This window comes from Bos indicus x Bos taurus, chromosome 15 (genome assembly GCF_003369695.1).
Source record: "Bos indicus x Bos taurus breed Angus x Brahman F1 hybrid chromosome 15, Bos_hybrid_MaternalHap_v2.0, whole genome shotgun sequence".
NCBI classification, from domain to species: Eukaryota; Metazoa; Chordata; class Mammalia; order Artiodactyla; family Bovidae; genus Bos; species Bos indicus x Bos taurus.
In genome coordinates, this window is record NC_040090.1 from 4,192,879 (window position 1) to 4,264,967 (window position 72,089).

At 37.3% G+C, this 72,089-nt stretch overlaps 4 protein-coding genes and 2 pseudogenes across 4 annotated transcripts; all 6 read right to left on the reverse strand.

The window, feature by feature from the left end:
• Positions 1-6,660: 6,660 nt before the first annotated feature.
• Positions 6,661-7,620, reverse strand: LOC113904654 (olfactory receptor 1044). The gene has a single exon (XM_027561775.1). The coding sequence runs from the start codon at positions 7,618-7,620 to the stop codon at positions 6,661-6,663; it is 960 nt and encodes a 319-aa protein (XP_027417576.1).
• A 9,567-nt stretch (positions 7,621-17,187) lies between these two features.
• On the reverse strand, positions 17,188-22,228 carry LOC113906022 (olfactory receptor 8U1-like). Its single transcript, XM_027564045.1, has 2 exons — positions 21,286-22,228; positions 17,188-17,240 (listed from the first exon to the last, which is right to left on the reverse strand). The coding sequence occupies exons 1-2, from the start codon at positions 22,226-22,228 to the stop codon at positions 17,188-17,190; spliced, it is 996 nt and encodes a 331-aa protein (XP_027419846.1).
• A 13,500-nt stretch (positions 22,229-35,728) lies between these two features.
• On the reverse strand, positions 35,729-36,682 carry LOC113906023 (olfactory receptor 8J3-like). Its single transcript, XM_027564047.1, has one exon. The coding sequence runs from the start codon at positions 36,680-36,682 to the stop codon at positions 35,729-35,731; it is 954 nt and encodes a 317-aa protein (XP_027419848.1).
• A 15,181-nt stretch (positions 36,683-51,863) lies between these two features.
• On the reverse strand, positions 51,864-52,798 carry LOC113906024 (annotated as a pseudogene).
• A 10,981-nt stretch (positions 52,799-63,779) lies between these two features.
• LOC113904655 lies at positions 63,780-64,714 on the reverse strand (annotated as a pseudogene).
• A 6,295-nt stretch (positions 64,715-71,009) lies between these two features.
• On the reverse strand, positions 71,010-71,942 carry LOC113906025 (olfactory receptor 8J1-like). Its single transcript, XM_027564048.1, has one exon. It carries the CDS (start codon positions 71,940-71,942, stop codon positions 71,010-71,012), a length of 933 nt encoding a protein of 310 aa, XP_027419849.1.
• Between the last annotated feature and the right edge of the window lie 147 nt (positions 71,943-72,089).

A 72,089-nucleotide genomic window follows, 5' to 3' on the forward strand; every position in this document is an offset into this window, starting at 1 on the left:
GACTCTTACACGTTACAAAACAGTCACCGTGGCTTGTCTAGTCACTGTCTGTTACCATACGCATGTGTTGCAGTGCAATTGATTATATTCCCCACGCTGGCTGCATTTCACACAGAGACTCATTCATTTTGTGACTGGAAGTTTGTTCTTCTTAAGGTCTCTCACCTCGTTCACACATCTCCCCACTCCACTTTCTTCAAGAAACTACTTATTCTCTGTTTTATTAAGTCTTTCTTTAGATTTCACATACCGGTTGAATTGTACGGTATTTGTCTTTTTCCATCTGACATTTCACTTAGCATAATACCCTGTAGATTAACCCACGTTATCACAAATGACAGGATTTCATTCTTTTTTTTTTTTAATGGCTGAGTAAAATTCCATTTTCTTTGATGGATATTTATGATACTTTAATAAATCGGTTACTGTAAATAATTCTGCAGTGAACATAAAGGTGTATATATCTTTTCAAATTACTGTTTTGTTTCCTTTAGAACAATACCCAGAAATGGAGTTCTGATCACATGATATCTACTACTAATTTTCTGAGGAGTCTCCTACTCTTTTCAGTAGTTGCTGTATCAACAGTGCACAAGGGTGTCCTCTCTATTGTATTGGCAGCATTTGTTATTTGTTACATTTTTGGTAATAGTCATTCTGACAGATGTGAGGTAATATCTCATTGTGGTTTTAATTTGCATTTCCCTGCAACCTCATTTTATAAGGCAGGTATGGCCTTGATACCAAAACCAGATAAAGACACTACCAAAAGAGATAATTACAGGTTAATATCCATGGTGGACATAGATACAAAAACCTTCAATGAAATATCTTCTTTATAGAACAGTCTTATGGACTCTGTGGGAGAGGGAGAGGGTGGGAAGATTTGGGAGAATGGCGTTGAAACATGTAAAGTATCATGTATGAAACAAGATGCCAGTCCAGGTTCGATGCATGATACTGGATGCTTGGGGCTAGTGCACTGGGACGACCCAGAGGGATGGTATGGGGAGGGAGGAGGGAGGAGGGTTCAGGATGGGGAACACATGTATACCTGTGGTGGATTCATTTTGATATTTGGCAAAATTAATACAATTATGTAAAGTTTAAAAATAAAATTAAATTAAAAAAAAGAAAGGAACAGTGGCAGATGATATGATTTTCTGTATAAAACATTCCAAGAGGTCACCAAAAAACTGATAGAACTCACCAATGAATAAAATTGATGGACACAAATTTAATAAATAAAAATCTGTTATATTTCTATATAGTGATAATGAATCATCATAAGAATTAAGAAAACAATCTCATTAACAATTGAATAAAAAGAATAAAATATCTGGGAACAAATCTAGCCAAAGAATTTTCTCAGAAATCAATGACATTTATGAATAAAATTAAAGACAAAATAAATGAAAATATATATTCTGCTCGTTAGTTTTGTTAAAATAATTATATTCTCCAAGGCAGTTTATATATTCAGTGTAATTGTTTTCATATGGTCATAGTTGTATGTTACTCAGAGCAAGGACATGCTTCAAAGACCAAATAACTTCAGTAAAAATCAGCAAATTAACTGCATTATTGGATCTATAGACCTTACTCTTTGCAGAAGGACATGCTTCCCTTGTTAAAATTCAAGTTACTGTTTCAGTCTTTTTAAGTCAGAGTTTCTGTCAGTGTTGATATCAGTGGCCATGTTAGAGTTTTAGAATCAACAGTTCTTTTCAGATTCTTCTTACTCTGTGTGTGTGTGTGTATGTGTGTGTGCATGAGTGTATTTTATACCATACTAATAATTGAAAGCTGCTTTAGTAATCTAAAGACGAGATGATTTTTATCATGTGAAATTTATGAATTGAAGCATTCAAGTCAAAATTCCACTATGAAAAAAAAGAGAGATTTTAAGTGATCTACAAAAGAAAATTTAACCCACTATTTGCAACTGAACTTATTTCAGCCTCATATCTTTCAATATTGCTGTTGTAGTTCAATCACTAACCATGTCCAACCCTTTGGAACCCCATAGACTAGAGCACTCCAGGCTTCCCTCTCCTTCATTATCTCCAGGAGTTTGCTCAGACTCACATCCATTGAGTTGAGAATGCCATCCAACCATCTCACCCTCTGTCATTCTCTTGTCTTACTGCCTTCAATCTTTACAAGCATCAGGGTCTTTTCCAGTGAATCAGCTCTTCACATCAATTGGCCAAAATATTGGCGCTTCAGCTTCAGCATCAGTCTTTCCAATGCATATTCAGCATTATCAGAAGTTATAATTTACAAAATAATAAAAATAAAATTAGAAACTAAATGTATCTTCTGTATTAACTTTCACTTGGTGGCTCAAATGGTAAAGAATCTGCCAGCAATGCGGGAGACTGGCTCCATCTCAGTGTCAGGAAGACCCACAGGAGAAGGGAATGGAACTCACTCCAGTCTTCTTGCCTGGAGGGCTCCTTGGGCAGAGGAGCCTGGCGGGTTACAGTCCATGGGGTCGCAAAGAGTCGGACAGGATGAGACAACACTACCACTTACACTTTTTAAACATTGCAGTGTTAGAAAGCATGTCACTAAAGGCATGACCATGCAGAAAAACTATTTGTTTTTTGCTTATTTGCTTTTTTTTGGCCTCCTAAATGTGAAGGCTTTCAGTTAAAGCATGGATCACTTATATTATAGTAGAATACATTTTTTCCATAGTTCTCTTCAAAGTATTTTTTACTTCCTTGTTCCTCAGGCTGTATATGAGAGGATTTAGCATGGGAATTACCACTATATAGAATACAGAAGATATTTTATCAGTATGCAAGGAATGGCTTGTTTCTGGTTGCATATACATGAAGATGATCGGACCATAAAATATAATGATGGAAGTCAAGTGGGAAGTGCAAGTAGAAAATGCCTTTTTTCTGCCTTCAGCTGATTTAATCCTTAGAATGGCAAATAGAATGAATACATAGGAGACAAGGAGGATAAAAAGAGAGAAGAAGATATTGAACCCAGCAAGTGTGAACAATAACAACTTTTTGATATATTTATGATGGGTTTCATGACAGGCCAGGGCAACCAAGGGGACATCATCACTTGATTTATTATGTTTGAATGACAGAAAGATAAGTGGAATGTAAGAGTTGCTTATAGGAGTCCCACAGAAAAGCTATATAGATATGTGCTAAGCACCATCTGAATACAAACCCTTTTGTTCACGACAATGGTATAGAGTAAAGGATTACAAATGGCCACATACCTGTCATAAGCCATGACTGAGAGCATATAAAATTCACAAACCACAAACATGATAAAGCAAAACAACTGAATGGCACAAGCAGGTAAGGATATTCTTTTAGTTTCTTGGAGGAAGTTCACCAGAGTGTTAGGAGTGACCGAGGAGGTATAGCAAAAATCAACAAAAGCTAGGTGGCTAAGGAAATAATACATAGCTGTATGAAGCTGAGGACTGACATGAATTAGCATGATTAATCCAAGATTACCCATGACACTAATTAAGTAGATCACTAAAAAGATCCCAAAAAGAAGGGCTTGAAGCTCAGGACTGTCTGTGAGTCCCAAGAGGATGAATTCAGTTACTTCTGAATTATTGTGTTTGGCCATGAATTGTATATAGAAGCATATCATACTGTTATGTGCAGAATATCTGTTGCAGGTACTCTTTCACGTTGTGGATTAAGGACGTCGCTCATGCTTATTTTATGGTGACCATATTGGAAAGAAAAATCCTCAGTGGTCAACAGGCCATTCTCAGATTTCAGTGCTGCCTGCTTTGGATTTGAAGGGACTTTCTGCAGGCAGGAATTCCAACACAATCAGTAGTAAGGATATTTGTTAAGGAAGACAGAATATCTTGAATTGAAATATAGGATATCATGTATACAAAATTCCAGCATCATAGGTAGTATGGCAGGATAAATATTTCAAGAGTTAAAGAGATGGCCATGAATATATTAAGATGAAACACAAGGCATTTCAACCAGAATTAAGACAATCATGACTCTTACTAAATATTATTCTTAATGTGCTAGCCAATGCAATGAAAGAAAAGGTGAAATATAGTTATGTAATATAGTTATGTATAAAGTATGAAAGTGTATCTAAACAATATGTTTAGTGAAAAGATGATATTGGATTTTTTTATGATTGTGACAATGTCTTCTATTACAATAGATAGAAGAATGCTATGTAATGAAAATTATAACTTAATTTTCACAAAAATGTGAAACTTCAAAGAAAAGTGAAAACATAGTTTTCAGAATTCCACTTCATATGATAAACAAAACATTTAAACATAAAGCTTAATTTAATATTGAGCTTAGCAATATTAAATTGCTATATTCATCTTATATATTCATGTTATTTATGTTTAAGTCAAATAAATTCATAGTTTCACATTATTTTTGGTAGAATGACATTTAGAAAAGAAATTCATCTATAGTCTTGGTCTCAGGACAATAGATTTAGAGTTTGCTATTCGTTTCACCTTCACAGTGTTGAAGAGATGGAGGTGAACGTAAGTGTCTGAGATGTTTTGACTCCTCAAAGGTCAGACCTAGCATTCAGATTCGGGCTTTCAGACACCAGGAATCTATGCTCTTTAATTGAAGAGCTGTATCATGGTAAAAGCTCCATCTTGCCAAGATAGGACAGTGTGAATTCAAAGACATTAATGACAGGCTTTGAGTATACAGAATAGAGACTCAAAATTTGCTGCAGGAACTACTGAAATGTTCAAATAGTGGATAAATGTGTTTAAAGAAAGACAAAAAAAAAAACTTTTGAGAACTGTAGATTAAGTCAACCCTGTATCTCTATGATTCACCAAAATATATACCTATTTCCTTTCTCTGGTTATGTTTCATTAAACATTCAAATGGCATACACACACACACACACACACAGACACACACACTCTCTCTCTCACACATATGGTCTTCACAGGTGTGCTAGTGATAAAGAATCTGCCTGCCAACTCAGGAGATGCAGCAGATACAGATTCAATTTTTTGGTCAGGAAGATCCACTGGAGTAGGAAATGACAACACACTCCTGTACTCTTGCTGGGACAATTCCATGGACAGAGCAGCTTGGTGGGCTACTGTCCATTGGGTTGCAAAGAGTCAGACATAACTGAGCAACTGAACACACACACACACACACTATATACATTCATTAATATATATTAAAATGATATGCAAATTACAAACTCAAAACCATTTTCTGTGTAATTGCAAACTGTTCAATTATCATTACGCTTATCTGAAATTATATATGCATACCTGTATATCTATATCTATCTGTCTATATCACAGTTATCTGTTGTGTATGTTAATCTTCATTTATAAATTGGCCTCTCATGTATAGTATAGTTGGGACTAGAATTCAGGTTCTTTAGCAAGAGAGATGATGTGCAAATGCTTCTGATTTATTATTACTCTTTTGTGTATTCAGTATTTTAGAAGACTCCAAATTTTGTAATGCTGTCTTCATTTAATTGACAAATAAGCTACAGGAAGCCCACAGACAGTTCAAGTCCATCCTTTGACTACAAGACATGTGTTCTTTTCCAAGCTAGACTGCATGGCCTAGTGTGCTCATCACATTATAAACTACACCTTATCCAGTGAGGGGCAACTTACCTGAGATCTGCCCAGTATAATTGCATAGGATCCTTGCTACTGGAAAATGATCTATGGCGTTTCAATTATTCAATTATTCAATTGAATATATTCAATTCAATATATTCAATTATTGTGTATATTAATTATAATATATGATACCCCTGGGATTCCATTCTTGAGTTACACCTTTTTTAGATACCTTGAAAAAATATAACAAGATCTCATAGGCTTTAAAAAAAGAAGTTCACTTAAAAATTAGTCTTCAGGGAGGAGGGAGGAGGGTTCAGGATGGGGAACACATGTATACCTGTGGCGGATTCATTTTGATGTGTGGCAAAACCAATACAATATTGTAAAGTTAAAAAATAAAATAAAATTTAAAAAAAATTAGTCTTCAGAGATCAGACCAGATGCCAGGCCATATTAAATCAGTGACTAAGGTAAACTTTGGATGTATTACTCTTCTGAACAAAGACAATTTGAAAAAAAAATAAAGGCAGTTTGTTAAAGGTATAAATATGGAGGAGTTTTATTAATTCATTCATTAATTTAAAATTATGAAACAGTTTTATAATGTTATATTTTTCAAAGAAACTAGCAAATCAGGGAAAGAAGTACATGTGCATCTTTGCTCTTCATATGGGATATGATTAATGGAACTGGAGAATCCTGAACCAGGGATTTTAAAGTGGTGGAACGATGAAACTTTTGTCCTATAACTAGTTATATACCCAGATAATGGTTTGTTATGCAATTATTCATTTGAGAAATAAAAAAACATTGGTATAAATTCTTATGGAACAAAGAATTATTTTTTAATATGATTTCATTTGAAAATGAGAGAATTGGCAAAAAATTCTAATGGGCACTTTTATATCTGAAATCTCATTCTAAGTGAAAATATTCAGAAAATTTTACTGCACCATGAACATACATGTAGAAATCCAGTATTAAGAATAGGCATTTTGGTAGCTTAAGAGAAAAAAATCAGACTGTGAAGAAAATTCTGTTTTTATTCATTCCAGTCACTTTCTTAATTTCATGAACATAAAAGCCTGGTTTCTATTCATGATGACTTTTATCAGGGCATCTTTCACTTCCTTATTCCTAAGGCTGTAGATTAAAGGGTTCAACATGGGAATGATCACTGTATAGAAGACAGAGGCCATCTTATCTGTGTCAAGGGAATGATGAGAACTTGGCTGTAAGTACATAAAGATGAGGGTCCCATAGAATATTGTGACTGCCAGCATGTGGGAGCCACAGGTGGAAAAAGCCTTGCGTCTGCCTTCAGCGGAGCGCATCTTCAGGATGGCAGAAATAATGTACATGTAGGAGATAAAGACAACAAGAAGGGAAGAAATGAGCATGAGGCCAGCACAGGCAAAAATCCATAGCTGCTTGGAGTGAGTGTCTGATCTAGTGAGCCTGAGAAGAGGCATGTCATCGCAGTAGAAATGATTGATGAGGTTGGAATGGCAGTAGGAGAGGCGGAAGGTGAGGATGGTATGAAATAGGGCAACCAGGAAGCTGTAGCCATAGGGGGCAGCCACAAGCTGAACGCAGATTCCTGGGGACATTATGACCATATAGAGCAGAGGGTTACAGATGGCCACATACCGGTCATAGGCCATGGAAGCCAGCAGCAAACACTCGGCAGTCATGAAGGCCAGGAAACAGCCCAGCTGGGCAGCACATCCATTGAAAGGGATAACATTTTGTTTGTACAAGAAATTTCCTAGCATTTTGGGTGTAATGACAGAAGAATAACAGAAATCAACAAAAGCCAAGTTACTAAGGAAGAAGTACATTGGCGTGTGGAGTCTTGAATCTGTTCTGATGACTAGGATCAGACCCAGGTTGCCTGCTACTGTGAAGAGGTAGATGGATAAGAACAGGACAAAGAGGGGGATCTTCAACTCCTGACGATCTGTGAGGCCCATGAGAACAAATTCTGTCACCTGGCTGCAATTTTTCTGGATCATGTGTCTTCACTATGTCTGGATGACGAGAGGATAATAAAATCCAACTTAATCAAATTCAAGTCTTAATATCCTTTAAAGCAATTGGTATTATCAAGATGAAAGTGCTAACAGTGAGAGTGCTAGCATCCTTGAGTCTGGCGATGAGACAAAGAGTAGATGGAGATGTTTTACAGGAGAGACATATTTATCTCCCCCAAATAAGTGCATTTTATGAAGTTAACAGCTGTGGATAGGATTCAGTCCACACTGACTCTTTGCTCAAAGCTCCTATGCTTTTTAAAATTTAACATTATTTTTTCAAAACATTAAAGCTATTGCTTTTATAAAAAATATCCTAACATTAATAATATAAAGGAAAATGAGCCCCCTGCAGTGACATCACTCTGACAGACTTGTATATGTGATACAAACCCCACATTGTTGCAGTCCTGACAGAGCAATGAACAGCATGCTCTATCCATCTATTCTATTCTCAGTACTTATTGCAGGGAGGCCACCATTGATTGCTACATAATCTTCACAAATGTGTTAATAATGCAAATGCTGAAAATGGGCAACTTTATTAAGGACTATAGCTACCTCATGGGTTGTTTGTTATTTTATGAGTGCACTGAGGAAGACCAGGGCAGTTAAATAAAAAAAATATATATATATTATAAAAATAAATTATAATATAAAAACATATTATAAAAAATATAATATAATTTTTTTGTGACTGCCCTGGTCTTCCTCAGTGCACTCAGGCATTCTCGGCTTGCAGCGACCAGGGCTACTCCTCTGTGTGGTGCCCAGGCTTCTCATTTTGCTGCCTTTCCTTGTTGCAGAACACAGGCTCAGTGGTTGTGTTACATGGGCTTACTGGTCCCATGGCATGTGGGATCTTCCTGAACCAGGTATCAAACCCATGTCCCCTGCATTGGCAGGTGGATTCTTAACCACTGGACCATGAGAGAAGTCCTACTTTGCTTCTTATATTCCCATGTTATAGACAGGGAAGAAACACTGAGAGGTAAAGCACCTGAAGTAAGCTTAGACAGCCTGTCTGTAGCACAGGGCTTTCAAACTAGTGTTCTTCTGATGCAGGAGACCACTCACTATTAGATAACTAACAAGCATCTACCTTTTAATGCAGGGTAGTCTACCCAATACTCCGAAATGGAAAAGTATCTACAAAAGACTGGATAGATGTATATGTATAAGTGAGCCACTTTGCTGTTCAGCAGGAATTGCAATATTTTTATTATAAATCAATAAAAAAATATGCTCCAATAAAAATTTTAAAGTCAATGTAAAATTTCTATTTTATTTCACTTATTCTATTATATCTATGAGAAAAAAATACAATGGAGTCTCAGTAATGAGCCATTGATTTTTTAATAGATAAATGTTGATGAATGCCATTTCATTGAGGTTTATGCCAAGCAAGGCACAGCAGAAAGAACCTTGAATGAAATTGGGAGATCTTTATTTGAATGCTCTGTCACCCTCAAAATACATTAATTTTAGCATGTCAAAAATTCAGTTTGTTCCTCATTTTCCTAATTTAAAGGTGCCTATTTTATCAAAATCAAAAATAATTTTTAAGTGGGCATGTGTGAATGTTTCTACAACTTTCTATGGGAATAAGATAATTTTTGATGGTATTGATCAATACATAAAGCAAGTCATCAGAGTGTTTAAAAGCCTAGTTAGTCGTCCCATGAATAAATGAATTCTACTTTGAAATTATTAAGCAAGTATTTTATTGGAAATTTGGTTTACTTATTCCAAGACAGCAGCTAAGAGTTCATTGTTTAGCAACTAGACATGCTTCAGTATGCCATTTTATCTTATCTTAAAGGTAGCACATGCATATATTTGATAATATATTTGAAAGTATATTATATATGATCTTTTATGATCTAACTCATGATATTTTATATTCAGAATTCATATACTCACATCTCATGCTGCAGTCAACACACAGAATTATTTTGCAATCCTCAATTACAGTATGACTTTCCATTTTTCCCTACTTCCTATGTGTTTTATATACTTATCTCTACCAGGTGAATGATAATTAGAGTTGGAAGAAAAAATCTTATTTATTCTTCAAAGCCTATCAAAACTCAACCTTTCCCGAGAAGAGACTTCTTTAAATTCCAGTTCCTCTGTTACTTACCAGTTTTCATTTTTATGTTCTGGAAACATTTTATACATAATTTATTTACATATAATTTATTATTTCCATCTATTTCTGTATTTCTTCTTTTGATAGGTTATCTACTCCATGGGTGGGAGTCATGAATTCTTTATTCATTTCTTAATATAGCCCCTTCTACATGCTTGTCACACTATTTCAGTTTATGCCCCTGTTCATAATTCATATTTTTATTTGTATCAAATATGTTAAGGGTCACAATGATGATTTAATTTAATGTGCTTATCTCTCATTCTGGGTAAAATGACTAGATTTGTTAAAATGGAAAGGAGAGTCTTGACATAGTTTACAGTCTAATCAGTTAAGTGCCTAATTTGTCTAAATATTTGAATAGATTCTATCTCAGAGATTTCAAATATTTTTTTCATCCCAAACTACTAAAAATGCATTTTATATAATACTACATGTCTGCATAACTGAAATAAGATTAGAGGAGATATTCTTTCCCTTGTTTCTAAAATGCCATCCAAAATATTTTATTCTAAAATTTATTCTATTCTAATTCATTTGAAAACTGTCATTTGTATCTCAATTTTTAAATATACTCTTCTAAACTATACCTGGCAGACCGTGTTCCTATTTCTTCTCCAAACAGGTCTGGGTAGCAGCACACTGCAAGGTTTTGTCCCTGACGTATCCCAGGGCTCTTTCTCACTTAGAATAGGAGGCAAGGAAAATAATCAGGAAGCTCAGAGCCCACACCCCAAGGGATCCCAAGGCAGGCTGAAGATCAATTAGCATTATTATTCTGTTTTGAAGAACTTCAGGTGTACAGTTCTGCGTTTAATATCATTGCCCTAAGATTTTCTAGTTTTTGAGTTACTCTTATTTATTTGTTGCTTTAATTGTTATGTGGTTCTTGTTGTTCAACAGAAGGATTTAAATGTATCCTTGGAAGAAAAATAAAAATTACCTTGTGAACTTTCTAACTACATCTCTTTCAAATAAATGAATATGTAACTCCTCCAAGAATCTATTTCTGAACATCATTGTCCTATTCTTTGAAATGTTCGTGAAGTGTTCATTTTCTCTTTAGTTGTCTCTCTCCATCATTACTTGATTTCCTTGGTGACCAAGTCTAAAGAACACTCTCCCAGAGAGCTTTCTTAGCTCTTCTGTGTCTACAACAAGGGTGTACAGATAGAAGATGGTTTTATTTATTTATTTATTTATTTTGTTGATATTGTCACGTTTTTATTTTTTTAATTTTTTAGGGTTTTTTTTGTTCTTTTTATTTTATTTATTTATTTATATTATTATTTTTTAAATTTTATTTTTAAACTTTACATAATTGTATTAGTTTTGCCAAATATTTACTTGGAAACAATGTGTCGGCTGTAAACTGAATTGTATCCTCCCCAAATTCATAGATCAAGGGCCCAAACCCAATGTGATGGTATTTGCAGATGGTCCTTAGGGAGGGAGGTAGGCTTAGAAGCGATAATGAGAATGGGATCCTCATGATAAATCAGTGGCCTTACAAGGAGAGACACTAGTTTGTTCTCTCTCTCTTTAACATGTAAACACACACTCTCTGATACACACACATACACACACAGAAGAGCTCATGTGAGGAGAGCACAGTTAGAGAGCAGCCACATACAATCCCGCAAGAGAGTTTCTACAAAAAACCAAATTGATCAGGAGCTTGATCTTGGACTTACTGGCCCCCCAAATTATGAGAAAATAACTTTATATTGTTAAAAACCACGTATTTTTATAGTATTTTGTTATGATAACTTGAATGGACAAAGACAGCATGTTTATGGAAACAATAATTCTCTACATTGAAACAGTTTTTGTTGGGTTTATGGGAGGGGGTAATGAGGGAGAAAGGAACTATGGAATTATCTTCATTTTTCCAATATAGAGCAATTTTCTGTTGCCTTCTCCATAAATTTTTTTAGTATAAATTTATTTATTTTAATTGGAGGCTAATTACTTTACAATACTGTATTGGTTTTGCCATACATTGACATGAATCCGCCACGGATGTACATGTGTTCCACATCCTGAACCCCTCTCCCACCTCCCTCCTCATATCATCCCTCTGGGTCAGCCCAGTGCACCAGCCCTGAGCATCCCGTATCATGCATCGAACCTGGACTGGCAGTTTGTTTCACATATGGTAATATACATGTCTCAATGCCATTCTCCCAAATCATCCCACGCTTGCCCTCACCCACAGAGACCAAATGACTCTTCTATACAACTGTGTCTCTTTTGCTGTCTTGCATACAGGGTTATTGTTACCATCTTTCTAAATTCCATATATATGTGTTAGTATACTGTATTGGTGTTTTTGTTTCTGGCCTTCTCCATAATTTAGGGCATCCAGCAATTAACTGAGAATTCACCAGATACTTTAATTATATCTTCCAGAGGTTTCGGATAGGAGGTGAAAAATAAAACTTCAGTTACACATAATGAACCTAAAAGACATAAATGAGAGGGTCAGTAAAACATTTGATGTAAACTGTGAGGCCCAAAGCAAGGAGAAGTTTGCATCCCTAAGGATTCTGGATTAATGATGGTAACTTTGGCCACCTCATGCGAAGAGTTGACTCATTGGAAAAGACTCTGATGCTGGGAGGGATTGGGTGCAGGAGGAGAAGGGGACGACAGAGGATGAGATGGCTGGATGGCATCACTGACTTGATGGACATGAGTCTGAGTGAACTCCGGGAGTTGGTGATGGACAGGGAGGCCTGGCGTGCTGCAATTCATGGGGTCGCAAAGAGTCAGACATGACTGAGCGACTGAACTGAACTGAACCAGATTATCCTGCATATGGTTTGTGAGGATACAGGGAGGGATTTGTCTTCTTTGTATAGTGATTTTGAATATAAATTTTACCATGTAGTTTTCTATGAAATAAATTTTCAGTGATAACTATGGGCTTTAATATAATGGCTGCAGGGCAGTTTGTACACGATGCATTAACATAGTGGTTCAGTGAACAGGAAAAGTAGCAAATCCTTGCATTTCACAGCTTGACATGATCATGATTTGTCAGCATCAATCAGGATTATATGAATTAACATGAATTATGCTTAGTGTGCAGAGTACATCATGAGAAACGCTGGGCTGGAAGAAGCACAAACTGGAATCAAGATTGCCGGGAGAAATATCAATAACCTCAGATATGCAGATGACACTACCCTTATGGCAGAAAGTGAAGAGGAACTAAAAAGCCTCTTGATGAAGGTGAAAGAGGAGAGTGAAAAAGTTGGCTTAAAGCTCAACATTCAGAAAACGAAGATCATGGCATCCGATCCCATCACTTCATGGCAAATAGATGGGGAAACAGTGGAAACAGTGTCAGACTATTTTTTGGGGCTCCAAAATCACTGCATATTGTGACTGCAGCCATGGAATTAAAAGACGCTTACTCCTTGGAAGAAAAGTTATGACCAACCTAGATAGCATATTGAAAAGCAGAGATATTATTTTGCCAACAAAGGTCTGTCTAGTCAAGGCTATGGTTTTTCCAGTGGTCATGTATGGATGTGAGAGTTGGACTGTGAAGAAAGCTGAGGGCTGAAGAATTGATGCTTTTGAACTGTGGTGTTGGAGAAGACTCTTGAGAGTCCCTTGGACTGCAAGGAGAGCCAACCAGTCCGTCCTGCAGGAGATCAGCCCTGGGATTTCTTTGGAAGGAATGATGCTAAAGCTGAAACTCCAGTACTTTAGCCACCTCATGTGAAGAGTTGACTCATTGGAAAAGACTCTGATGCTGGGAGGGATTGGGGGCAGGAGGAGAAGGGGATGACAGAGGATGAAATGGCTGGATGGCATCACCGACTCGATGGACGTGAGTCTGAGTGAATTCCGGGAGTTGGTGATGGACAAGGAGGCCTGCTGTGCTGCGATTCATGGGGTCGCAAAGAGTCGGACACGACTGAGCGACTGAACTAAAGTGAACTGATGCTTAGTAAGTTACATAATTATTCTGTATTTTATTTTAAATGACAAACATGGTTAATGCATTTGGAAAAATGTTCTGATCTCATTTATGTTTAACTGTAAAATGGCTTGACTTCTACTTGGTATAGGGATGTTGGAAAATTAACTAAGTAGTAATCTTCTGTATAAATCCCTGCATGCAAATACATTAGCTGAATTCAAGTGACAATAAAGAGGAGTTATTAACCACAACTTGTTAGGATTGAGTTTTTATAAAGCTATTTCAACATTAGTTATATATACACATATGTCATCAAGGGCTCTTCCCAGGGAAAGGTTTATCTTTCCATTTCTTAAACTTTTAGGAGAAAGAGTTCAGTTCGGTTGATCAAAGTTTTGGGGAGGGGAGAGTATTTGACTAGGAGATACATTAAGGGAATTTTTAAGGTGAAGGAACTGTTCTGCATGTTACCTAGGGGGTTGTTATTTAACTCTCTGCAATTATCATAAATTCATAAAACTGCATACTGCAAAGACTAAATTATACAACGGAGCCTGGTGGGCTGCTGTCTATGGGGTTGCACAGAGTTGGACACGACTGAAGCGACTTAGCATAGCATAGCATATATATATATATATATATATATATATATATATAAGTTATTGAGATTGTCAGACAATGCCAGGAAAAATTGCATACAAATGTATTTAACTGTATTATGAATGTGTGACATAATCACACTTAAGATGGGAGATTTGCCATGAGTAACTTTGGAAAATGGCTCTTTGATTAGTCATTGTAAAATTATAGACAAAAGGAACTGCATATAAACTTTGCATTCTGGTTTATAAATCTGTTTCTCATGGTGGTCCAAGTTAGTTCTGAAAGGCTGTACATGTATATTGGTGTTGAACAAGTAATTAAATGACTTTTAAGTAGTGGGGCCAGGTTTTTCACTGCTGGAGAGAAACTTGATAAATAAGCTTGCAAATGAGATAAGCATATTTCTGAGGCAGGAGCTTTACAAATAAACATGCAATTTAGACAGTGTTCCTGGCAGCTGTTCCCTGGAAAATAGTCCTCAACAATGGGATTTTCACTTGTAGAGAGAGAGTTTGGGAGATTTGTGAGTTTGCTTTATTTTTATTTTTTTCCTCTCCCAAGATCTTCATTTGAAAGCCTGGGAGAACCTGAAAAAAGATTTCATGCCATCTCCATGAGAAAGTACCACTGGGACTCATTTATCTCACATTCCTTTCTGAGTTGTCACAAGAGACTAATCTGTGAGAACTTGGGAATTGAACCTCTGTAAATAAAGCAAATGTATTACTACAGTTATTTAGAAACTTTGTAGAATAGATTATGACAAAAATTATGACAAATAATGATCATTGAAACCTTGAATCCCCAAACACATCAATAAAATTAACCTCATTTCAATAACACATTTTAAATCAGACCCACACAGCAATTTTCACCATTTCATGTTTTTCTTAACAGCATTATTAAAGAAAAGTTATACTTAACAGTTTGAAAACCACAGCTGTTTTCCAAGCAGTGCTAGTTACCTAGATCTCAAAGTTTTCAAGAGATAAGCTTTCTTGGATATTCCCTGGTGATCCAGTGGTTAGGGCTCTGGCTTTTCACTGCTGAGCACCTGGGTTCAATCCTTGTTCAGGGAACTAAAATCTCACAAGCCATGTGGCCAAAAACCAACAAACCAGAAAAAATAAATAAATAAATAAAGTTTCTTGTTCAAATTTAGATTTTTCCATTTTCAGACTGGTAGAAGTCCTGGTAGAATTTACACCCTCATGAATGATACTACATTTAAGAAAGTTTGTAATTGGAAGAACAACTGGACATTAATATTGTGAGGATTGGGGGAGATTTAGGAACAGGTCAGAAACAGCACTGGTGAGAGAGATTTCCCTTGTCAAAATAGAATTCCTATGATGCTTATGAAAAGATTGGAACTCAAAGCACTACCAGGCAGCATGGGACCATAGATCATGTTTAGTCTCATACTTTCAGATAGTGCTGGGAAAGCAACTTGGTCTTGTGGCAATGACACAAGTTGTTTCTGAGTGGCCAGAAGGAAGATTGCTGGAAAATGTGTTAAGAGGAAAAATTGGTCAGAGCTTTGGTTATGCCACCCCACTCCACCAGACTAATTTTAGTTATTATCATTTATTGAAGCTTCCCAGGTGGTGCTACTGGTAAAGAACCCACCTGCCAATGCAGGAGATGTAGAGATGCAGGTTTGGTCTCTGGATGGGGAAGATCCCCTGGAGGAGGGGATCACAACCCACTCTAGTATTCTTGCCTGAGAATCCCAAGGATGTAGGAACCTCATGGGCTACAGTCCACAGGGTCGCAAAGAGTCAGACATGACTTAGCACCCGTGCACACATTGATACTATTATTAATAACATAAAAAACTCTAACCAAAATAATTCTACAAAAAATAAAATCATATATCTAACACAACCCAATCATTTACCAATGAGAAAGCTCACATCTTAAACAGGAAATAAAGTTAGTGGTTCTATCAGGAGTCAAATTCATGCCTCCTGATATTCACATCCATTCAGTTAGCTTTCTTTTTCCAGAAGAAAAGAAAGAAAACGAAGGTGCTCAGTCATGTCTGACTCTTTGAGACCCCATTGACTATAGCCTGCCAAGCTCCTCTATCCATGGGATTCTCCAGACAAGAATACTAAAGTGGGTTGCCATTCCCTTCTCCAGGGGGTCTTCCTGACCCAGGGATCAAACCTGTGTCTCCTGTATTGCAAACAAATCCTTTACCATCTGAGCTACCAGGGAAGGCCCCAAAAGAAAAAGGACCCAGAATTTCATGGCTAAGAGCAAACTAGATTTGACAACATAGCCTAAATAATTCTTCAGACTTTTACTTTTTTAAAGTTTTGTTTTTAAACTTCTGAGACCTTTTTGTGATAAGAAGAGGTGTTAGAAGCACTTCCTATTAAGTAGGCTGATAAAAGTTGATGAATGTTAAACAATTTGAATGTTTCAATATATATGACTATCAAGAGGACTTTTCTTTCTGGAAAATTGCACAAATAATATATTGCAAAAAATTATAATACCATCTTAATTTGGGTTCGCCCAAAATGAGATACTGAATCAATGATTGGTGTAAATGTGATTTGTTAAGAATTTTTCCCATGAATAGCTATTGGATTGAGTGGGAAGTGGCACCTGCTAAGAAAGTAAGCCAAGCAAGGATACAGTATCAAAGTCCCCATGACAGGAATTTTGGTTAGATTCCATGGAGGAGTTCTGGAGAGAGGTAGCTCAAGTTGATATGAGTGGGCAAAAGAGCTTGGATATAAACAGCTGACCCTGAACAACCCATAACCCATAAATGTATGTATTAATCTGTGTATAACTTAACATTGGCCTACTGTATCAATAATTCCTCCCTCCATCATTGGATTCAAGCAATCAGTGACCTTGTAGTACTATAATATTTACTAATGGAAATAGGTAGACCTGTTGGAGAAGGCAATGGCACCCCACTCCAGTACTCTTGCCTGGAAAATCCCATGGACGGAGGAGCCTGGTAGGCTGCAGTCCATGGGGTCGCTAGGAGTTGGACACAACTGAGCGACTTCACTTTCACTTTTTGCTTTCATGCACTGGAGAAGGAAATGGCAACCCACTCCAGTGTTCTTGCCTGGAGAATCCCAGGGACGGGGGAGCCTGGTGGGCTGCCGTCTATGGGGTCGCACAGAGTGGGACACGACTGAAGCGACTTAGCATAGGATAGCATAGGTAGACCTGTGCAATTCAAACTCGCAGTGTCCAAGGGCCCCCTGTATACTCCTGTGCTCGTATCAATCATTGCTAAGGGCTAGTCCCTGTGGGATGTAAATTTCCAGTTGCTTCTGTCTTACCTGGCCCACAGACATAACAGCTTCAGGGAACTTGATGCAGTTCTCCAATAAAGAAATGTAGGCACTGACTCTTAATTGAGAAAAGCCACCAGAAGCTGAATATAGATATGATAAAGAGATCATTTGAGGCAATGGCTATAAAAGTGGAGCCCTGGACAAGCAACATCAAGATAACTTGATATTGGTTTGCAAACAGAGTTTCCCAGGTGAAATCTGAAACTAGACAAGCATACATGAAGGGCAGGGAGAAAAAAGAGAAAGAAGTGGATCAACCCATATTGGTCAGTGGCAATTTTAAACAACAAGGGAATATACCTATGAGTCTTGGCTTGGGTGGCTATAAAATGAATAAATCTCTGCAAAGGCCCCCTGGACTCCTAAAAGACTTATGGGTTCACTCACGCCTACCATGGAGAAGACAATGGCAACCCACTCCAGTACTCTTGCCTGGGAAATCCCATGGGCCGAGGAGCCTGGTAGGCTGCAGTCCATGGGGTCGCTAAGAGTTGGACAACGACTGAGTGACTTCACTTTCACTTTTCACTTTCATGCATTGGAGAAGGAAATGGCAACCCACTCCAGTGTTCTTGCCTTGAGTATCCCAGGGATGGGGGAGCCTGGTGGGCTGCCGTCTATGGAGTCGCACAGAGTTGGACATGACTGAAGCGACTTAGCAGAAGCAGCAGCATGCCTACCATCCAGATGGTTTCAACACCTTAGGCTCTCCAGGCTGCTTCCTTGACAATGGCTCCTGCCATGGAAGCAAGAGGCAGAAAAGTGCACTCCAAAAGCATGGAGGCAGGGATTGATAGTGAGGACCCTCTGATTGTCCAGGTCCAGATCAAGAGTCAACCAAAGGTAACATCCTCTCAGTAACCTCATTCAACACTTGGAGACTATAAGTACCTGTTGAAAATGCAATTTTTTTTTTCTTGCTCTGAATCAGACCTCCATGAAACCTCCATGAAGTTGGTAAGTCATGTCCGACTGTTTGCGACCCCATGCATTGTAGCCCACCAGGCTCCCCAATCCATGGGATTTTCTAGGCAAGAATACTGGAGTCATTTGTCATTTCCTTCTCCAGGGGATCTTCCCAACCCGGAGATCGAACCTGGGTCTCCCGCATTGTGGGCAGACACTTTACCGTCTGAGCCACCAGGGAATCCCTCAAAGAATCAGACCTACTGGTCTTAAACTCTGGAAGTTTGATCCACCAATACGTGTTCTAACAAGCCCTCCAGATGTCATTAAGTAGAAAGGTACTAATTACACCAATCAAAAGGCATATATATTTAGTTACTTTAAAAAGGCAAAATCCAACAGCTGCCTGTTTAAAAAAGACACAATTTTCACTCAGTTTTTGCCACTGCCAATGCAGGGGACATGGGTTCAGTCGCTGGTCCGGGAAGATTCCATATGCCTCAAGGCAACTAAGTCTGTGCACTGCAGCTACTGAGACTGTGCTCAAGAGCCAGAACTCTGTATCAAGAGAACTCACCATAGTGAGAAGCCTAGATACTATAGCTAGAGAGTAGTACCACTCACCAAAGCTAGAGAAAACCAGTTGACAGCAAAGAAGACCCAGTGCAGCCAAAAATAAAATAATAAATATATATTTTTAAAGTAAAATGATAGAAAATGATTCCATGAAAATAGTAACTATAAAAGAGCTTAAATTTTATATTAAAGTCATAGAAAAATAGGACTACAGTAAACAAAGATAGGTTTTTAATAATAATAACAGGAAAACACAGTAAATTTGCAATTATAAATTCATGAACAAGTGACACAGTCACCTCAAGATTTATGAAATAGAAAGTGACATATGTGAACAGAAAAGCATAATTCAACTGGGGATTTAATGGTACTTGATGGAAAAAAGATTGACTAGTTTTCTGTGGAAACAGTGTAGGGCTTTATTTTGGGGGGCTTCAAAATCACTGCAGATGGTGATCGCAGCCATGAAATTAAAAGATGCTTACTCCTTGGAAGGAAGGTTATGACCAACCTAGATGGCATATTCAAAAGCAGAGACATTACTTTGCCAACAAAGTTCCGTCCAGTCAAGGCTGTGGTTTTTCCAGTACTCATGTATGGATGTGAGAGTTGAACTGTGAAGAAAGCTGAGTCTCGAAGAATTGATGCTTTTGAACTGTGGTGTTGGAGAAGACTCTTGAGAGTCCCCTGGACTGCAAGGATATCCAGCCAGTCCATTCTGAAGATCAGCCCTGGGATTTCTTTGGAAGGAATGATGCTAAAGCTGAAACTCCAGTACTTTAGCCACCTCATGCGAAGAGTTGACTCATTGGAAAAGACTCTGATGCTAGGAGGGATTGGGGGCAGAAGGAGAAGGGGACGACAGAGGATAAGATGGCTGGATGGCATCACCGACTCGATGGACGTGAGTTTGAGTGGACTCCAGGAGTTGGTGATGGACAGGGAGGCCTGGCGTGCGGCAATTCATGGGGTCACAAAGAGTCGGACACAACTGAGCGACTGAACTGAACTGATGGAAAAAAAAATAAAGGGAAAATCGGCAAGTCTATAGGAGACTTTTCAGGTGGCTAGTGGTAAAGAATCTGCCTGCTAAGGCAGGAGACACAAAAGGAGGAAATGGTAACCCACTCCAGTATGCTTGCCTGGAAAATTCCATGGACAGAGGAACATGATGGGCTACAGTCCATGGGGCCACAGGGAGTCAGACACGACTGAGTGGCCAAGAACATAGGAAGCCTTAGTAACACCATTCACCAGTATGACCAGGATGAAGTCTACAATTCTTAGAAAACAGCTGTTGAGGGAAGACTTTCCCAGCATTGAAACTTAGCATTTAGAACTGTATAATTGTTTTATGTGTGATGAATTTTTCATGTCCACTACAGTTTATGTAGCAGCATCTACAGCCTTGGAGAAGGAGATGGCAATCCACTCCAATATTCTTGCCTGGAGAATCCCATGGACGGAGAAGCCTGGCAGGTTATGGGCCATGGGGTCACAAAGAGTCGGACATGACTGAGCAACTAACACACCCACACCCTTGATTGTCTACATAACAAGGCTACTCATTTACACCACCTTATCATGGTGAAAATCAATAATATTCCAGACATTGCCAAATAGCCCCTGGGAGAAAAATCAATTCAGCTTGAAATCACTGATTTACAGCTGTCTCTTAGCATTTAATTGGGAATATATTACAAAAGCACTCTAAGATACATTATTAAAGCATTCTTTTAATTTTAAACTGGGTATTAAAGGGAACTCAGTTTTGTCTACCTTTGGCTTATGTCTAGTTATGTTGATACCAGATGAAATGGATTTTTATAAATATATAAATATACTTATATGTACTTTTATGTGTAAATATATATATGCATATATAAAATTTGAGAAATGGCATGTAAGTTCCTATGATACTTTCTACATATAAATTATTATTCTAAGTCAAGTTTGATTACAAAGAATTCAGGGAATGAATTTATTTTAGTTTGAAGAAATCTTTATTGAACACCAAATAAGGTCAAGTCATTTGACTAGTTTTTCATAGTCAACTAAAAAAAAAAAAATGCACCATGAGAGAATGTCCACATTTATTTATTCGAATCATATTTTAAATGTGAACACAGAAGCCTGGTTTTTATTGGTGATGATTTTTTTCAGGGCATTTTTAACATCCTTATTTCTGAGGCTGTAGATTAAAGGGTTCAACATGGGAATGATCACTGTATAGAAGACAGAGGCCATCTTATCTGTGTCAAGAGAATGCTGAGAACTTGGCTGTAAGTACATAAAGATGAGGGTCCCGTAGAATATGGTGACTGCAAGTATATGGGAGCTACATGTGGAGAATGCTTTGTGTCTTCCCTCAGCTGAGTGCATTCTCAGGATGGTAGAAATAATAAACATGTAGGAGATAAAGACAATCAGAACAGAGGAGATGAGAGTAACACCAGCACAGGCCAAAATCCATAGCTGTTTGGAACGTGTATCTGAACAGGTGAGCCTGAGAAGAGGCATGTCATCGCAGTAGAAATGGTTGATGGTATTCGAGTGGCAATAGGAGAGACGAAAAGTGAAGATGGTGTGAAACAGCGCCATCAAAAAGCCATAGCTGTAGGGGACAGCTACGAGCTGAATACAGATTCCTCGGGACATTGAGGCCATATAGAGGAGAGGGTTACAAATGCCCACATATCGATCGTAGGCCATGGAAGTCAGTAGCAAGCACTCGGATACCATGAAAGTGAGGAAACAGCCTAACTGGGCAGCACATGAGTTGAAAGAGATAACATTTTGCTTATACAAGAAATTTCCAAGCATTTTGGGTGTAACGACAGAAGCATAACAGAAATCAACAAAGGCCAGGTTGCTAAGAAAGAAGTACATTGGCGTGTGGAGTCTTGAATCTGTTATGATGACTAGGATCAGACCAAGGTTGCCTGCTACTGTGAAGAGGTAGATGGATAAGAACAGGACAAAGAGGGGCGTCTTCAACTCCTCTTGATCCGTGAGGCCAACGAGAATAAACTCCTTTACCTGAGTGCAGTTGATCTGTGCCATATCTCTTCCAGATATCTGCATGAGGAAGTATAAAAAAAGACAAATTCAAGTTGCCGTTATATAAGTGGTATTTTTATGCTTTGATATTTTGTAAGGAGATTTAATGCTAACATATAGTTAGCATACAGGGATTCTGGGAATGGGATGGAGAGTAGAAACAGATAAACATGGGAAAGGCATAGCTCTCCTCTCCCGGATTCATTGTTTATACAAAGAAGGGAGCTGTGGAACATTCTGGTTTCTGTTGAAAGTTCTTGAACATTAAGCTGTCATCAACTTTAATCTGACTTATTAAAATGTTCAGCCATTCTTGAAAGTCTTTGGTCAATTCATGACAGTATTGCTTCTGCTTTATGTTTTATTTTTATTTTATTTTATTTTTTTGGCCTTGAGTCAAGTGGTATCTTACCTAATTAATCTGTTTTATTTTATTTTATCCAGTTATTGCTCAGACTCTCAGTCATGTCCGAATCTTTGTGATCCAGTGGACTGTATGTAGCCTGCCAGTCTCCTCTATCCATGTGATTCTCCCAGCGAGAATACTGGAGGAGGTTGCTATTTCCTCCTCCAGGGGATCTTCCCAACCCAAGGACAGAACCCACTTCTCTTGAGTCTCCTGAATTGGCAGGCAGCTTCCTTACCACTAGTGCCATCTGGGAACCCATACCCCTGCACTGAAAGGCAAAGTCTTAACCACTGGAAGTCCGTAGCTATTTTTCTTTTATTGAGAAACTGTTAGCATTAATAGCATACAGGAAATATTCTGCAGTGGCGCTTGTCTTTGATGTATCTGTCATTGTACCTGTGCAGACAGAACTCCATTTATTCCAAGGCAGGCGGAAACACAGTTCTGCATTTTCTGTTTTCCTTTAATAATTTATCACTAAAAGGTCACTATCAATTATAGACTATTTTCTTAGTTACGTTAATAATGCAAATACTGAAAATAGGTAAGTATGGAAGAAAACAATGAGGAGTTTATTTACTTCATTTGTTTTACCAAAACTTTAAACCTAAAATCATATCATTACACTCATTCTGCATATGAGGAAAAGGAGATCAAAACAAGCATCTCAAACAAAATCAGCAGGCTGGTCTGCATATGATTAGTTGTGTTACAAATCTGTGAATTTTCTGACTTAAGTCCACACCTTATTATTATCCTATCACTATATCTTATTAGTTCTATGGTAAGAAGCAAATTATTTCCAGATTTTTTTTGCTTTAATATTGCACATTTTTATCTCTAAAGCAGGAATTTACATGGTCAAAAGAAATGAAAATAATTTGCATTTTAAAAAACAAATGGCTGAGTAGGCTGATTCATGTTGATACATGGCAAAACCAATACAATATTGTAAAGTTAAAAAATAAAATTAAATTAAAAAAAAACAAATGTAATTTTTGAATAAATAAAAAAAAGAAAAAAAAGAGACAATGTTTTTGTTCATAGAACTGCCCAGACCAAGCCACTTCTCTAGACAACTAGCTTTCAGACTCAAACTTTTTGACTACAAATCACAGAAATAAATACCTTTTACTTGATGGTGTTGACTAATAAATGCATCTAGAATACTACTCTGATTACCTGGCATCACTTACCTTGCATGGTCCATTGTGTTGTACTGTAATCTGTTCTATTTTAATTTGTCCAAATTATACAGGCCAAGACTCTAAAAATTGAGTTCATTATATAGAGGCCATTACAAGCACAATATCAAAAACTGTAATCTAGCCCATCCCCCACCATCACCATTTTCACACACACAGATAAACAACTTATGGATAAACAGGTCTAGGCTACACCTCCCTCTCTGATCTATAGCCAAGACTGTGCATCTCCTATCCGTAACATTTGTCTTGATTATGTCTAAAGGACTTCCTTGGTGGCTCAGACGGTTAAGCATCTGCCTACAATGTGGGAGACCTGGGTTCAATCCCTGGGTCGGGAAGGTCTCCTGGAGAAGGGAATGGCAACCCACTCCAGTATTCTTGCGTGGAAAATCCCCTGGACCAAGGGGCCTGGTGCGCTACAGTCCATGGAGTCGCAAAGAGTAGGACACAACTGAGCAACTTCACCTTCAGGGCTTTTCATGTCTAAATGCTGCTTCTTCAGGAGCCTATTTCAGTTCACTCATTCTCTCATTCAAGAATATATGTTGAGAATTATTAATTTCTAAATACTACTTACAGTCTCAAGAAAAGACAGTAGACTAGATCAGAAAGAAAAAAGAAAAAAAAAAAAAAGCTCTATTCACATGTTCTTTATTTTTCTGGGCTCTTCCTCTCAGTCATCTTTCTCTACTTCCAAAACACAAAACTTTGACGTTTATACATTTCAAATTATTGTGCCGTATATCAAAAATAAGGTGTGAATTACATTTTACAATATATGTGACCTTTCATAATTGTGTCCCTGAATAGTCTTATTGTTCTGATTCCATTCAACTCTCCCAACCAAGAAGGAATGCCCACTGGTCTCTTTGTCAATAAAAACATGACTTGCTTTGCTTCTCTTCCACTTGTCTTTGCCATTCCTAGTACACTTCCCTACAAGAAAAATACATAAAGGGAAAACTATTTACTTTTAAGGCCCATTTAATTATCACCTCTTCTTTGAAGTTGCTTCCCAAGTTTAGTTAACATATTTCATATTTGTGTTGTAAAATCAGTTCAGACATACTCTATTTATATTTTCTCTCACATTTATAAAACCAAATGTTTCCATAACTCTGTCCTTGATAGAGTTTCGATACTTTATGTTTGACAGCCTTGTTCTCAGTGCTTTTGTTTTTGTTATTTTTTAAAATTATTTTTTAGTGATGTCTCTTCTAAATGTTAGGTAAAGTGTTAGTCTCTGAGCTGTGTCCGACTCTTTGCAATCCCAAGGACTGTAGCCTACCAGACTCCTCTGTTCATTGATTTCCCAGTCAAGGATACTGGAGTGGATTGCCATTTCCCCCTCCAGAGGAGCTGCCTGATCAAGGGATAAATCAAACTCAGGTCTCCTGCATTGGCAGGCAGATTCTTTTAACACTGAGCCACCAGGGTAATGGGAAATTAAATCTTATCTGGGTTAATTAAAGATTCATATCATGCTAATTGTATTTAACCATTTCATTTCCTTATTCTTAAGTTATATTCTTCATTTTGGTGGCTATCTCTAAGCATATAATGATGACATTTATCTAATATAATCCTCCCAAAGTAGAAAGCATAGTTTTAACATAGATTGCAATGTCGTCAATCATATGCCTGCTTTTTTCAAATCTCCTCATAGAGTCAAAACTGTACTCTTTATTTTTTAATAACAAACATATACACATATATAAGAGCAACATAAGTCATTAATTTGCAATTTGAATGCATTAAAACATCTTTACTGACTCCATATTATTAAATACCTTTCTGTGTTTTGAGGGACATCAAATAAAAGTCAGACTTCAGATATCAGGGAGTAAAAACAGGAAGAGAGCAATCAAGCCTATTCAGAATAGTGAGTTACTGTATAATAATCTCATGGAGCTCAGTGCTGTACACCAGAAACACGTATGAGAGGAGGCCTGAAAACTAGAAGACTTTGAGGAGGGGACGGTTAAGGGAAGATTTCCCTGGATATACATGTAAAACTTAACATGGAAAGATTTAAGACAAGGGAAGTTTCAAGCAGAGAATATGTGAAAAAGCAACTAGATGGTTTGGTTCAGTTCAGTCACTCAGTCGTGTCCAACTCTCTGAGACCCCATGGACTGCAGCACGACAGGCCTCCCTGTCCATCACCAATGTCCAGAGTTTACTCAGACTCATGTCCATCCAGTCGGTGATGCCATCCAACCAACTCATCCTCTGTCATCCCCTTCTCCTCCTGCTTTCAATCTTTCCCAGCATCAGGGTCTTTTCTTTTCTTTTTTACTTTACAATAGTGTATCTTTTCAAATGAGTCAGTTCTTTGCATCAAGTGGCCAAAATATTGGAGTTTCAGCTTCAACATCAGTCCTTCCAATAAATATTCTGGACTGATTTCCTTTAGGATGGACTGGTTGGATCTCTGTGCAGTCTAAGGGACAACAAGAGTCTTCTCCAACACCACGGTTCAAAAGCATCAATCCTTCAGCACTCAGCTTAGGAGCTTAGGCGCTGAGCAACTAGTTAAGTACATGCATAATTTCTGTAAATTCTAGACATATGCATACATCATTCGTATTCAACTTTACCTTCTAGACTTGGTTCTGTCTTTAATTAGTTACATGAGCTTGGGAAACCCACTTGAACATTTTGGAGTTCAAGTTATTCATGTATATATGTTGAACCAGTCAATCTTAAAGGAAATCAACCCTGAATATTCATTGGAAGGACTGATGCTGAAGCTAAAGCTCTGATATTTTGGCCACCTGATGCGAAGAGCTGACTTGTGGAAAAAGCCCTGATGCCAGGAAAGGTTGAAGGCAGGATAGAAGAGGATGACAGATGATGAGATGTTTAGATATTATCACCAACTCAGTGGACATGAATTTGAGCAAACTCCAGGAGATAGTGAAGGATAGGGGGGACCTTGCATGCCGCAGTCCATTGGGTCATGAAGAGTCACTCACCACTTAGTGAGTGAACAACTAACAACAATATGTATTTTATTTCTCCAAAGAAGACATACAGATGGCTAACAAACACATGAAAAGATGCTCAACATCACTCATTATCAGAGAAATGCAAATTAAAACCACTATGAGATACCATTTCACGCCAGTCAGAATGGCTGCGATCCAAAAGTCTACAAGCAATAAATGCTGGAGAGGGTGTGGAGAAAAGGGAACTCTCTTACACTGTTGGTGGGAATGCAAACTAGTACAGCCACTATGGAGAATAGTGTGGAGATTCCTTAAAAAACTGGAAATAGAACTGCCTTATGATCCAGCAATCCCACTGCTGGACATACACACTGAGGAAACCAGAAGGGAAAGAGACACGTGTACCCCAATGTTCATCACAGCACTGTTTATAATAGCCAGGACATGGAAGCAACCTAGATGCCCATCAGCAGATGAATGGATAAGAAAGCTGTGGTACATATCCACAATGGAGTATTACTCAGCCATTAAAAAGAATACATTTGAATCAGTTCTAATGAGATGGATAAAACTGGAACCTATTATACAGAGTGAAGTAAGCCAGAAAGAAAAACACCAATACAGTATACTAACACATATATATGGAATTTAGAAAGATGGTAACAATAACCCTGTGTACGAGACAGCAAAAGAGACACCGATGTATAGATCAGTCTTATGGACTCTGTGAGAGAGGGAGAGGGTGGGGAGATTTGGGAGAATAGCATTGAAACATGTATAATATCATGTATGAAATGAGTCACCAGTCCAGGTTCGATGCACGGTACTGGATGCTTGGGGCTGGTGCACTGGGACAACCCAGAGCGAGGGTAGGGGAGGGAGGAGGGAGGAGGGTTCAGGATGGGGAACGCGGGTATACCTGTGGCGGATTCATTTCGATATTTGGCAAAACTAATACAATATTGTAAAGTTAAAAAAAAAAAAAAAAGGCACTAGACTAGGTTATCAGAGAAGGCAATGGCAACCCACTCCAGTGTTCTTGCCTGGAGAATCCCAGGGATGGGGGAGCCTGGGGGCCGCCATCTATGGGGTCGCACAGAGTCAGACACGACTGAAGAGACTTAACAGCAGCAGCAGCAGGATAGGTTATCTCTCCACTTCCTTCTAATTCTTTAACTGTTTACTTGAAAAACTAGATGCTTTTGATACTTTTGCCAAAACTAATATAAATACAGATAAAGCACTATCTTTAGGTTACAAAATTTATTTCAAATTGTCTTACTCTAGCCCAGTTATCTGGTGCCTCAGACAGTAAACCATCTTGCTTACAATGCGGGAGACCTGGATTCAATCCCTGAGTCAGAAAGATACTCTGGAGAGGGAAATGGCAACCCACTCCAGTACTCTTGCCTCGAAAATCCCATGGACGGAGAAGCCTGGTAGGCTACATTCCATGTGGTAGCAAAGAGTTGGACACGACTGAGTGACTTCACTTCATTTTCACTTTATTGTATTAATATTATACTCTTTATTTCTAAAAATTCTTATCTTGAGCAACTATAGCGATGTTATTCCACATCTGTGACTCATAGCTTGCCATTTTGAAATGCATTCTTCTAACCTACCTGAGCAGAGGCCGCACAAATTTCTCTTCCTAATAGTTTGAGTAACAGATGACTGCATGCTTTTGCCAGTATCTCTGTCCGAAAGGACTTTATCTCTGAGCGTAATGTAGTGAGATCATCAAAAAAATTACAGTCTGTGCTCAGTTGGGAGGCGAAGGCTGACTGAAGATATATTAACACAAGTCCATTTTTGAAGAACTGCATATCTACAGCTAAAAATTTCATGAAATATCTAAAGGGTTATTGTTCACTCAGTCATATCAACTTTTTGTGACCCCATGGACTGCAGCACACCAGGCTTCCCTGTCCTTCACCATCCCCAGGTGTTTGCTCAAACTTATGTCCACTGAGTCATTGATGCCATCCAACCATTTCATTCTCTGCTGTCCACTTCTGCTCCTGCCTTCAATCTTTCCCAGAATCCAGGACTTTTCCAATGAGTCGACTCTTCACATCAGGTGGCCAAAGTATTGGAGCTTCAGCCTCAGCATCAGTCCTTTCAATGAGGCGTTAAATATTTTAAAAATAGCAGCTTGATTATATTCTATAAGTGATGATCAGGATAGGAATTATATAGGCAGAAACAGTATATTGGAAATATTAAATATTCTATGAATATGCAATGCCTGTTTTATTTCATTAATTAAATTTATAAATGAATCTACATTTGAACAAATGTCCCATCTCTGCTTGTACCTTGATATCTCAATCCCTTTTATTTCTGGATAGTATTCCATTGTATGGATGTATTACAATTTGTTTATCCATTCACCTACTAAAGGATAAATGGTTGTTTTCAGTATCAATTATAAATATGGCTGCAATAAATAAAATTGCAGTTTGAATAAAGAAAATCTATTGGCTAACTATCTAGAAATGTCATTTTGGAGGTGTCATGAGATCTACAGCTTTGCTGCTAGATATGGGCTAATTTAATATGATGCAGAGCTTGAAGAAATCCATTTCTAGAGATGAATTTCAAAGCAAATGTGATCTCAGTGGCTTTTCTTGGAAACACTAAAGTTGTAGATAATGTGAAGTCACAGTACTGGTTGATAAAAACAATAGACTAGCAGATCAGCTGCCTATTTAATAGCAATATCAAACTCAAAATTATCAGCCACTAAGGAAAAACAAGTTAAGACCACAGCACTGCTTCACTACGAATACACTAGAATGACTTTAATGAAAATTACTGTCAATACCAAGTGTAAAGATATTAAAATACTCATTTGTCTGTTAGAATAAAAACTTTGGAAAACTTTTATTGGTATTTTCATAAAAGATTTAACATAAGACTTTCCAATCACCCTAGCACTTCTGCTCCAAAATATCAATCCAAGAAAGATAAAAATATGAACATGAGACAGTTACACAAATATACATACCAATAGTATTCATAATAAGCAAAAAGTAGAATAATCCAAATGTCTACCAATCAATAAATGAAGAAACAAAAATGGTATATGCATATAAGCAAATGCTATTCAGTAATAAAAAAATATTTTTAACACATGCTACAACATGACTGAAACACAAAATCTTTTATTAGTGTAAGAAGTCAGACATAGAAGTTTGCACATTTTATGACTCTATTTTAATGAAAATTCCTAAAATGGCAAATATATGAGACACAATGTAGATCACAAGCTGCCTGGAGATATGGATGGAAGTGAAAATTAACAGGAAATCAGCAGAAAGAAACTTTATGTGGTGACAACATAAATATTTACAACTGGAACATGATTGCATATGTACAACTCTATTTATAAATATATACTTTATAAACTTGCAACTTTGGAACTAAATCTGGATAATGATATGGTTGCATAATTACTATAAATTTACTTTAATAAAAGAATACTAATTCACTTAAAATTTATTTCCTCACAATAGGTGCATTTTATGTTGCATATGTATACTTTATTAAAGGTGTTAAAACATTATCAAATTCAATGTAGAGGATATTTTTTCATCTCTTGGCTAAGGCCCAATTTATCCAGTCATTATAACATTTGTATAATCAATTATATATATGCTATAAATATTTAAATTTAGTTGAATTTTGTGTAGTGAAAATACGAACTGAACATGATTTGATGCTATGCAATTGTGTTTAGTTCTTTGGAGTGTGAGCTTTTGAGTCAAATTTCCATTTTGAATCCCAACTTTGTCATTTATTAGTTGGAATATTTTGGCAGTTACTCTTCTCAAAGTCATCGTTATTTTATCTGAAAATCTGTTTCAAATTCAAATGCTGTTTGATTTGAGTTAAAAAAAAAACCAAATGGATTTAATGTAACTACTGAGTAGTCAATATGTCTATAAACTGCTTAACACACTGTCAGAAATAGTACACTTCAAAAATGTATAGCAATCAAAAATTATTTTTCCCATTTTTGTTATTTATTTAATTAACGATTTCCACGTAAATTAATTCACAAGCTGAAATGAACTTTTTATTTCAAAGTGTGGTCATAATAGATGACATAACATTTTAAATTATCTTTTCTTATGTCTTCTTATTTTAGGGATTGTGATGACTTTTGTTCCTTGTCTAAGAGTTGGTTCAACTTTGCTTTTTCATGGACTGTAATCTTATTCTTGTTGTACGTTAAAGGTCTTTGTGGTTTGTCTCTATTGTCACAAATAAGTCATGATGAGCAATATCAGTCCCCACTGAATATCAGAAGCTACTAGGCTGTATGAAAGTTTTCTAAGTCAGGAAATGTTAGTTTCTAACTTTTTGCTTACATCTATTTGGTCAGGAAGCAACAGTTAGAACTGGACGTGGAAAAACAGACTGATTCCAAATAGGAAAAGGAGTACGTCAAAGCTGTATATTGTCACCCTGCTTATTTAACTTATATGCAGAGTACATCATGAGAAACACTGGGCTGGAAGAAGCACAAGCTGGAATCAAGATTGCTGGGAGAAATATCAATAACCTCAAATATGCAGATGACACTACCCTTATGGCAGAAAGTGAAGAGGAACTAAAAAGCCTCTTGATGAAGTGAAAGAAGAGACTGAAAAAGTTGGCTTAAAGCTCAAAATTCAGAAAACTAAGGTCATGGCATCTGGTCCCATCACTTCATGGGAAATAGACGGGGAAACAGTAGAAACAGTGTAAGACTTTATTTTTTGGGGTTCCAAAATCACTGCAGATGGTGATTGCAGCCACGAAATTTAAAGATGCTTACTCCTTGGAAGGAAAGTTATGACCAACCTAAATAGCATATTGAAAAGCAGAGACATTACTTTGCCAACAAAGGTCCGTCTATTCAAGGCTATGGTTTTTCCAGTGGTCATGTATGGATGTGAGAGTTGGACTGTGAGGAAAGCTGAGCACTGAAGAATTGATGCTTTTGAACAGTGGTGTTGTGGAAGACTCTTGAGAGTGCCTTGGACTGCAAGGATATCCAACCAGTCCATTCTTAAGGACATCAGTCCTGGGTGTTCATTGGAAGGAGTGATGCTAAAGCCGAAACTCCAATACTTTGGTTGCCTAATGTGAAGAGTTGACTCATTGGAAAAGACCCTGAAGCTGGGAGGGATTGGGGGCAGGAGGATGATAGAGGATGAGATGGCTGGATGGCATCATTGACTCAATGGACATGAGTTTGAGTGAACTCCAGGAGTTGGTGATGGACAGCGAGGCCTGGCGTGCTTGGATTCATGGGGTTGCAAAGAGTCAGACACGACTGCGCTACTGAATGACAAGTGGTTAATATGCTCAAGTCACCACCACACAGTCTTATCGTGTCACACTACATGTCCTTGTAGTACGTTTCTCTTGCCTTACATCTTTCTAATTATACACAGTCCTTAAAACCATTTGTGTGTGTTAGTCTCACAGTCTTGTCCAACTTTTGCAACTCCATGGGCTGTCGCGCACCAGGTTCCTCTGTCCATGGGATTCTCCAGACAAGAATACTGGAGTGGATTGACATTTCCTTCTTCTAAGAATGTTTAGGCTTTGAACCTATAGAGTGTTTCCCCTGTAGGTTGTGAATGCATATAACATCAGTTCAGCTCAGCTCAGTCATGTCTGACTCTTTGAAACCCCATGGACTGCAGCATGCCAGGCCTCCCCGTCCATCAGCAATACCTAGAGTTTACTCAAACCCATGTCCATTGAGTCAGTGACACCATCCAACCATTCAGTGACCTCTCATCCTCTGTCGTCCCCTTCTCCTCCTGCCTTCAATATTTCAAAGCATCAGGGTCTTTTCAAATGAATCAGCTCTTCACATCAGGAGGCCAAAGTACGGGAGTTTCAGCTTCAGCATCAGTCCTTCCAATGAACACCCAGGACTGATCTCCTTTAGGATGGACTGGTTGGATCTCGTTGCAGTCCAAGGGACTCTCAAGAGTCTTTCCAACACCACGGTTCTAAAGCCTCAATTCTTCAGTGCTCAGCTTTCTTTATAGTCCAACTCTCACATCCATACATAACTACTGGAAAAACCATAGCCTTGACTAGACGGACCTGTGTTGGAAAGTAATGTCTCTTGCTTTTTAATATCCTGTCTAGGTTGGTCATAACTTTTCTTCCAAGAAGTGTCTTTTAATTTCATGTCTGCAGTCACCATCAGCAGTGATTTTGGAGCTCCCCCTCAAAATAAAGCCTGCTACAGTTTCTCCATCTATTTGCCATGAAGTGATGGGACCAGATGCCATGATCTTTGTTTTCTGAATGTTGAGTTTTAACCCAACTTTTTCACCCTCCTCTTTCACTTTCATCAATATAACATAGTGCACCTTATACTATAATGTCTTCATGCATTCTGTGTTCTCCTCATTCTCTTTTGATCTCTTGTCTTACTGTATTCATGTTGGTACCTGACTTATTTATCTGTGTTGCTATTTTTGCCTGTCATATCACACTGTTTGACCTGAAACGATGTCAGTTCTTTTTCTTTTTCTTTTTTTGTCTGTGTTGTGTGACATAAGGGATCTTAATTCTCAGACCAGGGATTGCACTTGCACCCCCTGCATTGTAAGTGTGGAGTCTCAACCACTGAACTGCCAAGGAAATACCACAGTATCAATTTTGAGTGCCTGGTTACAAGCTACTCTCTTTCATTTTCTTTAATAAATAGCATTTTCTAATAAGATCACACATTTCTATTTGCAATGATAGTATTAATAGTTCAGTTTGATCACTCAGTTGTGTCCGACTCCCTGCGACCCCATGAACCACAACACGCCAGGCCTCCCTGTCCATCACCAAGTCCCAGAGTTTACCCAAACTCATGTCCATTGAGTCAGTGATGCCATCCAACCATGTCATCCTCTGTCATCCCCTTCTCCTCCTGCCCTCAATCTTTCCCAACATCAGGGTCTTTTCAAATGAGTCAGCTCTTCACATCTGGTGGCCAAAGTATTGGAGTTTCAGCTTTAACATCAGTCCTTCCAATGAACACGCAGGACTGATTTCCTTTAGAATGGACTGGTTGGATCTCCTTGCAGTCCAAGGGACTCTCAAGAGTCTTCTCCAACACCACAGTTCAAAAGCATCAATTCTTCTACGCTCATCTTTCTTTATAGTCCAACTCTCACATCCACACATGACTACTGGAAAAACCATAGCCTTGACTAGATGGACCTTTGTTGACAGTGTAATGTCTGTGCTTTTTAATATGCCGTCTAGGTTGGTCATAACTTTCCTTTCAAGGAGTAAGTGCCTTTTAATTTCAAGGCTGCAATCACTATCTGCAGTGATTTTGGAACCCCCCAAAATAAAGTCAGCCACTGTTTCCACTGTTTCCCCATCTATTTGCCTAGAAGTGATGGGACTAGATGCCATGATCTTAGTTTTCTGAATGTTGAGCTTTAACCCAACTTTTTCACTCTCCTCTCTCACTTTCATCAAGAGGCTCTTTAGTTCTTCACTTTCTGCCATAAGGGTATTAATAGTGGTATTACACATGTACAGATATAGCAAATTCACTGTGCAATTTCTTTGTATTTTAAATATGACATCATTTTAAAGGCAAATGATAAATAGAAGTAAGTGACAAGACAAATTTATTCTGGTCCACAGAAGAGAGGTGTAAAAGAGACACAGTTGGGAAATATTTACCCAGTGTTGTTGAGAAGAAAATTTCTGAAATTAAAAAAGGATATTCAGAGATTTCCTTCCAAATGCAGTTACACCCATAGCACTGTTAGTTTGTACAACCTGATTTTTTTTTAATTAACCTGATACATTTTATCATGAACCACTGAGGGTTTTAATATTCTCTATTTGAGGATCCAAATGAAACTAACCTTTTTCAGGGATACTATTTGTGTACCAGGTACATGGCTAGTCTAGAAATCCAGACATTTTTAGTAAATTAGTACCAAACAAGACTTACTGTTCTTCTTCACTGGAAATGCCCAGCTTGGTTACATGTACTATATAAATAATACTCCATTAATTTATCCTCATATTGGTTAACTCCGTTCTGGTCACCTGCATATAGGCAAATTGTATGATAAATTTTGATATGCACTCAAAAACTATCAGAAATCAAAAAATTGCAAAAACAATTAAATTTTTTTCTTAATAATGCAAGGAACTTTCAAAAACATGATTCATTGAATGCTTACTTATATCAAAACTCAGTACATTTATTAAACATACTACAGAAAACTGACACTTGGAGTAAGGAGAAGGAAAATTCTTATAAACTCCACTACAATTATCATACAGTAGTGCTCAGAGTGAAAGCCATCAGTGATGATGCCTTGTGTTCTTCATTAATAAGTTGTATAAATTGTATTCATTGCCATAAAAATAATTTCAACTGCATTTTGGTTATCATTCAAAATACAAATGTATGAGGAGTGTGTAGCTTTTCCTTCAAACCATACTAAGAAAGAGTTAAGGATTGTTTGAAATAAATTTGTCAGTTTAATTTTGCTATTTGGTGATGAAAAGGATTTAGGCCATCTGCAATTCCAGATGCAGTGATCTGCTACATGCACAGAAAGTAAAAGAAAGCCAAAGACTGAGAAAAACCCACTTACTTCCCTCAGCTATTATTTTCCTTCTTCTGTTTTGACTTATTTAAAATTTTCAAATTCATATCTCCTGACTCCTGGAAATATTTATTTCAATGTAGATGTTTGTATAATCCTTGAGAAAATAAGTGAATAATGCTTTGTTTCTGTATTAAATTCATACATCCAGGAGCTTAAGATTATTTTTTAAATCTGCATCCTAAATTCTAGCACCTTTTAATTCCCAGAGTAGGCTGCATACCTATTAATCAGTCATCTAACCATTGCTTTTTCTGACACAATGGCAGTTTGTCTTAACTCTATTTATTTACAGATTTCTAAAATTGCATCAGCTTAAAAGAACAGCATGAATTTGTCAGAAATCTCTTTAAGGCGGCTTTCACGTCCTTGTTCCTCAGGCTGTAGATCATGGGGTTCAGCATGGGGATCACCAGAGTATAAAACACGGAGGCCACTTTATCAGTATCCATAGAATGGTTAGTTTGAGGCTGCGCATACATGAATATCATTGTGCCGTAGAAGACAGATACCGCCATCATATGTGATGCACAGGTGGAAAAGGCTTTTTTCCTTCCTTCTGATGAACGTATTTTGAGAATGGACAAAACAATGTTGAAATAAGATATGAGAACTATAATTATGGAAAACGCCAGATTCGTAGCTGCAGATATAAACACAAATGTTTCTGGAAAGGAAGTATCAGAGCAGGACAATGCTAGCAGAGGGGCGATATCACAATAAAAATGATTGATGATATTGCAAGAGCAATAAGTCACAGAGAATACAGAAGATGAGGCCACAATAGCTGTGGAAAAGCTATAGAGGTATGTGAGGGAAACTAGCAGAAGACAGATCCGCCGAGATACAACCGCCATGTAGAGCAGGGGGTTACAAATGGCCACATAGCGGTCATAGGCCATCACAGCTAACAGGAGCACCTCAGCTACAATGAAAACCAAGAACCCTCCCAGTTGGGTGGCGCATTCATAGTAGGAGGTAGTGTGTTTCTTTACTAAAAAGCTGATCAGCATTTTAGGGGCAATGACAGTTGAATTGCCAAGATTGATGATAGCCAAGTGCCTGAGGAAGAAATACATGGGGGTCTGAAGCCGAGAGTCCACACTGGTGAGGGTGATGATACTTAGGTTCCCTGTCACGGTCAGTCCATAGATGACCAGGAAGACAAAGAAGAGTGGGATCTGGAGGTCTGGATGTTCTGAGACTCCTGTGAGAATAAATTCAATGACTCGGGTGAAATTTCCATTAGCCATGTAAGAGTGTAGAAAGTCATCTGGGAAAGAAATGAGAGTGATTACAGTTTTTAAAAATTTCCAGGACTGTTGTTATATGGCAAGGGCAATTTCTGGGGTAAGATTTCCTGGAATTATACTTTGAAAATATATCCATTCCCTTGAGTAAGTGAAAGTCACTCAGTTGTGTCTGACTATTTGTGACCCCATGGACCTTACAGTCCATGGAGTTTACCAGGTCAGAATACTGGAGTGGGTAGCTGTTGCTTTCTCCAGGGGATCTTCCCAACCCACAGATCGGACTCAGGTCTCCCTCATTGCTGACAGATTCTTTACCGTTTGAGTCACCAGTGAAGCCCATCAGTTCCCTTACTTCTGCTAAAATCAAGTGTCCTGATGGTTTATAACTTCCCAGAGGGTGCAGTAGTACAGTCTATCTGCCAATGCAGGACACATGGGTTCAATCCCTGGATCAGGAAAATCACCTGGAGGAGGGAATGGCTACCTACTCCAGTATTCTCGCCTGGAGAATCCCATGGACAGAGGAGCCTGGTGGTCTACAGTCCATGGCGTTGCAAAAAGTCGGACATGAGTGAGTGACTGAGCACACGCAGGCTGGTTATATACTCTTTTTTTTTTTTTAATTTAATTTTATTTTTAAACTTTACAATATTGTATTCGTTTTGCCAAATATCGAAATGAATCCGCCACAGGTATACATGTGTTCCCCATCCTGAACCCTCCTCCCTCCTCCCTCCCATTACCATCCCTCTGGGTCATCCCAGTGCACCAGCCGCAAGCATCAAGTATCGTGCATAGAACCTGGACTGGTGACTCGTTTCATACATGATATATACATGTTTCAATGCCATTCTCCCAAATCTTCCCACCCTCTCCCTCTCCCACAGAGTCCATAAGACTGTTCTATACATCAGTGTCTCTTTTGCTGTCTTGTACACAGGGTTATTGTTACCATCTTTCTAAATTCCCAGACAAGCAAAAGCTGAGAGAATTCTGCACCACCAAACCAGCTCTCCAACAAATACTAAAGGATATTCTCTAGACAGGAAACACAAACACGGTGTATAAATTCAAACCCAAAACAATAAAGTAAATGGCAACGAGATCATACTTATTAGTAATTACCTTAAACGTAAATGGGTTGAATGCCCCAGGCAAAAGACAAAGACTGGCTGAATGGATACAAAAACAAGACCCCTACATATGTTGTCTACAAGAGACCCACCTCAAAACAGGGGACACATAAAGACTGAAAGTGAAGGGCTGGAAAAAGGTTTTCCATGCAAATAGGGACCAAAAGAAAGCAGGAGTAGCAATACTCATATCAGATAAAATAGACCTTAAAACAAAGGCTGTGAAAAGAGACAAAGAAGGTCACTACATAATGATCAAAGGATCAATCCAAGAAGAAGATATAACAATTATAAATATATATGCACCCAACACAGGAGCACCGCAGTATGTAAGACAAATGCTAACAAGTATGAAAGGAGAAATTAACAATAACACAATAAGAGTGGGAGACTTTAATATCCCACTCACACCTATGGATAGATCAACTAAACAGAAAATTAACAAGGAAACACAAACTTTAAATGATACAATAGACCAGTTAGACCTAATTGATATCTATAGGACATTTCATCCCAAAACAATGAATTTCACCTTTTTCTCAAGCGCACATGGAACCTTCTCCAGGATAGATCACATCCTGGGCCATAAATCTAGCCTTGGTAAATTCAAAAAAATAGAAATCATTCCAAGCATCTTTTCTGACCACAATGCAGTAAGATTAGATCTCAATTACAGGAGAAAAACTATTAGAAATTCCAACATATGGAGGCTGAACAACACGCTGCTGAATAAATGCCATATATATGCGTTAGTATACTGTATTGGTGTTTTTCTTTCTGGCTTACTTCACTCTGTATAGTAGGTTCCAGTTTGATCCACCTCATTAGAACCGATTCAAATGTATTCTTTTTAATGGCTGAGTAATACTCCATTGTGTATATGTACCACTGCTTTCTTATCCATTAATTTGCTGATGGACATCTAGGTTGCTTCCATGTCCTGGCTATTATAAACAGTGCTGCGATGAACATTGGGGTACACGTGTCTCTTTCCCTTCTGGTTTCCTCAGTGTGTATGCCCAGCAGTGTGATTGCTGGATCATAAGGCAGTTCTATTTCCAGATTCTTAAGGAATCTCCACACTGTTCTCCATAGTGGCTGTACTACTTTGCATTCCCACCAACAGTGTAATAGGGTTCCCTTTTCTCCACACCCTCTCCAGCATTTATTGCTTGTAGACTTTTGGATCACAGCCATTCTGACTGGCGTGAAATGGTACCTCATAGTGGTTTTGATTTGCATTTCTCTGATAATGAGTGATGTTGAGCATCTTTTCATGTGTTTGTTAGCCATCTGTATGTCTTCTTTGGAGAAATGTCTATTTAGTTCTTTGGCCCATTTTTTGATTGGGTTATTTATTTTTCTGGAGTTGAGCTGTAGGAGTTGCTTGTATATTTTTGAGATTAGTTGTTTGTCAGTTGCTTCATTTGTTATTATTTTCTCCCATTCTGAAGGCTGCATTTTCACCTTGCTAATAGTTTCCTTTGTTGTGCAGAAGCTTTTAAGTTTAATTAGGTACCATTTGTTTATTTTTGCTTTTATTTCCCATATTCTGGGAGATGGGTCATAGAGGATCCTGCTGTGATGTATGTCAGAGAGTGTTTTGCCTATGTTCTCCTCTAGGAGTTTTATAGTTTCTGGTCTTACGTTTAGATCTTTAATCCATTTTGAGTTTATTTTTGTGTATGGTGTTAGAAAGTGTTCTAGTTTCATTCTTTTACAAGTGGTTGACCAGTTTTCCCAGCACTACTTGTTAAAGAGATTGTCTTTAATCCATTGTATATTCTTGCCTCCTTTGTCAAAGATAAGGTGTCCATATGTGTGTGGATTTATCTCTGGGCTTTCTATTTTGTTCCATTGATCTATATTTCTGTCTTTGTGCCAGTACCATACTGTCTTGATGACTGTGGCTTTGTAGTGGAGCCTGAAGTCAGGTAGGTTGATCCCTCCAGTTCCATTCCTCTTTCTCAAGATAGCTTTGGCTATTTGAGGTTTTTTGTATTTCCATACAAATTGTGAAATTTTGTGTTCTAGCTCTGTGAAGAATACCGTTGGTAGCTTGATAGGGATTGCATTGAATTTATAAATTGCTTTGGGTAGTATACTCATTTTCACTATATTGATTCTTCCAATCCACGAACATGGTATATTTCTACATCTATTAGTGTCCTCTTTGATTTCTTTCACCAGTGTTTTATAGTTTTCTATATATAGGTCTTTAGTTTCTTTAGGTAGATATATTCCTAAGTATTTTATTCTTGTCGTTGCAATGGTGAATGGAATTGTTTCCTTAATTTCTCTGTTTTCTCATTATTAGTGTATAGGAATGCAAGGGATTTCTGTGTGTTGATTTTGTATCCTGCACCTTTACTATAATCATTGATTAGTTCTAGTAATTTTCTGGTGGAGTCTTTAGGGTTTTCTATGTAGAGGATCATGTCATCTGCAAACAGTGAGAGTTTTACTTCTTCTTTTCCAATTTGGATTCCTTTTATTTCTTTTTCTGCTCTGATTGCTGTGGCCAAAACTTCCAAAACTATGTTGAATAGTAATGGTGAAAGTGGGCACCCTTATCTTGTTCCTGACTTTAGAGGAAATGCTTTCAATTTTTCACCATTGAGGATAATGTTTGCTGTGAGTTTGTCATATATAGCTTTTATTATGTTGAGGTATGTTCCTTCTATTCCTGCTTTCTGGAGAGTTTTTATCCGAAATGGATGTTGAATTTTGTCAAAGGCTTTCTCTGCATCTATTGAGATAATCATTTTTTTTTCAATTTGTTGATGTGGTGTATTACCTTGATTGATTTGTGGATATTGAAGAATCCTTGCATCCCTGGGATAAAGCCCACTTGGTCATGGTGTATGATCTTTTTAATGTGTTGTTGGATTCTGATTGCTAGAATTTTGTTAAGGATTTTTGCATCTATGTTCATCAGTGATATTGGCCTGTAGTTTTCTTTTTTTGTGGGATCTTTGTCAGGTTTGGTATTAGGGTGATGACCTCATAGAATGAGTTTGGAAGTTTACCTTCCTCTGCAATTTTCTGGAAGAGTTTGAGTAGGATAGGTGTTAGCTCTTCTCTAAATTTTTGGTAGAATTCAGCTGTGAAGCTGTCTGGACATGGGCTTTTGTTTGCTGGAAGATTTTTGATTACAGTTTCAATTTCCGTGTTTGTGATGGGTCTGTTAAGATTTTCTATTTCTTCCTGGTCCAGTTTTGGAAAGTTGTACATTTCTAAGAATTTGTCCATTTCTTCTATGTTGTCCATTTTATTGGCATATAATTGTTGATAGTAGTCTCTTATGATTCTTTGTATTTCTGTGTTATCTGTTGTGATCTCTCCATTTTCATTTCTAATTTTATTGATTTGATTTTTCTCCCTTTGTTTCTTGATGAGTCTGGCTAATGGTTTGTCAATTTTATTTATCCTTTCAAAGAACCAGCTTTTGGCTTTGTTGATTTTTGCTATGGTCTCTTTTGTTTCTTTTGCATTTATTTCTGCTCTAATTTTTAAGATTTCTTTCCTTCTACTAACCCTGGGGTTCTTCATTTCTTCCTTTTCTAGTTGCTTTAGGTGTAGAGTTAGGTTATTTATTTGACTTTTTTCTTGTTTCTTGAGGTATGCCTGTATTGCTATGAACTTTCCCCTTAGGACTGCTTTTACAGTGTCCCATAGGTTTTGGGTTGTTGTGTTTTCATTTTCATTCGTTTCTATGGGAATTTTGATTTCTTCTGTGATTTGTTGGTTATTGAGCAGCGTGTTGTTCAGCCTCCATATGTTGGAATTTTTAATAGTTTTTCTTCTGTAATTGAGATCTAATCTTACTGCATTGTGGTCAAAAATGATGCTTGGAATGATTTCTATTTTTTTGAATTTACCAAGGCTAGATTTATGGCCCAGGATGTGATCTATCCTGGAGAAGGTTCCATGTGCGCTTGAGAAATTGCAAAAGTAAATGTTGAAAAGCAATCACTTAAATCACAGATATTATATTTTTCCTCTAAGTTTCTTTTAAAGCTCCACGTTGTATTTTTTGCCAATTTCCATATTTCTTTGCCATCTTAAGCACCCCCTCTCCTCCTTCTTTAGGTCAAGCTCTCATTAACACTGTCATGGACTACTGTATCCTTCTCTTCTTTAGGCTACCATTCTCTCAGATTTGTTGATAAGTAAGTAGGAGTCATTAAAACTTTCTGATTAATCAAACATGTAATCTGAGATATCTTTAAGAATAATTGAAAAAGCCTTGGTCTCATATTCAATGCATTCCACACTCAGGTCTGTATCACTTTTCTAGTCATATCGTTCCACCAGACATACACTCAACACTAGTCCCTCTGTTTCCCTACTGATATTAAAAGATACCAGTTGAGTAAAGACAAGCAATCTAGAAAATAAACATTTTTTCCCCCTCAGATTTTCTTTTCTCTTTAAGATACTACAGAGGTTCTGACTTCACAAACCAGAAATCTGGTCTGATCCAAGGAGTGGAGTTGAGAAGGAAAGACAGTGCTGGAGATTGCTGAGCCAATTCTATTCCTTCTTTCTAGATGGTGTTGTCTGCTGTTTCTCTGGAGAAGGTAATGTCACCCCACTCCAGTACTCTTGCCTGGAAAATCCCATGGACCCCATGGCTGCAGTCCATGGGGTCGCTAAGAGTCGGACACGACTGAGCGACTTCACTTTCACTTCTCACTTTCATGCATTGGAGAAGGAAATGGCAACCCACTCCAGTGTTCTTGCCTGGAGAATCCCAGAATGGGGGAGCCTGGTGGGCTACCGTCTATGGGGTCGCACAGAGTCGGACACGACTGAAGCGACTTAGCAGGAGCAGCAGCAGCTGTTTCTCTACTGAGTCCCACTCTGATTTACAGGGGTAACATGGCTTGCTATCTTTTTTTTTTTTTTTTAAATAGAAAGAGAAACACATTGGATTAAGCAATGGAATTCAGATTTATAGTATCAGTTTTACCACTTTGAAGTCTTCATTTCTACTAAGAATCATCCTTATGTTTATTAGACATGTCTTCATTTTCAGTGTCAGCTATTACACTCTTCTACATTTCCAGATCCTTGCACCTTGCCCATTTTTAAAAATTTTTATTTTAAACAATGTGGTAAGAATACATAACTTGAAATATGCCCTGTTAAGAGATTTATGGCTGAACAGAACAGTATTGTTAAATACAGACACAATGCCGTGCAGCAGATCTCTAGATCTTATTCACCTCATGTAACTGAAACTTTATACTTGTTGATTAGCAACTGTCTATATGGTCCAGCTTACAACTTCCAGGTATTTATCAAAAGGAATTTCTATCAGGATGTTTAAGAGAAAGTGAAACCCTACCCATTCTGCTAATTTGGGAAATGATATCTCTGGTCATTTTCTAATATCCTGATTAAACATTTTATATACTTTCATTTAGGGCTAACCATTAGAGGACAATCCCACAGGTAGAGGAGCCTGGTGGGCTGCAGTCCATGGGTTCGTAAGAGTCAGACACGACTTAGACATTAAATCACAGAGTACAAAATTATGCAATGGGATGACTGACTTTTCAATCTTCAGACTTGGTGATAGCAGTTAGGAATTATTTGAGGTTCATAGCTTTCTCCATAACTCTTAAAAAAAACTCCATAACTCCATAACATTTTTTAAATTCTATTCATTTGCCAGTCTATTCACTCAGTTTGTAAATATTTGTCTGAAAAGAAACAAACATATGAACAAACATAAGCATAAGCAATCAGTAGGGAAAACAACTAAAACATCTCTCAATTTAAGCATGGGAGTTTATTCACATATATATGGAATAATATAGTAAAATTATTCAGTTCATAAAATGATTCATGAGTAACACATATCTTAAAATATTATTTTTCTAAGATTGCACTGGCTGTTTGTTTTTGTTGTTGTTCAGTCGCTAAGTCATGTTCAACCCCTGGCAACCCCATGGATTGTAGACCACCAAGCTCCTCCATCCATGGGATTTTCCAGGAAATAATACTGGAGAGGGTTGCCATTTCCTTCTCCAGGGGATCTTCCCAGACCAGGGATCAAATCTAAGTCTCCTGCATTGGCAGGGGAATTCTTTACCACTGATCCACCAAAGAAGACCTGTGTTGGGTATATTTATAGAAAAAAAGTCAAATATTACAGGCTGCTACTGCTAAGTCACTTCAGTCGTGTCTGACTCTGTGTGGCCACATAGATGGCATCCCACCAGGCTCCCCTGTCCCTGCGATTCTTCAGGCAAGAATAGTGGAGTGGTTTGCCATTTCCTTCTCCAAATGAGCCAGATATTAAAACATAGTTATTATTTACCTGAAATGTAAATTCAACTGAACATCCTGTATTTTATCTGGAAATCTTAACTTTACTAATTTTAACAGATTAATTTGCTGATGATTTTCAGATATTCCTAATTACTTCTTCACTTGCAATATCCAACTACCAATTTTCATTTTCACAAACCAAATGAATATATGACCTCTAGTCAATTCATAGGATTTAATATCCTAAAACTGCCATGCTTTTCCAGGAAAACCAGTTAACAAAAGAGATAATGAAATTTTTGTGATGTAAAGAATAAGCTGTCAGTGACTGAAAGAGTATCCATAGTTAAGAATTAAGTGAAATTACCAAAATCGTGGTGTTAAGCAACATCTACAATTCTTATTTACTCACCTTTAATGAAGAATTCGAATTTCTGCTCTCAAATTAGTCTGACTTGTCTTTGGGTAGGGGCAATTTATATGTTCCCTCTCTCCTTGTGATGTTCCCTGAGGAAGTAGTATGAAATTTATTCAGATGATTCTCCCCAAATTATATGAGTTTTTTTTTTTTAATTGCCTGTGATGTCTTTGAATTACCTAGGATAACCTGCATATTCCCTAGTGAAAAATTGTAAGGAACAGTTTAAGGAAAGGAAGAACACAGTATAATTTATCTGTACAGTTGCAGGGAGACACTTACTTAAAGACAGCTATTACAGTAACAATGAAAAAGATGGATGTGCTTTCTCACAGTAAAATTACAACTGTTTCAGAAGTTATGATAAAATTGCAAGCAAATCATCATCATTGGATAGGATTTTTTTTTACTTTATTTTATTTTAACTTTACAATATTGTATTGGTTTTGCCATATATCAAAATGAATCCACTTATAAATGGAAATAGAGATGAAATTATCTCATTGTGAGTTTAATTTTCATTTACTTAATCACTAATGACATTGGACATTTGTCAATGTATTTGCTGGTCATTCATATATATATACATTTTAAAGTGTCTAAATTTTGTCCATTTTAATCAATCTTTTATTGATTTTTTTGGACTTTTTATAAGTGTGTTAGATGAAACTGCTTTTGGAGATTTTCTAGAAGTTTTCTTATTTTATTTCATATTGAGGGAAATTTGCTTTACAGTGTTTTGTTATTTTCTGCCATATAGCAATGCAAATCAGCCATAATTATACATGTACCACATCCCGCTGAGGTTTCCCTCCCCTCCACCTATTCCACCCCTCTAAGTCATGACAAAGTGCCAGTCTGGGCCCCTGTGTTATATAGCATCTTCTCACCAGCTATCTGTTTTACATGTGGAGGTGTATATACGTCAGTGCTACTTTCTCCATTCATCGTGTTCTCCTTTTCCTCCACTGTATCCACAAGTCCATTCTCTATATCTGAGTTTCCATTCCTTTTCTGCAAATAGATTCATCAATACCATTTTTTTCTAGATTCACTCTCTCTATATATATATGTGTGTGTGTGTGTGTGTGTGTTTGTGTGTGTGTATGTTAGTAGGCAACATTTGTTTTTCTCTTTATTACTTACTTCACTCTATATAACAGGTTGTAATTTCATCCACATCCCTAGAATGGAGTTAAATCCATTCTTTTTGAGGCTGAGTAATACCATTTCTGTCCTTTATCGAGCCCATCTTTGCATGAAATGTTCCCTTGGTATCTCTAATTTTCTTGAAGAGATCTCTAGTCTTTCCCATTCTGTTGTTTTCCTCTATTTCTTTGCATTGATCGCTGAAGAAGGCTTTCTTATCTCTTCTTGCTGTTCTTCAGAACTCTGCATTCAGATGCTTATATCTTTCCTTTTCTCCTTTGCTTTTTGCTTCTCTTCTTTTCACAGGTATTTTTAAGGCCTCCCCAGACAGCCATTTTCCTTTTTTGCATTTCTTTTCCATGGGGATGGTCTTGATCCCTGTCTCCTTTACAATGTCATGAACCTCATTCCATAGTTCATCAGGCACTCTATCTATCAGATCTAGGCCCTTAAATCTATTTCTCACTTCCACTGTATAATCATAAGGGATTTGATTTAGGACATACCTGAATGGTCTAGTGGTTTTCCCTACTTTCTTCAATTTAAGTCTGAATTTGGCAATAAGGAGTTCATGATCTGAGCCACAGTCAGCTCCTGGTCTTGTTTTTGCTGACTATATAGAGCTTCTCCATCTTTGGCTGCAAAGAATATAATCAATCTGATTTCGGTGTTGACCATCTGGTGACTAGAGATCTCTTCAAGAAAATTAGAGATACCAAGGGAACATTTCAGGCAAAGATGGGCTCAATAAAGGACAGAAATGGTATGGACCTAACAGAAGCAGAAGATATTAAGAAGAGATGGCAAGAATACACAGAAGAACTGTACAAAAAAGTTCTTCATGACCCAGATAATCACGATGGTGTGATCACTGACATAGAGCCAGACATCCTGGAACGTGAAGTCAAGTGGGCCTTAGAAAACATCACTATGAACAAAGCTAGTGGAGGTGATGGAATTCCAGTTGAGCTCTTTCAAATCCTGAAAGATGAGTCTGTGAAAGTGCTACATTCAATATGCCAGCAAATTTGGAAAACTCAGCAGTGGCCACAGGACTGGAAAAGGTCAGTTTTCATTCCAATCCCAAAGAAAGGCAATGCCAAAGAATGCTCAAACTACCGCACAATTGCACTCATCTCACATGCTAGTAAAGTAATGCTCAAAATTCTTCAAGCCAGGCTTCAGCAATATGTGAACCGTGAACTTCCTGATGTTCAAGCTGGTTTTCGAAAAGGCAGAGAAACCAAAGATCAAATTGCCAACATCTGCTGGATCATGGAAAAAGTAAGAGAGTTCCAGAAAAACATCTATTTCTGCTGTATTGACTATACCAAAGCCTTTGAGTGTGTGGATCACAATAAACTGTGGAAAATTATGAAAGAGATGGGAATATCAGACCATCTGATCTGCCTCTTGAGAAATTTGTATTCACGTCAGGAAGCAACAGTTAGAACTGGACATGGAACAACAGACTGGTTCCAAATCGGAAAAGGAATACGTCAAGGCTGTATATTGTCACCCTGCTTATTTAACTTATATGCAGAGTACATCATGAGAAACGCTGGACTGGAAGAAGCACAAGCTGGAATCAAGATTGCCGGGAGAAATATCAATAACGCAGATATGCAGATGACACCACCCTTAATGGCAGAAAGTGAAGAGGAACTCAACAGCCTCTTGATGAAAGTGAAAGAGGAGAGTGAAAAAGTTGGCTTAAAGCTCAACATTCAGAAAACAAAGATCATGGCATCTGGTCCCATCACTTCATGGGAAATAGATGGGGAAACAGTGGAAACAGTGTCAGACTTTATTATTCTGGGCTCCAAAATCACTGCAGATGGTGATTGCAGCCACGAAATTAAAAGACACTTACTCCTTGGAAGGAAAGTTATGACCAACCTAGATAGCATATTCAAAAGCAGAGACATTACTTTTCCAACAAAGGTCCGTCTAGTCAAAGCTATGGTTTTTCCTGTGGTCATGTATGGATGTGAGAGTTGGACTGTGAAGAAGGCTGAGTGCTGAAGAATTGATGCTTTTGAACTGTGGTTGGAGAAGACTCTTGAGAGTCCCTTGGACTGCAAGGAGATCCAACCAGTCCATTCTGAAGGAGATCAGCCCTTGGATTTCTTTGGAAGGAATGATGGTAAAGCTGAAACTCCAGTACTTTGGCCACCTCATGCGAAAAGTTGACTCATTGGAAAAAAACTCTGATGCTGTGAGGGGTTGGGGGCAGGAGGAGAAGGGGACGACAGAGGATGAGATGGCTGGATAGCATCACTGACTCAATGGACGTGAGTCTGGTGAACTCCAGGAGTTGGTGATGGACAGGGAGGCCTTGTGTACTGCGATTCCTGGGGTCAAAAAGAATCAGACATGACTGAGTGACTGAACTGAACTGAATATTCCATTGTATATTTGTATGACATTTTTTTATCCATTCTTCTGTCAATGGACATCTAAGTTGCTTCAACATTGTAGCTATTGTACATAATGCCACTATGAACATTGGGGCACATGTGTCTTTTCCAATTGTTTTTCTCAGGGTATATACCCAGTAGTGGGATCACTGGGTCATATGGTAGTTTTATGCCTAGTGTTTTTAAGGAGTCTCCATACTGTTCTCCATGGCGGCTGTATAAATTTACATTCCCACCAACAGTGCAATTGGATTCCCATTTCTCCCACATTCTCTCCAGGATTTATTGTTTGTAGATTTTTTAATGATGACCATTGTGACCTGTGTGAGGTGATACCTCATTGTGGTTTTGATTTACATTTCTCTAGCAATAAGCAATGCTAAGCATTCTTTTTTTTCATGTGTTTATTTGTAATCTGTATGTCTTCTTTGAAGAACTGTCTACTTAGGTCTTCTGCCCATTTTTGGGAGGTTGGTACAAAAACAGAAATATAGACCAATGGGATAAGATAGAAAGTCCAGAGATAAACCTGCACACCTATGGACATCTCATTTTTTACAAAGAAAGCAATGATATACAATGGAGAAAAGATAGTTTCTTCAAGATGTGGTGCTGGGAAAATTGGACAAGTATGTGTAAAAGAATGAAATTAGAACAGTTCCTACCACCATACACAAAGATAAACTCAAAGTGAATTAAAAAACAAAACTAAACTAAATATAAGACCAGAAGCTATAACATTCTGAAAGAAAATATAGACAGAACACTCTTTGATATAAGTTACAGCAAGGTCCTCTTTGACCCACCTACTAGAGTATTGGAAATAAAAACAAAAATATACAAATGGAACCTATTTAAACTTAAAAGTTTTGCACAGCAAAGAAAACAATAAACAAGATAAAAAGACAGTCCTCAGAATGGGACAAAATAGTTCCAAATGAAACAACTGACAAAGTATTAATCTCCAAAATATATAAGCAGCTGGTATAGCTCAATATTAGGAAAACAAACAACCTATTCAAGAAAATAAGCAGAAGATCTAAATAGAGATTTGTCCAAAGAAGACATCCAGATGGCCAATAAACACACAGAGGTTTTATTATTTTGATGTCTCTGTTTAATTCTTTGGCTCAAAATCCTGCAGTGATACAAAGCAAAAAAATGCACCAGTAGGGATGGAGAAGGCAATGACAACCCACTCCAGTACTCTCGCCTGGAAAATCCCATGGACGGAGGAGCCTGGCAGGCTGCAGTCCATGCGGTTATGAAGAGTTGGACACGACTGAGTGGCTTCACTTTCACTTTTCACTTTCACGCATTGGAGAAGGAAATGGCAACCCACTCCAGTGTTCTTGCCTGGAGAATCCAAGGGACAGGGGAGCCTGGTGGGCTGCCGTCTATGGGGTCACACAGAGTCGGACACGACTGAAGCGACTTAGCAGCAGCAGCCGCAGCAGCAGGGAGGGCAAAAAATCTTCTCCTCTCAGACAGCTTCTCATGTACAGAACGGATTGGGATGCAGGAGATGGAGTGGGTAGAAGAGGCCATAAAGCTGATAAAGTCCCATCTCAAGGTACACAGACTAACACTCTGAAGACTGAGAAGCGAGAAGGAAAACTAGAAACCACTCTCTGTTATCAATTCAAGGATTGTGCTGTGTTAGAGAACTTTGGAGTCGAATTGGAAATTGTGATAGGATGCTGTGATGATATCTAAATACTGCTATATTTTTCTTAAGAGGGCTGAATTTATTTGTTCTTGTAGTTACTTATTTTTGCAGGAAATTAACAAAGTTTGTGTCAAACTGCAAACTCTGCCTCGTGGATGGTAATATAAATGTTCGTGTACATTTTTAGCTTTGTCTGGAGTCTTCAACCTTTCCCCCACCCGCATGGCTCAGGTTTGAGTTGCACAGAGCCCTAGGCATTCAGTGAGTTTTCTCACTAGAGTTTGACAGAATTGTGATGTGTTTCAATCCTGTGTGAAGTGGTAGTCTTCACCATCCAGACCTCCAGCCATTTCTCACTCCCTGGTAGCTGTTCTTGACCTGGCCTTATGGAATCTCACCTTAATAGGTATGATTCAGAAGTCGCTGGACCTCTCAAGCAGAATTCAGGCTGCTGGGTAGTCACTGTGTCTGCTTAGGTGTCTCCATTCCAGTTCCCAACTCACATATCCCAGGCGCTTCGGCCCTTCTGGTCTGACTGTGTCTTCAACTTTACCTGAGTACTGTGTTCTCTTCATGCTCACCATCACCCCATGTGAAGGACAGTTAACTGTACCCTTTACTGACATCACAGTCCTGTGCTGCCAATTGTCAGATATCTGAAAACACTCATTACCTATGTGTCCTCTCTGTTCGCCAATTTTCCAGTAATTTTGCACACAGTGGATTGTACCTCTTCCTCTGCCACTATCTTATCTCTCTCCTCTTCCCTTTCCCCACTAGTCTGCTCTTTGTTCCTATGAATCTATTTCTATTTTGTTATAGTCATTAGTGTGTTTTATTTATTTTTTTATTTCACATGTGTAATGTTCAACTATACCTAAAACTAATATAATATTGTACATCAACAACACTTCGTGATAAAGTGTATCTAAATTTCCCTTATTTTCCTGATTTCATTTCCTCTCAATTGCTTTTCAGTCCTTTCAAAACATAAACTTCTGATATTTGGACATAAAACCCATTTTATATTGCATTAAAAATAAAGTGTGGATTGTATTTGAAAACTTATATGTGAATATGAGTCTCTACAATCTTATCTCTGAATATTTTTGTAACCTCAACTTCTTTCAACTTTTCTTAAAATATGGTTTTAGTAATCTTTATTTGGTGATCTGATTTAATAAGTCTGTGATATGGTCTGGTCACCCCCATCCATTCACAGTTGGAGAACAGATTTTAGTGTAAGCTCACTGATAAAAAACTATCAGAAAACATAACAGAATATTTTTTGAAAACAAATTGTTTTGGTAATGGTATAAAGAACTCTGATTGTTCATTGAATGTCCATTGTCTCACAATAAAGTCCATGTATTAAACGCAGTAAAGAGGAATATACTTAGTAAGGAGAAAGGAAAATCTTAACGGTATCCACTAAGCTCATGAATAAAATGAGAGCATATTAAAAAATTGACTATGTTTTTATGTTGATGTATAAATTATATACATTTATAACAAATTCAAAATATATAAAATATATTAATAGAATAAAATAGTCATATTTTGGTTGACATTCAGAATATAAATTCACTCCTACTATATATTTTATCAAACAAACAATATTAAGAAAGAGTAGGGAGTTTTACTTTAAAGATAACTGGCATAATTTTGCTAGAAAGAGTAAAAAGGATTTTAGCCATCTCTAATTACAATTCTTCAAGATGTAGTTATCTACTATACCCATACATATCCAGGATAAAAAGAAAAAGAAACAAAATAATAAGAAAGATCAGCTTGCTTGTTTCATTTATAGATATTGCTCTGTTCTATTTTACTTATTTCTTAACATATCTCTCCTGACTCCTGGAAACATTTCTTTCAATCTAGATAACTGAACACTTAGCAAAGTTAGTGAATATGCTTCATTTCTGTATTTATCTGAGAATTCCAGGAGAGTCAGGTTATTTTTAAAATCACCATTTCCTAGAAACATAATTCTATTTAATTTCCAGGGTTACTTGAGAACCTATAAACCAGACATCTAATCTCAGCTTTCTCCAACCAATGGCAGCCTATCTTCATTTATCTACAGAGTTTTAAAACTAGAATGACTCTAAAAACAGCATGGATTTCTAATAAATCTCTTCAATGCAGCTTTCATGTCCTTGTTCCTCAGGCTGTAGATCATGTGGTTCAGCATGGGAATCACCAGTGTATGGAACACTGAAGCCATTTTATCAGCACCCATAGAATGGTTAGTTTGAGGCTGCATATACATAAAAATTAGAGTTCCACAGAAGACTGACACTGCTGTAATATGTGAGGCACATGTGGAAAAGGCTCTTTTCTTTCCTTCTGATGAACGTATCTTTAGAATGGACAGAACAATGTTGAAATAAGACGCTATGACAGTAATGATGGAAAACATCAAATTTGTAGATGCAGATATATATATTACTGCTTCTGGAACTGAAGTATCAGAGCAAGACAATGCTAACAGAGGGACGGTATCACAGTAAAAATGATTGATTACATGGAAGAGCACTAAGTCATAGAGAATACAGATGATGAAGTCACAATTGATGTACAAAAGCTATAGAGGTATGTGAGGGAAACTAGCAGAAGACAGATCCTCTGAGACACCACCATCATGTAGAGCAGGGGGTTACAAATGGCCACATAGCGGTCATAGGCCATCACAACTAACAGGAGCACCTCAGCTACAATGAAAACCAAGAACCCTCCCAGTTGGGTGGCACGTTCATAGTAGGAGGTGGTGTGTTTCTTTACTAAGAAATTGATCAGCATTTTAGGGGCAATGACAGTTGAATTGCCAAGATTGATGATAGCCAAGTGCTGGAGGAAGAAATACATGGGGGTCTGAAGGTGAGAGTCCACATTGGTGAGGGTGATGATGCTTAGGTTCCCTGTCACGGTCAGTCCATAGATGACCAGGAAGACAAAGAAGAGTGGGATCTGGAGGACTGGACATTCTGAGACTCCTGTGAGAATAAACTCAGTGACCTGAGTGAAATTTCCATTAGCCATGTAACAGTTTGGAAAGTCATCTGTTTGAAGAAAAAAGAAGTAGTCACAGACTTTATGAAATTATTTTCCAGGACTGTTATTAGATGTCAAAAGCAATCCTTTGATGAGATTTCCTATTCGTCTCAGTTATTAAACTCAGTTCTAGGTCTAGTAAACCAACTTTACAATCATTTACTGAAGAGATGAAACAGGTATAGCAATTTAAACAGACAATCCAGTGTAATGTATATTTTGAAAATTTATTTTCTCATAATCTTATTAAATTATGACTGTTTTAGTCTGTGGCGGATTCATGTTGATGTATGGCAGAACCAATACAGTATTGTAAAGTAATTAACCTCCAATTAAAATAAATAAATTTATATTAAAAAATAGAATGGAGACTCCAATCTGATGCCTCTTGCACAAACTGTGAGGAAGACATGAGGAACTGCAAGTTCCCTAAGAATTCAAGATTTCCCAGGTGGCTTAATGGTAAAAAAATCTGCCTGCCAATGCAGGATATGCAAGAGACAGAGGTTCTATCCATGGGTTGGGAAGATCTCTGGGAATAGGAAATGCAACCTGTTCCAATAGTCTTGCCTGGAAAACTCCATGGACAGAAGACCCTGGTGGGTGAAAGTCCTGATGGGGGTCACAGAGTCGGACATGACTGAGTGACTAAGCACACAAAGACTTTGGCGTCTGTTCTTAATTTCTTAATGTGAGATTTCTTGCTTTTTCTTAAGAATAGATAATTTAGCCAATGCTCTACCCCTTTTCATTTATACTGTATTTCTATAGCTTCTATTCAGTATATGTTGAACTTGCAAATTTGACCATCTATTTCTGATAACCTCTTTGATCATTTTTCACTTTATTACCAGAAAAAAATATATGGAGACAAGTTCTCAGATATACTTTTTACATCAACTATTCTCTTTTCAGCTTTAAAAAATTTTTTCTCTTTGAAAGTGTTTTCCTCACTTTCATAGCTCTTTTCCTTCTTGCCCACAAGTTGATGCAATTCCTCATATTATTTCAATGTGCTTTTATTTTAACCATTATTTTTTTTATTTTTACAATTTTATAATGTTATTTTTTGAATTATGAAATACTTCTGACCTCAATTTTAGTTCATCACTTTACTTATATTTTATCAGATTTTTGATAGTTTTCATCAATGCAATAATATTAAACATCCTTTTATAGAACTTCTATCGTAATTTCATTACATATATTTTCTAAAGGGTCTACATTAGATTATAATACAACTGAATATTTTGCTAGAGATATTTGAAAGGTGATATTTGACTTCAATAAGTTGAGTTTTTTCTCAATAACAGTTGATGTCTAGCTGGGGGCACCTGACACAGAGAAGCCTGTTCATAGCCTCTAATCCAAGGACTTAGAGAGAAGTTGTAGACAGTCAAAGCTACATGATCAGTTAACATAAGATTTACCCTGTAGCAACAATTAACATATATATATATATATATGCAATATATTAACAATAATTAATAAAGTGAGCAGGAAGAAACTTTTGTAGATGGTGACTCTGCTTATGGCATAGATTGTGGTGATGATTTCACTGATACACACACATCTCCAATCTCATCAAGTTGCATACATTAAACATGTAGAGTTTTTGCATGTCAATCATAATTCAATAAAGTGTTTTTTAAATCTATATATCATAAATATGTGACTTTTCAAAGACCAGAACTGACGTTTCTCTTCTAAACAAAATTAAAACAAAAATTCTACAGTAAGAAAGAAAAAAAAAAGAGTTATTACAATGAAAAAGAATCAGAGATATAAGACCAAAATTACTTCTAATATTGTTGAATATTTTATACTAATTTGTTTCTGACACCAAACATTCTCTTTGGTCCCTTGAATCATTTTCTTACTTAATTACCAGGTATTTGTTGATTTTCTACTTTTGTCAGGAAATAGCCAAGCTTCAGTTGAATGACTTGTCCCTTACCTCAGGGACATTCTATTCCAGTAATAGGGAAGAGAGAAAGGGCTGGTAAAAAAATATAAGCACAAGGTAATTGTAGAGTATATTAATTTTAATAAGAACAAGTAACAAAATACACATTAGGATAACCTGGGAGAATTATTTCACACAAGATGTTAAGAGAAGACCTTTTTGAGACATGACATTTGAACTAAAACTGAACAGTGAGGCAGAACCAACTTTTGAATGAACCACTGGAAGAACATTCCAGGATTCCAATTTCTTGAAGATGCTGTTTTGGGGTAGAAAATAACTATTCTTTTTCCTGTCAGTTTTTATAGGAAAACTTAATGGAGCCAGTGTGACTAAATAATAATGAGGAAATGGGGACAGTAGAATCATATGATATAGGTCACAGTAAATAGTTGGATTTTATTTTAAGTGAATTCTAAAGTATTGATGAGTTTGAAGGTAGATAAGGAACACGGCCAGTTTTAAACTTTAAAAAGATAATTCCTACTGTTATGAAGATAATAATTACATAATTGAAAGGAGGTAGAAATCATGAGTAAAAATTTAAAAGTGAGTTAAGCAGTTGCTATAGGATTCCTGATGGAAGATAATAAGCCAAAGTAGAGAAATGGAAATAGAGAGAAGATGGTACAATAACAGTTGAGAGCAGAAACAAGAAAGCATCAGCAACATAATTCATGGTGTGGGCTCCATGAGAAAGAGATGAAGGAATGACACTGAGATTAGGAACAAAAAATACTTTTGTGATTTTTTTTTTTTTTGTGACTAAATCAGATATGGTTTTTCAAATATTTGGGGTTATGATTTAAGATGGAGTGATGAAAGTGATATTATGAACTTATTAAATTTTAAGTGTTTATGAGACATTTAAATATTAATTTAGGCAAGCTACTATGTAAGTTAGACTTGTGGATATTTAGGAAATGAGCCCTAATGATCATACGATATTTTTTCATCTAGTTCAAGATTTTTTCATCTGCCTCGTTTTTTTTTTTTTTTTTTAATTGTAGCATAACTTCCCAATAGGTTTCTCAATCTACCTGCCCCCTTTTGCACTGAGGACAACCCTCTCTTTTGAGATTTTAGTTTTTCTTTTGTCCTGTAACACTGCACTACAGGATGTTGATTCTGTGTCTCTCATGCCTGTTTTTTTTTCCCAAGAAAAAATAAAAATTTATTGAAGTATAGTTGATTTGGGCTTCCCAGGTGGCACAGTGGTAAAGAATCTGCCTACCAATGTGGGTGACTTGAGTTGTTTGATCTCTGGATTGGGGAGATCCCCTGGAGTAGGAAATGGCAACCCACTCTAGTATTTTTGCTTGGGAAATTCCATGGACCTTGTCTACTTTTTAAATTTTGGTTTAATGTGATAAAATACATAATATGAGATCTGCCTCATTAAATAATTTATGAGTGAACAGTACAGTATGGTAAATTACAGTTAAATGCTATAGAGTAGATCTCTAGATTTTATACAGTATGGTAAATTACAGTTAAATGCTATAGAGTAGATCTCTAGATTTTATTCACCTTATTCACCTTATTTATATAACTGAAACTTTATATACATGTTGATTAGCAACTCCCTGTATAGTCCAACTTATGATTTCTGGGCATTTATTGAAAATAATTTCCACCCAAGATGGAAGGGTCATGGTGGAGAGGTCTGACAGAATGTGGTCCACTGGAGAAGGGAATGGCAAACCACTTCAGTATTCATGCCTTGAGAACCCCATGAACAGTATGAAAAGGCAAAAAGATAGGACACTGAAAGATGAACTCCCCAGGTCAGTAGGTGTCCAATATGCCACAGTTGACTCATTGGAAAAGACTCTGATGCTGGGAGGGATTAGGGGTAGGAGGAGAAGGGGACGGCAGAGGATGAGATGGCTGGATGGCATCACTGACTCGATGGACATGAGTCTCAGTGAACTCTGGGAGTTGGTGATGGACAGGGAGGCCTGGCGTGCTGCGATTCATGGGGTCGCAAAGAGTCGGACACGACTGAGCGACTGATCTGATCTGATGCTACTGGAGATCAGTGGAGAAATAACTCCAGAAAGAATGAAGAGGTTGAGCCAAAGCAAAAACACCACCCAGTTGTGGATGGGACAGGTGATAGAAGTAAGGTCCGATGCTGTAAAGAGCAATATTGCATAGGAACCTGGAATGTCAGGTCCATGAATCAAGGCACATTAGAAGTGGTCAAACAGGAGATGGCAAGAGTGAATGTTGACATTCTAGGAATCAGCGAACTAAGATGGACTGCAATGGGTGAATTTAACTCAGATGACCAATATATCTACTACTGTGGGTAGGAATCCTTTTGAAGAAATGGAGTAGCCATCATAGTCAACAAAAGAGTCTGAAATGCAGTACTTGGTTGCAATTTCAAAAACGACAGAATGATCTCTGTTCGTTCTCAAGGCAAACCATTCAATATCACAGTGATCCAAGTCTATGCCCTGAACAGTAACACTGAAGAAGCTGAAGTTGAATAGTTCTGTGAAGACCTACAAGATCTTCTAGAACTAACACCCCAAAAAGATGTCCTTTTCATTAAAGGGGACTGGGATAAAAAGTAGGAAGTCAAGAAACACCTGGTGTAACAGAGAAATTTGGCCTTGGAATACAGAATGAAGCAAGGCAAAGGCTAATAGAGTTTGGCCAAGAGAACACACTGGTCATAGCAAACACCATCTTCTAACAACACAGAAGAAGACTCTACACATGGACATCACCAGATGGCTAACACTGATATCAGATTGATTATATTCTTTGCAGTCAAAGATGGAGAAGTTCTATACAGTCAGCAAAAACAAGACAGGAAGCTGACTGTGGTTCAGATCATGAAAACTCCTTAATGCCAAATTCAGATTGAAATTGAAGAAAGTGGAGAAAACCATTAGACCATTCAGATATGACCTATATCAAATCCCTTATGACTATACAGTGGAAGTGAGAAATAGCTTTAAGGGACTAGATCTGATAGATAGTGCCTGATGAACTATGGACAGAGGTTCGTACAGGAGACAGGAATCAAGACCATCCCTAAGAAAAACAAATTCAAAAAAGCAAAATGGCTGTCTGAGGAGACCTTAAATAGCTGTTAAAAGAAGGGAAGTGAAAAGCAAAGGAGAAAAGGAGAGATATACCGATTTGAATGCAGAATTCCAAAGAATAGCAAGGAGAGATAAGAAAGCCTTCCTCAGTAATCAGTGCAAAGAAATAGAGGAAAACAATAGAATGGGAAAGACTAGAGATCTCTTCAAGAACACTAGAGATTCCAAGGGAGCATTTCATGCAAATATGGACTCAATAAAGGACAGAAATGGTAGGGACCTAACAGAAGCTGAAGATATTAAGAAGAGATGGCAAGAATACACAGAAGAACTGTACAAAAAGATCTTCACAAATCAGATAATCACAATGGTGTGATAATTCACCTAGAGCCAGATATCCTGGAATGTGAAGTCAAGTGAGCCTTAGAAAGCATCACTACTAACAAAGCTAGTGGAGGTGATGGAATTCCAGTTGATCTATTTCAAATCCTAAATGATGATGCTATGAAAATGCTGCCCTCAATATGCTAGCAAATTTGGAAAACTCAGCAGTGATCACAGAACTGGAAAAGTTCAGTTTTCATTCCAATCCCAAAGAAAGGCAATGTCAAAGAATGCTCAAACTACCATACAATTGCACTCATCTCACATGCTAGTAAAGCAATGTTCAAAATTCTTCAAGCCAGGCTTCAGCAATACATGAACCATGAACTTCAGATGTTCAAGCTGGTTTAGAAAAGGCAGAGGAACCAGAGATCAAATTGCCAACTTCCGCTGGATCATGGAAAAAGCAAGAGAGCTCCAGAAAAACATCTATTTCTGCTTTATTGATTATGCCAAAGCCTTTGACTGTGTGGATCACAATAAACTGTGGAAAATCCTGAAAGAGATGGGAATACCAGACCACCTAACCTGCCTCTTGAGAAACCTGTATGCAGGTCAGGAAGCAACAGTTAGAACTGGCCATGGAACAACAGACTGGTTCCAAATAGGAAAAAGAGTACGTCAAGGCTGTATATTGTCACCCTGCTTATTTAACTTATACGCAGTGTATATTATGAGAAACACTGGGCTGGAAGAAGCACAAGCTGGAATCAAGATTGCCAGGAAAGATATCAGTAACCTCAGATATGCAGATGACACCACCTTTCTTGCAGAAAGTGAAGAACTAAAAAGCCTCTTGATGAAAGTGAAAGTGGGGAGTGAAAAAGTTGACTTAAAGCTTAACATTCAAAAAACTAAGATCATGTCATCCGGTCCCATGTCTTCATGGCAAATGGATGGGGAACAGTGGAAACAGTGTCAGACTTTATTTTTTTGGGCTCCCAAATCACTGTAGATGGTGATTGCAGCCATGAAATTAAAAGACACTTACTCCTTGGAAGGAAAGTTATGACCAACCTAGACAATATATTAAAAAGCAGAGACATTACTTTGTCAACAAAGGTCCATCCAGTCAAGCCTATGGTTTTTCCAGTAGTCATGTATGGATGTGAGAGTTGGAAAGAAAGCTGAGAGCTGAAGAATTGATTCTTTCCAACTGTGGTGTTGGAGAGGACTCTTGACAGTCCCTTGGACTGCAAGGAGATCCAATCCGCCCATCCTAAAGGAAATCAGTCCTGCATATTCATTGGAAGGACTGATGTTGAAGTTGAAACTCTGATACTTTGGCCACCTGCTGTAAAGAGCTGACTCATTTGAAAAGACCCTGATGCTGGGAGGGATTGAGGGCAGGAGGAGAAGGGGATGACAGAGGATGAGATGGTTGGATGGCATCACTGACTCAATGGACATGGGTTTGGGTGGACTCCAGGAGTTGGTGATGGACAGGGAGGCCTGGCTTGCTGGAGTTCATGGGGTCGCAAAGAGTCAGACACGACTGAGTGACTGGACTGAATTGATACCCTGCCAAGTTGGTGTCTTTTTTTTTTTTTTTTTTTTAAGGAAGGGATATGTCTGGTTATAGATGCAGTTTCTATTCCTATAGGGTCAGAAAGATGCCCTGGATGAGGAAATAACAACCCACTCCAGTATTCTGGCCTGGACAATCCCACAGGGGCTACAGTTCATGGGGTCCCAAAGAGTTGGACACAACTGAGCATGCTTGTGTGCATTAAAGCGGACAAGATACAAAATGTATACAAAGGGATGACTGCACTTTGAATCTTCAGATTTGCTGATGGCAGTTAGGAATTATTTGGGCTTAAAGTCTTTCTTCAAAACTCTTAAAAAATCACCCTCTATTTACCAGTCTACTTGCTCAATTTGTAAAGTCTTTTCTTTATAAAAAAAAGAAAAAAAATGGACTACATAGTTAGCAAGTTATCAACTTGTACAGAAAACAAGAGTCGGACACGACTGAGCAACTGAACTGAACTGAACTGAGAGAAAACAAAGGAATAAAAAATCTCCAAGTTTATGCATGGGAGTTGATCTTATATATAAGAATATGAATATCTTTAAGTTAAATTATTTTCAATTTATAAAATATTTAATGGGTGACACAGTATTTTAAAATATTGAATTGGTTACATTAACAAAAAAGCCAAATGTTGCATGAGGCAGATACTAAAAATATTTGTTATTGATCTGAAATTTAAATGCAGCTGAATATTCTGTATTTTATCTGCAAATTCTAACCTTACTGGATTGTAATAGTTAGATTGGTGATGATCTGTGCACTCTTTTTGCACTTGTAATATCCAAATGCAGCTTTCAACTTTCACAAGTCAAATAGATATAGAACATGTTATCAGTTCATGGGATTTTAACACCTTAAAAACCATACTATTCCAGGGAAACCAGTTAAAAAAGGAAATAATGAAATTCCTGTGACATAAAGAATGATCTGTAAGTGGCCATAAAAGTGTCTTGAGTCAGAATCTAAAAATCAAAGTGAATTACCAACATTAGGTGATCATCAAAATCAACAGCAATGTTTATCTACTCACATTTAAAGAATAATTGCAGTTTTCTGCGCTCAAGTTTCTCTGACTTTTCTGAGTAATGAGAATTGATGCTTTTCTTCTCTCTTCCTGATGTTCCTTGAGGAAGTAGTATGGTATTTGTTCAGACATTTTTGTTTAAATCATCTGAGAAATTAAAAAAATTGCCTGTAGTTTCTGCTAATCATCCAAGATATTCTTCATATTCCCTAGTGAAAAAGTGTAAGGGGCAATTTAAGGAAAGGAAGAAAACAGCATAAATGATCTGCACAGTTCCCTTGAGACCTACAGCCTGTTTTATGTGCTCATTCATTTACACAGAGTCAATGATTATAGTAACAATGAAAATGCTACTGTATGGGCTTTAACTCAGCAAAACTGAAACAGTTCCAAAAGTTGTGATATAATTGTAAATGAATCATCATCATCATTGCATAGAATTTTTTGAATTTATAATTCCAGTAAAAAATATGTAGTTGGCACTGGGGTGAAAATATATTATTTAACCTATATGATATAAATATGGACTATAACAATAAACAGAGGAAAACCAAGCTCAGATAAATTATGTAATCTGACCAAAGCCATGAGGAAATTAAAGCCTCATCTTTAAGTGAGTGGTGGTATACATACCCTGACCTTTAATGTGACAAATCCATAACAATTATTGAAATGCAGTGTGTGTTTAAACTATAGTGCTTCCTGAGCTGAGACACCAACACACTTGGATAATGTTCAGTACAACCTCACGGAAGGTAAAATTTCATATAAGACAGTACATGCTCTCTCATAACATTTTACCTATACACTCATCCTTATGTATTAGAATTGAGTAAAAATCATAAACAGCTAAAGATGGATCTAAATTGCATAGATGGGTAAGTTTTGGAAAATGTGTCATTTGTTCTTAATAACTAAATCAAGATATAGAATGTTTTCAGCACCACAGAAACCTCTCCAGTGCTTTATAACCCCTCCACCCTTCACCTCTCCAAGAATAATGGAAATTTCCCTCATTTAACTCCACCAACATTCTCACAACTCTAGCAACTACTAGTCTGTTTTCTATCCCTAAACTTATTATCCTGCTTTTGAATTTCATGTACATGGAATAACACAATATTCTCAGTCTGGTATCTTTCACTCAGCATAGTGATTTTGAAATTTATCCATGTGTGATTTTATAACTATATGACATCCCACTGCATGTGAGTGTCACAACTCTTAAAATATTGATGGATATTGTGTTTGTGCTGTGCTATTAAAAATTCTAGCATAAAGAATCCTATATAAGTGTATGTGTGAGTATATATCCATTACTTTCTCCTAGTTAGGGATCTTAGAATAACTAGGACATAGGTCACTGTATGGTTAACTTTACATGAAACTGCAAGATTACCAAACTTACTGTAGCATTTTACATTAGCAAAAGCCGTGCATGAGAATTTCATTTTCACCATATTCTTACCAATATTTGATGTAAAAATTAATACACGCACATAAATATAAATGGACATTGGGATAAAATAATTCTATTCCTTGGTGCCTGCAATGTGGGAGACCTGGGTTCAATCCAAGGAGCAAGCATATTTTAATTTCATAGCTGCAGTCACCATCTGCAGTGATTTTGAAGGCCCCCAAAAATAAAGTCTGTCTCTGTTTCCATTCTTTCCCATCTATTTGCTGTGAAGTGATGGGACTGGATGCCATGATCTTCGTTTTCTGAATATTGAGTTTTAAGTAAACCCTTTCACTCTCCTCTTTCGCTTTCATCAAGAGGATCTTTAGTTCTTCGTCACTTTCTGCCATAAGGGTGTTGTCATCTGCATATCTGAGGTTATTGATATTTCTCCCAGCAGTCTTGATTCCAGCTTGTGCTTCATCCAACCCAGCGATTCTCATGATATACTCTGCATATAAGTTAAATAAGCAGGGTGACAGTATTCAGCCTTGATGTACTCCTTTCCCTATTTGGAACCAGTCTGTGTTCAAATCTACATCTTACGTTGTCTAAATTTTGCCCATTGAAATTTAAATTTTACTTGATTTTTTGAATTTTTACATGTGCTAGATAAAACAATTTTTGCATATTTTCTCCCAGATGTTTTATATTTTGATATTTCTGTTTTGTTCTATGTCCCAATATCTTATTGTATTACCAAAGAGATCTTTGCTATCATTAGGGAGAGCAAAAAGTTATCTCCCACAAGAAAAAATCCACAAGTACAAAACAGATTGGAATGCAGGAGATGAAGTGGGTAGAAGAGGCCGTGAAGTTGACAAAGTCTCAAACAAAGGTAGACTAATCCTCCGAAGATCTGAAGGCTGAGAAGGGAGCAGGAGAACTGAGAGCCACTCTCTGCTGTCACTTGAAGGATTACTCTAATTTTCTTCCATTGACTATATTGGTTTGTCAGGAACTTAGAATCTGTCTTGAACATGGTTATATTGTGCTGTGAAGACATGTGAATATTGTTATCTTCTTCTTAAGAAGGTTGATTTATTTGATCTTTTTTAATTAGAGCAGGAAGTTAACAAGGTTTGTGGCAAACTACAAACTCTGCCTCACGGGTGATTTCATAAATATTAGTTCATTTTTTTTTTTTTTTTTTGCTTTTTGTTTGTTTGGTCTGGGACAACTGAAATCTTACAGTAACCTACATGGCTCAGTAGGATAAATAAACTTGGCTCAGGATAAGTGAACTGGGCAGCTTTTACAAAGAATGGGGATCTCATTTTCATACACTGTTTCCTTTCTGCAATTCATTGCCAAAATTCTGAGACTATTGTCTAAATTCTGACTTTTTGTTCTTTAGATCAGAAAAAAAACTAGGTTATTTTTAAGATTTCTATTTGTATGATGCAGACTAGAGCCTTGCCTCAAAATAAATAAAATTGGGAAAACACCCATTCTGTTAGCTTCTAATGCTGTTGGGAATCTCCTCCACACAATACACCTTTCTTAACCATCTCCTCATTTACCTTAGAGTTAAAAATTACATCAGCTTAAAAGAACAGCATGAATTTGTCAGAAATCTCTTTAAGGCAGCCTTCACGTCCTTGTTCCTCAGGCTGTAGATCATGGGATTCAGCATGGGTATCACTAGTGTATAAAACACTGAAGCCATTTTATCAGCACCCATAGAATGGTTAGTTTGAGGCTGCAAATACATGAAAAGCAGAGTTCCATAGAAGACTGACACAGCTGTCACATGGGAAGTGCATGTGGAGAAGGCTCTTTTTCTTTCTTCTGATGAACGTATCCTTAGAATGGACAGAACAATGTTGAAATAAGATGCTACCATGGTAATTATGGAAAACACCAAATTTGTAGATGCAAATACAAATACTACTGTTTCTGGAAAGGAAATATCAGAGCAGGACAATGCTATCAGAGGGACGATATCACAGTAAAAATGATGGATTACATTGGAAGAGCAATAAGACATAGAAAATACAGAAGACAAAGCCACAATAGCTGTGGAAAAGCTATAGAGGTATGTGAGGGAAACTAGCAGAAGACAGATCCGCCGAGACACCACTGCCATGTAGAGCAGGGGGTTACAAATGGCCACATAGTGGTCATAGGCCATCACAGCTAAAACGAAAATTTCAGCTACAATGAAAACCAAGAACCCTCCTAGTTGGGTGGCACATTCATAGAAGAAGGTGGTGTGTTTCTTTACTAAGAAGTTGATCAGCATTTTAGGGGCAATGACAGTTGAATTGCCAAGACTGATGATGGCCAAGTGCCTGAGGAAGAAATACATGGGAGTCTGAAGCCGAGAGTCCACACTGGTGAGGGTGATGATGCTTAGGTCAGTCCATAGATGACCAGGAAGACACAGAAGAGTGGCATCTGGAGGTCTGGGCGTTCTGAGACTCCTGTGAGAATAAATTCAATGACTCGGGTGAAATTTTCATGAGCCATGGTAGAGTTTGGAGAGTCATCAGTTTGAGCAAGAAAGGAGAAATGGTTACAGTTTTAAAAAACTGTATTTCCTAGGATTGCCATTAGATGGCACAGGCAATGCCTAGGGTGAGATTTCCTGGAATCACGCTTCCAAATTATACCCTCCTCTATTTCTGCTGAAATTTAGTGTGTTGCTGGCTACAAACACTTTTTAAATGACAAAAATAAAAAATTTAAAGGAACCACTTTAAATCACAAATATTGTACCCATCCTCTAAATTTCTCTTTTAAAGTCCCACATTTTATTATTTGCCAGTGTCAATAATACTTTGCCATTCTACACACTCCTACTTCCTTAGGTCAAGCTTTAATTAATGCTATCATTGATGACTGTATCATTTTGATCTCCATGTCATGATTCTCTCAGTTTGGCTGATAGACAAATAACAGTCTTTAATACTTTTTGAGTAGTCAAATTTGTAATCTGAGATTGTTTTTAGAATAATTGAAGAATAAGCTTTAGCCTCATATTCAATGCATTTGACATTCAGGTCTGTATCACCTTTCTACTCACATCACCTCACTCAGCATACACTCAGCCCTACATTTTTTTCTCTTGCCCTCTGTGTCTTTACTGATATTCAAAAATACCAGTTGACCTAAGAGCAACCTAGAAAATAAACATTTCTTCCTAGGTTTTATTTCCTTATTAAGATACTACAGAGTTTCTGTCTTGTTAAATCAAGAAACTGCTGCTGCTGCTGCTAAGTCGCTTCAGTTGTGTTCGACTCTGTGCGACCCCATAGACGGCAGCCCACCAGGCTCCCCCATCCCTGGGATTCTCCAGGCAAGAACACTGGAGTGGGTTGCCATTTCCTTCTCCAATGTATGAAAGTGAAAAGTGAAAGTGAAGTCACTCAGTCGTGTCCGACTCTTCGCGACCCCACAGAACGCAGCCTACCAGGCTCCTCCACCCATGGGATTTTCCAGGCAAGAGTACTGGAGTGGGTTGCCATTGCCTTCTCCGAAATCAAGAAACTAGCCTGATGCAAAAATGGGTTTAAGGATGGAAGGCGACCCTGGGCTTTGTGGAGCCAATTCTACTGCTTTTTCCTAGATGACACTGTCTGCTGTTTCTCTATTGTGTCCCATTCGGCTTTCAGGCTCTTTCCTCTTTCACAGAGAAGAACCATGTATTGCCTGGTCTGCTATCGTGGGTTTTCTTGTCAGACACACTGAATTAGGCAAAGGAGTTCAGACATCTGCTACCAATCTTACCAGTTTGAAATCTTCAGTTCTGCTAAGGATTAGTCTAGTGTTTATTGAGGGTATCTTCATTTTCAGTGTCTTTTATTGTTTTCTTCTAAATTTCCAGATTGTTTTACCCTACACATTCATTTTTAATTTTAATTTTCTCCTTAAGAATATATAACATGAGATCTGTTCCATTAAAAGATTTAAGGTTGAATAGACTAGCATTCTTAATTATAGGTACAATGCTGTTCCTCTCTAGAACTTATTCATCTTCCAGTACTGAAATTTGATATCTGTTGATTAGCAATTCCTCATATGGTCCAACTTACAACTTCTGGTTACTTATCAAAAAGAATTGCTGTAAGAATCTTAAAGAGCTAATGATACTCTGCCCATTCTTCTTATTTTGTGAATGATATCTTTGATCATTTTTGACCATTCTGATGCAACATTTATATGCTTCTATTTAGGGCTAATATTAGAGCACACAGGATATAAAAAATATGCAAAGATATAACTGATATTTCAATCTTCAGACCTGGTGATAAGAGTTAGGAACTACTTGAGGTTCATGGCTTTCTCCTTAACTCTTAAAAATGTTTTCTATTCATTTACTAGTTTACTCAATCAGTTAGCAAAGTCATTCCTGAAGAAAAAAAAAAATAAGCAACTGTTAGGGAAAACAAACAACTAAAAATTCTCCAAGTTCATGTGTGGGAATTGATTCTCATATAGAAGAATATACATATCCTTATATTAAGATTATTTTCAGTTTATAAAGTGTTTCATGGGTAATACATATCTTAAAGTATTTTTCAAATATTACATTGGATATATTTATAGAAAATTCAAATATTATATGAGACAGGTACTAAAAAGTATTTGTCATTGATCTGAAATTTAAATGCAACTGAACATCTTATATTTTATCTGGAAATTCTAATCTTACTGGACTTTAATAGATTAGATTGCTCATGATTTTTTCAGATATATCTAACTCCCTCTGCACTTACAATATGCACATCTGACTTTCAGCTTTCATAAATAAAATAGATATATGGCTTCTAGTTAATTAATAGGTAATTCCCTGACACTACCACAGTATTCCAGGGAAACAAGTTAATAACAACAAAAAAAATTAATAATAATGGAGTTTTTGTGGTTAAAGAATATCTGTCAGTGTCTATAAAAGTGTTCATAGTCAGAATCTAAGAAACAAGGGAAATTACCAATGTCAACGTGATAATCAAAATCAACAATATCTGTCTACTCACGTTAATGAAGAATTGGATTTTCTCCTCTCAAATTTCTCTGACTTTTCTCTGAGTAGGGAGAATTTATGCTTTTTGTATCTCTTTGTGATGTTTCCTGAGAAAGTATTAATAGCATTTGAGTTATTCAAATGATTTCTCTTAAATCTTCTTAGAGATTTAAAAACAATTGCCTGTGTGCCTACCTATCCTCAGGGATATCTGGCCTAGTCTCTAGTGAACAGCTGTAAGGAATAATTTAAAGAAAGGCAGAAAAGAGCATAATGGTCCTTACAGTTCTACAGAGACCCACGCGACAAAAGTTCTCAATCGCTGACACAGAGTCAATGATCAGAACAACAATGAAAAAGACTAACGTGCTTTATTGCAGCAAAATTGGAACAGTTTCAATAGTCATGATAAAATTGCAAATTAATCACCACCATTGCATATAATTTTTTATTTAAATGTATTATTCCAGTAAAAATATGTCATAGATGCTGCATTAAAAATATACCATTTAACCTAAATGAGGTGGATATCACTATTCCCAGATTCAGAGGACACTAATCTCAGATAAACTATGTGATTTGACCAAAGGTGTGTAATTGGTGACTAGAAGATTTGAAATTAAAGCCTTTTCATATACCTGCAGAAAAAGGCTTTAATTTCAAATCTTCTAATTAAAGCCTTTTCATATACCTGCAGAAAAAGGCTTTAATTTCAAATCTTCTAATTAAAGCCTTTTCATATACCTGCAGAAAAAGGCTTTAATTTCAAATCTTCTAGTCACCAATTACACATCTTTGGTCAAATCACATAGTTTATCTGAGATTAGTGTCCTCTGAATCTGGGAATAGTAATATCCACCTCATGTAGGTTAAATGGTATATTTTTAATGCAGCATCTATGACATATTTTTACTGGAATAATACATTTAAATAAAAAATTATATGCAATGGTGGTGATTAATTTGCAATTTTATCATGACTATTGAAACTGTTCCAATTTTGCTGCAATAAAGCACGTTAGTCTTTTTCACTGTTGTGCATTTCCTTTTCATATGACAAACACATAACAATTATGGTAATGCCATGTGTTGCAATAATAGTTGTCTAAATCATAGTGTTTCCTGAGCTGAGATCTACCACTTTTGCATGATGTTCACCTAGTCTCATAGAACATTTGAATCAGTTCTAATGAGGTGGATGAAACTGGAGCCTATTATACAGAGTGAAGTAAGCCAGAAAGAAAAACACCAATACAGTATACTAATGCATATATATGGAATTTAGAAAGATGTTAACAATAACCCTGTATACGAGACAGCAAAAGAGACACTGATGTATAGAACAGTCTTTTGGACTCTGTGGGAGAGGGAGAGGGTGGGATGATTTGGGAGAATGGCATTGAAACATGTATAATATCATGTATGAAACGAGTCGCCAGTCAAGGTTTGATGCACGATACTGGATGCTTGGGGCTAGTGCACTGGGACGACCCAGAGGGATGGTACGGGGAGGGAGGAGGGAGGAGGGTTCAGGATGGTGAACACGTGTATACCTGTGGCGGATTCATTTTGATATATGGAAAAACCAATACAATATTGTAAAGTTAAAAAATAAAGTAATTTAAAAAAATCTAATATAAGGAAATACATTCCCTCTCATAACATTTAACCTATATTCTCTTCTTCTATGAATTCCTTTTGCTTTAGAATTGAGGAAAATTTGCATACAGTAAAAGATGGCGTTAAATTGTACAAATGGGTAAGTTTTGGAAAATGTGCCATTTGTTCCTAATACCTGAATCAAGATAACATTTCAACACCACAGACATTTCCCTGATACTTTATAACACCCGCTTCTTGGCTACTCCCATCATAAAGGCAATTTCCCTCAGACCTTAACTTCCCAAACAGCACGCTCTCACCTAGAGCAAATGCTGCTCTGGTTTCTGTCCCTAATCTCATTTTCCCTGTTTCTGAATTTCATGTAAGTGAAACCACACAATAAATATTCTTAATCTGTATCTTGCACTCAGCTTAATTGTTTTGAAATTCAGCTGTGCTGAGTTTATGTGGATGCATATAGTCCTCTGCATACATATATCCCATCTTACTCGTTCTTTTACCAATAGATATTTGAGTTTTGGTTTATTATAAAATATCTTGTATAAACACCCTTATAAAAGCATATGTGTGTATATATATATGTATTATTTTTACTAGTTATAGATCTAAGAGGTAATTACTGTAACATAAACATCTGCATTTTTAACTTTATAAGAACCTGCTAACTTTCTGAACTTATGGTAACATTTTACACTACCAAAGCCATGTATGAGAATTCTATTTGCCACATCACCTTGGCAATATTTGATGTAGACATTTTAAAAATAACTTATAAATGGAATTGGGATAAAATAATCTCATTGTGAGTTGAATTTTCATTTACTTGGTGGCTAGTGAAAGTGGACATTTTTCTATGTACTTGGTTATTCATATACCCACTTCTTACAGTTCTAAAATTTGCCCATTTTAATTGTTTTCTTCTTTTTATTGATTTTTTGAATACTAAAAGTTTGCTAGATAAAACTACATTTTCAGATTTGTTTTTTTTCCTAGGCTCTCTTGCTTCTGATGTTTCTGTTTAGTTCTGTCTCAAGTTGCTACAGTGATACAACTCAGAGTTGTGCAGCCAGTAGGAAGGGCAGAAAACCCTCTCGCACCAAAAAGTTTCAAACAAAGCAGTTTCGGATACAGGAGATAAAGTGGGTAGGAGAGGCCATAAAACTGATAAAACTGCAAGCCAAGGCACATAGAGAAACATTCTGAAGACAGGAAAGGAAGCAGGAAAACTGGGAATCTCTCTCTGTCATCACTTAAAAAGAAAAAAAGTGTAGTTGCTCAGTCGTGTTCAAGTCTTTGCGATCCTGTGACTGTAGCCTACCAGGCTCCTCCGTCCATGGGATTCTCCAGGCAAGAGGACTGGAGTGGGTTGCCATTTCCTTCTCTAGGGGATCTTCCTGACCCAGAGATTGAACCCGGGTCTCCCGCATTGCAGGCAGATACTTTACCCTCTGAGACACCAGGGAAGCCCCAAGAATACTGGAGTGGATTGCCCTGCCCTCCTCCAGGGGATCTTCCCAACCCATGGATCAAACTCAAATCTCTCACATTGCAGGCAGATTCTTTACCATCTGAGCCACCAGAGAAGCCCTATCACTTCAAACATTACTCTAATTGTGTTGCATTGAATATACTGGTATGTTAGGAAATCTGGAGTCTATTTTGGACATGGTGACACTCTGCTCTGAAGATATCTGAATATTGTCATCTTCTTAAGTGAGTTGATTTTATTTTTTCTTTTTCTTGTTTAAAATTACAAGGTTTGTGTTAAACTACAGACTCTGCCTCATGGGTGATTTCATAAATACTAGTTCATATTTTAGCATTGTCTGGGGTACTGGAATTGTCCCCTACAGCCACATGCATCAGGATAAGTGAACTGGAAAATTCATACAAAGAATAAGGATCTGACTTTCATTGGCTCTTTTTTTTTCCTTCAATTCAGCCCCCAAATTCTGTGACTATTGACTCAAACATTTTTATTATTTAGATCAGAAAACCTGGGTTGTATTCAAGATTTCTATTTGAATGGTGCAAACTAGGACCTTTCCTCAAAACAGAAATTGCAAAATGGGAAAATAATCCATTCCTTTGACTTCTAATGCTGTAAGAATCTTCTCCACACAATGGCACCCTACCTTAACCATCTCTTCATTGACCTATAGAGTTCAAAAAGACATCAACAGCATGAATTTGTCAGAAATCTCTTCAAGGCAGCCTTCACGTCCTTGTTCCTCAGGCTGTAGATCATGGGGTTCAGCATGGGAATCACCAGTGTATAAAACACTGAAGCCATTTTATCGGTTTCTAATGAATGGTTATTTCGAGGCTGTAAATACATGAAAAGCAGAGTTCCATAGAAGACTGACACTGCTGTCATATGTGAAGCGCATGTGGAGAAGGCTCTTTTCCTTCCTTCTGATGAACGTATCCTTAGAATGGACACAATGATGTTGAAATAAGATGCTACAACTACAGTTATGGAAAACATCAAGTTTGTAGATGCAGATATGAAGACTACTGTTTCTGGAAAGGAAGTATTGGAGCAGGACAATGCTAAGAGAGGGACAATATCACAGTAAAAATGATTGATTACATTGAAAGAGCAATAAGCCATTGAAAATACAGAAAAGGAAGTCACAATCGATGTGGAAAAGCTATAGAGGTATGTGAGGGAAACTAGCAGAAGACAGATCCGCCGAGATACAACCGCCATGTAGAGCAGGGGGTTACAAATGGCCACATAGCGGTCATAGGCCATCACAGCTAAAACGAAAATTTCGGCTACAATGAAAACCAAAAACCCGCCTAGCTGAATGGCACATTCATAGAAGGAGATGGTGTGTTTCTTTACTAAGAAGTTTATCAGCATTTTAGGGGCAATGACAGTTGAATTGCCAAGATTGACCATGGCCAAGTGCCTGAGGAAGAAATACATGGGGGTCTGAAGCCGAGAGTCCACACTGGTGAGGGTGATGATGCTTAGGTTCCCTGTCACGGTCAGTCCATAGATGACCAGGAAGACAAAGAAGAGTGGGATCTGGAGGTCTGGACGTTCTGAGACTCCTATGAGAATAAACTCAGTGACTCGGGTGAAATTTCCATTAGCCATGTAACAGTTTTGAAATTAATCTATTTGGGGAAGAAAAGAAAATGTGGTTACAAACTTCCAAGTAATTATTTTCATGGATTGTCATTAGATGACAAGGGCAATTCTTGGGGTGGGGTTTCCTGAAATCATGTTTCCAAATTACATCAG

What these genes read in the sequence shown, in the direction of transcription:
- LOC113904654 (XM_027561775.1), bottom strand. Translation starts at nt 7,620, where the DNA reads ATGATCCAGAAAAATTGCAGCCAGGTGACAGAATTTGTTCTCATGGGC.
- LOC113906022 (XM_027564045.1), bottom strand. Translation starts at nt 22,228, where the DNA reads ATGCAGATATCTGGAAGAGATATGGCACAGATCAACTGCACTCAGGTA. An exon ending in GAAAAAAATCATCACCAATA is followed by an intron (nt 17,241 to 21,285) that starts AAAACCAGGCTT and finishes CTCCAACAGGTC; the next exon opens with TACCTATTTCCATTAGTAAA.
- LOC113906023 (XM_027564047.1), bottom strand. Translation starts at nt 36,682, where the DNA reads ATGGCTAATGGAAATTTCACCCGAGTCATTGAATTTATTCTCACAGGA.
- LOC113906025 (XM_027564048.1), bottom strand. Translation starts at nt 71,942, where the DNA reads ATGGCTAATGGAAATTTCACCCGAGTCACTGAGTTTATTCTCATAGGA.